The sequence below is a fragment of the Lithobates pipiens genome, unplaced genomic scaffold, assembly GCF_037356315.1.
Source record: "Lithobates pipiens isolate NorthernLeopardFrog02 unplaced genomic scaffold, aLitPip1_a1.2 Scaffold_16, whole genome shotgun sequence".
Lineage (NCBI taxonomy): Eukaryota > Metazoa > Chordata > Amphibia > Anura > Ranidae > Lithobates > Lithobates pipiens.
In genome coordinates this window covers 378,915,382-378,987,470 of record NW_027507748.1, presented here as the reverse complement: position 1 = coordinate 378,987,470, position 72,089 = coordinate 378,915,382, and the positions used below count along the sequence as shown (strand labels likewise).

At 43.5% G+C, this 72,089-nt stretch overlaps 1 protein-coding gene across 1 annotated transcript; it reads left to right on the top strand.

Moving 5' to 3' along the window:
• The first annotated feature begins 32,388 nt into the window (after nucleotides 1-32,388).
• On the top strand, nucleotides 32,389-60,994 carry RBBP7 (RB binding protein 7, chromatin remodeling factor). Its single transcript, XM_077482201.1, has 12 exons — nucleotides 32,389-32,583; nucleotides 41,250-41,394; nucleotides 41,574-41,719; nucleotides 41,885-42,058; nucleotides 46,332-46,447; nucleotides 49,851-50,011; nucleotides 53,547-53,673; nucleotides 55,022-55,099; nucleotides 55,884-55,960; nucleotides 58,889-58,946; nucleotides 59,036-59,146; nucleotides 60,717-60,994. Coding segments are annotated over exons 1-12 (1,263 nt in total). The 5' UTR covers nucleotides 32,389-32,582; the 3' UTR covers nucleotides 60,786-60,994.
• Nucleotides 60,995-72,089: the final 11,095 nt, after the last annotated feature.

Sequence of the window (72,089 nt, the reverse complement as noted above, 5' to 3'; positions counted from 1 at the left end):
TTTTTCCATAGCATATTTAAGAAGTCTCATAATAAAATCAATCTGTTGTGGATGCAAGGTATCATGTTGTAGGAAATGTTCGACAGCCTCCATTCCATGTTCATGTGAGATAATTGTATAAAGGGATGATACATCCGCTGTCGCGAAAATAAAGGCATCATCCCAACAAACATCTTTCAACAAATTTATGACCTGCTTAGAATCTCTCAGATACGATGGCGTATTAATCACTAGGGGCTGCAAAAAATTATCTACATATTTGCCCACCCTGGAAGTAACCGAATCAATTCCACTGACTATCGGCCTTCCAGGGAGGCAAACCGGATCCTTATGGATCTTTGGGAGATAGTAGATAACTGGTGTGCGTGGCACAACCGGAATTAGAAAAGCTTTTTCTTTTTTCGAGATGATACCATTCAAATAACCTCTATCAACAATTTCAACCAGGTCCTTTCTATATTGTATTATAGGGTTCCCTTTTAACAAAGAGTAAGTGGCTGTATCGCCCAGAAGTCGTGCCATCTCAGCCCTATAGGCTTCTTTATCTAGAATGACAATTCCCCCCCCCCCCCCTTATCTGCGGGGCGAACTATAATGTCATCTCTATTTTTAAGTGCTTCCATACCCCTCTTAAATGTGTATTCTTGTTTACTTTTTTTAACATGTAACTCCTGTAAATCTTTTAAGACTAAGTCTTTAAAAACTGTAACCGCTGGTGCCATAGGACCTGGAGGGTTAAAAAGAGAAGTATTTGATAAACAAGTATGCCTAATCTCACTAGGGGCCACAGCGTTATTCCTAAAGGAATTCCCAACCGTATACCTCTGGATGTTAATTTTTCTAATGAATTTCTGAACATCCATAAAGGTTTGAAATTTATTTAAAGGTTTGGGGGGGGCAAATTTTAAACCATGATTTAAAACATGTTTCTCTTCATTAGTCAGGACTGTTTGACTCAGATTAAATAAGCCAGAATCCTTTAGGTACGCTTCCTTTTTTGTGCGGATCCGCCTCCCCCCCTCTGGTACCCCTTTTGGGTTTAGGCTTCTTTTGTAATTCTGAGCCCCTTGAAAAAAACTTCTCTCTCCTATGGGTCTACCTCCTCCTCCACCTGGTATGGCAGTCGGGGGGTACCTTGGTTCCTGCCACCAATCATTAGATGTCCTAGGAGATCGATTATTCTCCACATAGCTGTTATTACTCCATTGGCTGGGAAACTCAGTAAGATAGCGATCGTCCACTTGTGGACCATCCCTCCACTCAAGTGGGCCAAACCGATTTTGGGTGTTTAGTGGCGGAAGGTAGAAGGGTTTCTGGTTACCCCCTCGTTTCCTTCCACCTCCCCTCCCACTCCCTTTAACAAATGGTCCGCGTTGTTGAGGGTGACTAATAGTCTGGCCATTAACAGGTGGTTGGCTTGAGTTACCACTAGATAATCCAATAGTGGTACTCTGATGGTCCTGAACCTCCATAGAGGATTCCAACTGCCCCCTCCCACTGCATTAGCTACCATTTTTTTGACCTGCCATTTAAATACTTCTTTTTTTTGGTAGTCACCTAAATCCCTAAGATATTTTTTCTTCTTTTTGTTTCGCTGTTCTATCCCCTCCTTTTCAAGGTATTTTCTCAGAGATTCAGATTTCTCTATATATTCTCCAGAATCTTTAAATGGTTTCAGATTTTCCCTAAGGGCATTAACCTCATTTTTTTCATACATATACATTTCTATTAAAGAAAAAATATATAAGGAGAATAATTTTGTATATTTTAAACAATAAAATATTTTTTAATTTTATCTTTTTGTTTCATAAGAAAATTTATTTTCTGCTGTTCTATATTTATAATTATGGCTCCAATTGTTGCTTGTTCATTCACCATGATTATTAGCAACTCGTTTTTGGCGTTTCTTGATCAAAGTGCCATAAAGTGAATTTTATATGTTTCACTTTTGTTAAAGTTTTTGGTGATTACTATTTGTGTTTTTGTGAATGCATGTATTTCCATTTCCAATACACATCTCTGTTTTTCTGGTTTTATTAAATTTTTTTTGGTGAGTAAGTTTTTTTTAGGTTGCCAGTATGTACACTGACGCTGTGGCTTTCATTATTGAAGTCTATGGTGGGAGGTCTGTCCCTATGTTGTTGGTCTCTCTATGACCAACCGGAAATACCTGATTTGTATGGTGGTTCCGGGAGCTGGAGCGCAGACTTACACTTAAATAGTCTGCAGCCAATGTCTCCCAATGTTTACTCTGTTAGTAAATTTGTATATTCACATTCATATACAGGGAACAAGAAATGTTTAGGCCTTATATACACGGATGTTTTGGAACAGTTGGGCGTTTTTTTTTCAGCAGCCCCTGAACTCTCCTCAATGTTATCTTATCTGTACATGTACACTTTGGTGGTTAATAGTATAGAAGCAGTTGAGGTTAGAAGCATTTCTTTGAAAGCAGATAAGTCGAGTTCAGGACAGTAGTTTACTGACATTTGAAACGTCAAATGCTTGTAACAGTGTGTAAACGTGTCCATACGGTAACCTGCGAGCGAGAGAGAGTTTTTCCTGCATTATGGGCATTTGGGAGGGTTTTGAAATGTCCTGCGTACATGAAGCCTTAAAATGTTTATGTTAAAAACAATACATTCCACTTACATTTACATTTTCAGGTGTCTCCACTGACACAAGTTACAAACACTTTCTTATCATTCAAGTTGTCTCCAGCCGGATTTCCATGCCGCAAGGGGATCTCTGTGTACGAGGTGATGTCACGTCCTAGCTCCGCCCTGCGCATTTCATTATTCAACATAGTCTCAGTGGAAGATGTACTGTATTACCTAATTTTTTGTAAACTATATGAGCTAAGGCTGCACTGAGAAAAAAATAAAATAAAAAAATATGATACCTAACAAGTCAAGCCTTAAAACATGCGCGGCAATGAAATGGTGACAAACTTCAGTATACAACATTTTCCATTGATGATGCATTAAAAAGCTCTCACAGATAATCAGTTCAAAGTTAGTTATGAATGATGATGTTGGAATTATTGTCCAATCAATGTTTTCGTCAGCAGGCGTCCTTGACATGTGTGTTTACATTTTAATGGGGGGGGGGGGGGGGGGGGGTGAGGTTAAGTGCTTGGGTGTAACTTATTTTTTCCACTTAACTTTATTGCATACCCAATTGTTTTGAGCAATGCTTTTTTCATTGTATTCCATTCCTTAAATCATCAGTCTTAGGGTCAATATGGATTCATCAATTCATTAATGGACTTTGTTTGCTCATATGGTATCATCTTGAGATGTTCCCCATGTCTACAGTCACCCTCAAAAGTTTGCATACCCTGGCAGAAATTGTGACATTTTGGCATTAATATTGAAAATATGACTGATCATGCCAAAAAAAAAAAGTATTTTATTTAAAGCGGTAGTAAACCCGCACATTTTTTTTTTTTTTTTTTTAAACCTGCAAAGCAAAAGGCATAATGAGCTAGTATGCACCGCATACTAGCTCATTATGAAATACTTACCTTAGAACGAGGCCCGACATCTGGCCCGATCCACGCCGAGGGAGCTGACATGCTCCCTCTGCGTTTCTTCCGAGTATCGCGGCTCCGGCGCTGTGAGTGGCCGGAGCCGCAATATCGTCACTCCCGCGCATGCGCGCGGGAGATTTCATTCCGGCCAGCCGGCCACTGCCGGATTTTCAGGCTGAGAATCCCCTTGTGCGCATGCGCCGCTGCAGTCAGCGGCGCATACCGAGGGGAATATCTCCTAAACCGTAAAGGTTTAGGAGATATTTTTTTACCTACAGGTAAGCCTTATTATAGGCTTTCCTGTAGGTAAAAGTTAAAAAATCGAGTATACAACCACTTTAAGGATAGCAATAACATGAAGCCATTTATTATCACATTTTTTTTGGATCCTTTTTAAATCATAATGATAACCGAAATCACCCAAATGACCCTCATAAAAAGGCTTACATACCCTGGAATGTTTGGCTTGGTACAGACACAGGTGGCGGCACACACAGGTCAAAATTGCAATTAAAGATTTCCCATATTTGTGGCTTTTTAAATCACAATTAGTGTCTCTGTATAAATAGTCAATGAGTTTGTTAGCTCTTGGGTGCACTAAGCAGGCTAGACATTGAGCCATGAGAAGGTAGAAAGGAACAGTTAAAAGACCTGCGTAACAAGGTAATGAAACTTTACAAAGATGGAAAAGGATATAAAAAGATATCCAAAGCCTTGAATATGCAAGTCAGTACTGTTTAATCACTTATTAGTGGAAAATTTGGGGCTCTTGATACCAAGCCAAGGTCACTTAGACCAAGAAAGATTGCAGCCACAACTGCGGAATAATTGCTTAGATAAAAAAAAAAAAACAAACAAACAAACACACCACACACACACACACACACCCTTGTAGGAGAAATACAGGCTGCTCACCAAAAAGATGTCATGGTTGTTTTTAAGGAGCACAATTCAACGATACTTGAACAAAAAAATAGCTGCATGGTTGAGCTGCCAGAAGGAAGCCTTTACTGTGCCAATGCCACAAAAAAGCCAATGAGGCATGTCAAGGTGTTGTTGGGCATATAGTAACTAGGCTTTTTTTGTGGAACTTGTACAATAAAGGCTTCTTTCTGGCAACTTGACCATGCAGCTCTTTTTTGTTCAAGTATCATCATATTGTGCACCTTAAAAACAGCCACTCCATCTTTTTCCAGAGCAGCTGTATTTCTCCTGAGGTTACCTGTTGGTTTTTCTTTGTATCCCCAACAGTTTCTGTGGCAGTTGTGGCTAAAATCTTCCTTGACCGACCTTTGCTTGGTATCAAGAGATCCCCAAATTTTCCACTTCTTATTAAGTGATTGAACAGTACTGACTGGCATATTCAAGGCTTTTGATCTCTTTTTATATCCTTTTCAACCTTTGTAAAATTGCATTACCTTGTTACGCAGGTCTTTTGACCATTCTTTTCTACCTGCTCAGGGCTCAGTGTCTAGCCTGCTTAGTGCATCCATGTGAGAGCTAACAAACTCATTGACTATTTATACACAGACACTATTTGGGATTTAAAAAGCCACAAATGTGGAAAAGTAACCTTTAATTGTCATTTTGACCTGTGTGTCACTTTCTGTGTCTGTACCAAGGCCAAACATTCCAGGGTATGTAAACTTATTGGGGCCATTTGGGTGATTTCGGTTATCATTATGATTTAAAAAGGATCCAAAAAACTGATGCTATCCTTAAATAAAAGAGAGTTTTATGGCATGATCGGTCATATTTTCAATATAAATACCAAAATTTCTCAATTTCTGCCAGCGTATGCAAACTTTTGAGCACAACTGCATGTTGGAGTGTTTCTGGTGAATTGGAAGATCTATGTGGCTAAAATCGGTTTCACCTTGGTGATTCTATAGTGGGATAACAGATTCTGAGGATCCATAATACAGCAAAGCAATTTTGATGTAGAGATATATATGGTGTCACATTGCCCCCTACTGTCACTCTTTGGAATCTTCAATCCTGCTATTGAGTTGTTTGTTCCTGTAGATTACTTTTTATTAAGTGGTGAGCTACTGTCCAGACACCGTGGTTAGGTGTGTTTTTGATAACATGGTCAATCTTTATTGGGGAGTAGTTGCTACGGGTTTACAGTGCCTTGAAAAAGTATTTATACCACTTGAAATTTTCCATATTTTGTCATGTTACAACCAAAAACATAAATGTATTTTATTGGAATATTATGTTATAGACCAACACAAAGTGGCACATAATTGTGGAGTGGAAGGAAAATGGTTTTCCAAATAAATGTGAAAAGTGTTGGGTACATTTGTATTGAGCCTCCTTTACTCTGATACCCCTAACTCAAAGTTAGCGGAACCATTTGCCTTCAGAAGTCACCTAATTCGTTAATAGAGTCCACCTGTGTGTAATTTAATCTCAGTATAAATAAAGCTGTTCTGTGAAGCCCTCAGAGGTTTGTTTAGAGAACCTTAGTGAACAAACAGTACCATGAAGGCCAAGGAACACACCAGACAGGTCTGGGATAAAGTTGTGGAGAAGTTTAAAGCAGGGTTGGGTTATCAAAAAACATCCCAAGCTTTGAACATCTCATGGAGTATTGTTCAATTCATCATGAGAAAACAGAAAGCGTATGGCACAACTGCAAACATACCAAGACATGGCCATCCACCTAAACTGACAGGCCGGGCAAGGAGAGCATTAATCAGAGAAGCAGCCAATAGGCCCATGGTAACTTTGGAGGTACTGCAGAGATTCACAGCTAAGATGGGAGAATTACTATTGGTCGTATTAGTACTATTAAGCACTATTAGTCGTGCACTCCATAAATCTGGCCTTTATGGAAGAGTGGCAAGAAGAAAGCCATTGTTGAAAGAAAGCCATAAGAAGTCCCATTTGCAGTTTGCAAGAAGCCACGTGGGGGAAACAGCAATCATGTGGAAGAAGGTGCTCTGGTCAGATGAGACCGAATTGATCTTTTTGGCCTAAAAGAAAAAGGCTATGTTTGGTGGAAAACTAACACTGCACATCACCCTGAACACACCATTCCCACCATGAAACATGGGGGTGACAGCATCATGCTGTGGTGATGCATTTCTTCAGCTGGGACAGGGAAGCTAGTCAGAGTTCATAGGAAGATGGATGGAGCCAAATACAGGGCAATCTTAGAAGAATACCTGTTAGAGTCTGCAAAAGACATTAGACTGGGGTGGAGGTTCATCTTCCAGCAGGACAAGGACCCTAAACATACAGCCAGAGCTACAATGGAATGGCTTAGGTTAAAGCATAGTCATGTCGCATACATAAGCCTGTTTTTTTCCGTCAGAATAAACTGACTGTTTTTCCGATGGAGTTCCTCTGAAATAGACTTGCCTACACATGATCACACAATCCAATTGTTTAGAATGCGGTGACATACAACACATACGACGGGACTAGAAAAAGGAAGTTCAGGGGGAAACAAAACCACAGGTAGCAATCCACTGCTTTGAGAAAGATAGAATGAAAACATGGCAAGAGCTCCAGCAAGTTAATGGACAACAAACATTATCTCACTGGGAATATCGCCAAATCCATAGCTTTGTCTCAAACCCTACTGACCGTAAGCATTACAGTGGTCCCTTGTCTTCGCTAGAGGAGGTTTGTCTTAAAGCTGAAAAAGTGGAGAGGACCATTTCATTGGCATACACTTGGCTACAAGCCACAGGTTCCTCTGAAAAAAAATAAACACAGAAGATTTTGGGAAGACACATTGAACACCACCTTTAGCGATGTTCAATGGCTTCACACCTGTGTGTTGGCACATAAATGTTCGATTAGTACACGACATCAAGAGACCTCATACATACTTTTGACAAATTGGTACAACACTCCATTTAAACTACATAAATGGTTCCCTGGGAGTACCAGATTTATGTTGGAGATGCAACAGAGCAGTAGGCTCACTATATAATTTATGGTGGGACTGATTTAATACGACCATTTTGGCAAAAGGTTTGTGACTTAAACTTGTCACTGAAACTTCCATCACCCTGACAGATGCCTGTTTACTGAACATATCAAAAGGTGCCATGAAGAGATATGAAAAATCTAACAAGATACTTCCTTACAGCTGCAAAAACTCTAATCCCCAGATATTGGAAGACCACAAATACACCCTTGATTAAAGAGTGGTTGCTTACCATTCAGGACATATATAAAATGGAGGAACTGAGCGCCATAGCACACAAAAATAATGAGAAATTCAACACCTGATGGCAAGCCTGGGTGATCTATAAACATTCGGAAAATTATAAGACCCTGACAGAATCTTGAACATGTAAAGAACTAGCGATCTCATGGTATGTTCCTTTCTCTGCCCTTCTGCTTAAACTTTTCCTACACTTCCCTTACTTTTACATTAAACCTTTGATAACTTCAATCGCATTATCAACAGGTTTAACAATATCCAGTGATAGATTTTCACATACTGTCTGTATAATGAACAATTTCAAGCGTGAGATGATTGATTAGAACTGTATACATTCATTATAAGTACTATACTGTTGTCATTGTATTGTTGTAACAACAAGACTGCTTTTGTTCAATAAAACTTTGGTGAGGAAAAAATAAAAAAAAGTTCAATACCCAGTAGCCAAGGTCAGTCAGAAAAAAAAAAAAAAAGTCCGCTGAAGCCCACACACAATTGGAATGTCCAATTACATTATTCTGTCTGACTTTCTCAGACGGAAAGTCTGACCATGTGTACACGACATTAGAATGGCCCAGTCACAGTCCAGACCTAAATCCAATTGAGAATCTGTGGCAAGACTTGAAAATTGCTATTCACTGAAGCTTTCCATCCAATCTGACAGAGCTTGAGCTATTTTGCAAAGAAGAATGGGCAACCATATCACTCTCTAGATGTGCAAAGCTGGTGGAGACATACCAAAAAGACTTGCTACTGTAATTGCAGTGAAAGGTGATTCTACAAAGTATTGACTAAGCTGAATACAAATGCACAACACACTTTTCACATATTTGTAAAAAATTGGAAACCCATTTATCATTTTCCTTCCACTTCACAATTATGTATCACTTTGTGTTGGTCTATCAGATAAAATTCCAATAAAATACATTTACGTTTTTGGTTGTAACATGATAAAATGTGGAAAATTTCTAGGGGTATGAATAAGTTTTCAAAGCACTGTATTATCATATCTTATTGTTATATGTATTTTTTGTACTTTGTATCAAATTGGCTAGACCCTGTGGGTCTTAAAGTGGAGTTCTACTCAAAAGTGGAACTTCTGCTTTAAGGACTCCTCAACCCCTGACAGGCCACATTTGGCATGTCATTTTTTTTGGGGGGGGGGGGTACAGCTGTTTACGCATGACACAGGACCAACGTGTGCATTCGCCTTTGCACATGAAGGATGATGAGCCCTTTAAAAAAAATTTTTTTATATTTTACTATTTATTTATTTATTTTTTTACACTGTACTTGTAGCACTGCCCCCAAAGGTGTTGCCAAGTATGGTCTTTTTCTGGGGCCCCCTCTGATTATCCTGCAGTCAGACACTTGTATTTTTTCATCAGTCTAGGATTTTAGTTTTTTTGGGTATTTATTGGTAGCAGTTGGATAGGAGAAGGGATTAGTGGGATACTCCACCTTGAACTATGCAAAGACGAGGACAACTCTCACTTGAGCCCATTAAAATTGATCCGGATAGCAGAACCACACTATAGTTGTGTTGGAAGATAAGTCCTTTGCTTGCTTTGGCAGCAGACTAAATGCATCACTTTCCTTTAGGACACTCAATAGTATCCCATTTAGCTGACACCCATCCACTGACTTCACTCTTCACTAGCCTGAAGGGATGGCCCTCACAGAACAGACCCATAGACACAGGTCTGTACTAACTGTAGCCAGAAACAGATCCTTCTAGGTGCGTCTGCCTTCGTGTCAGCTTTACAGGACATCTGGGTTTCCACTTCCTCAGTTCCAGCCCTCAGGTTGACCTCATTGACCCCTTTTGTCAGGTTGGTGAGGGGCACAGCCTGAGAAGCAAAATGGGGAATGAATCGTCGATAATAGCCAGCGATTCCCAGAAAGGCTCGTACCTGTTTCTTGCTGTTGGGACGTGGCCAACTCTGTATGGCCTCGACTTTATTGACTTGGGGTTTTATCACCCCCCTCCCAATAGTGTACCCAAGATATTTGGCCTCCTCCTGTCCAATGGTACACTTCTTTGGATTGGCCGTAAACCCAGCTTCCCGGATAGAGTCTAGGACTGCTTGTACTTTTGGCAAATGTGAGACCCAGTCTGTGCTATGGATAATCACATCATCCAGGTAAGCTGCAGCATATTTCTGATGGGCCTCAGAATCTTATCCATTTTCCGCTGGAATGTTGCCGGTGCATTCTGTAACCCAAACAGCATTCTCTTATATTGGAATGCCCCATCTGGGGTTACAAACGCAGTTTTCTCCTTGGCCGACTCGGCCAGGGGAATTTGCCAATACCCTTTGGTGAGATCAAGAGTTGTCATATATCGGGCTGTTCCCAGCCGGTCAATCAACTCATCTATACGCGCCATTGGGTAGGTGTCAAATTTTGTAACTTTATTCAATTGTCGAAAATCGTTACAAAACCGCCAGCTCCCATCAGGTTTGGGCACTAGTACGATAGGACTGGACCAGTCACTCTGGGACTCCTCTATCACACCCAATTCCAGCATCCTTTGAACCTCCCCACGTATTGCCTCCCGTCGGGCCTCTGGTATTCTATAAGGTTTTAGTTTTACCCTTTCTCCTGGCGGGGTGATAATGTCATGCTCTACGCCAGATGTTTGTCCCGGCAGCTCAGAGAAAATCTCTTTGTTACGAAGTACAAACTCTTTAACCTCCTGTTGTTGGGCTTTCGATAAGGTGTCTGCTATTCCAACCTCAGGAACTAAGCAATCAGGCTGTGCTTGTGACAAAGTCTCTGCGACTAGGGATTCCCTATCCCTCCAGGCTTTCAGCAGATTGACATGATAGATCTGCTCCGGCTTTCGCCTTCCTGGCTGTCTAACCCTGTAGTTCACCTCACTAATTTTTTCAATTACTTCGTATGGACCTTGCCATTTGGCCAGAAATTTGCTTTCAACCGTAGGGACTAGCACCAAGACCCTATCCCCCGGGGAAAAAGTACGGGTCTTGGCCCCACGGTTGTACACTCTCTGCTGTGCTAACTGCGCTTGGGTCAAATGTTCCTTTACGATTGGCATTACCTGTGCAATTCTATCTTGCATCAGGGCGACATGCTCAATCACGCTCCTGTGAGGAAAACTCTCATTTTCCCAAGTTTCCTTGGCGATATCCAGCAGCCCTCTTGTGTGTCTCCCATAGAGCAACTCGAAGGGTGAGAAACCCGTAGAGGATTGGGGTACCTCCCTAATGGCAAACATCAGATAGGGTATTAGACAGTCCCAATTCTTTCCATCTCTATCCACCACCTTCTTTAACATTTGTTTTAGGGTTTTGTTGAATATTTCAACCAACCCATCTGTTTGGGGGTGATACACAGATGTACGCAATTGTGTCACTTTGTACAACTTGCATAATTCTTTCATAACCCTGGACATAAAGGGTGTACCTTGGTCCGTAAGCAGTTCCTTACAAATACCCACGCGGCTAAAAACAAGAGATAGCTCTTTGGCTATGGTTTTGGCCGAGGTATTTCGAAGAGGAATTGCTTCCGGATAACGGTGACATAGTCCAATATAACCAAAATGTACTGATGCCCCCTAGCAGACTTCATTATCGGACCTACCAAATCCATTGTGATCCTCTCAAAGGGGACCTCAATGATAGGAAGAGGTACCAGCGGGTTACAGAAATGTGGCATAGGTGCCGACTTCTGACACACAGGGCAGGAGGAACAATAATTTTCTGTTTCCTTCATGACCCCAGGCCAATAGAATCTCTGCAGTACCCTCTCTCTGGTTTTCTCGGTCCCCAGATGACCTCCCAGAATGTGCCCATGGGCCAATTCTAACACCAACTTCCTGTAAGGTTTGGGCACTACAAGTTGCTCAATGGTTTCTTCTGCCCTTTGAGCCACTCGATACAGCAGGTCCCTTTCCATAGTGAAGTAAGGATAAGTGCAAGTCTTATCTGGGTTCACTAACTCGCCATCTATTTTCACCACATTTTCCCGTGCCTTTATTAGGGTGGGGTCTTTTAACTGCTCTGTGGCAAAATTTTCCCTGTGAACCTCAAGATCCGAAAACTCCACAGACTGCATGTTTTCATCTGAGGATGTTGGCTCCTCCCCAGTTTCTCGAGTTTCCCCCGCCAATACCGACAAGGGAAATTCAGGAGAGTCCTCACCACTCCCAGAGGAATTCTGGTCATCTTCCTGGTTTATAGGGGCACCAGTGGGGGGCTCAGGACAATCCCAGAGTTCCCAGAATTTTGGAAAATCCCTTCCCACAATAGCATCATGTGGTAAGTGAGACACTAACCCCACCTGATGAGAGAGGTTACCTTTGGGAGTCTCAAAAAACACTGAAGTTACAGGATACTCTCGGGTGTCCCCATGCACACAAATAACAGCCACCTTGTTCTTCCCAGAGAACTTTGTAGTAACTAATTCAGCTTTTATCAATGTTACCAGGCTACCTGAATCCAGCAACACATCAACATTTCTACCATTAATACACATTTTACATAAATGTTTCTCAGGTCCCCGAATGGCAGTGCATGCAACTGTCGCAAACAGCGACTGACGTCTCTCCCTTATAAAGTCACATTGCATAGGCTCATCCACAACTGGGCAATTGGCTGCAATATGTCCTTCTTGGCGGCAGCGATAGCAAATAATCTTTTTCGCTGCCTCTTGCAGCCTGGGCTTCCCGGGCTGCTCCCGCCAGACCTTAGGTAGAACTCCCACTCTCTCACTCTCTCCACCCTCACCCCTTGGAGTCATCTTACCCGCCACTGGGAATGATCTGGTCTTAGGGTGGAAAGTCCGTGAGTCCCTGGAAGAGGTGGTCAGGTTCTCTGTAGCCAAGTACCTCTCAACCAGATCCACAAGTTTATCTGCATTTTCTGGATCTCCATGGCTTACCCATTTTTGGATGGCAGTAGGAAGAGCTCTCAGGAAACGATCCATAACAACACGTTCCACAATGTTTGGTGCGGTCAAAGTCTCTGGCTGCAGCCACTTCCTGCTCAGGTGAATGAGATCATACATTTGAGACCTGGGTGGTTTTCCAACCTGAAAAGTCCAATTATGCACACGCTGAGCCCGGACGGCCAGGGTGACACCCAGCCGTGCCAATATTTCTGTTTTTAGCACCACATAGTCTTTTACTTGGTCAGGCTCTAGGTCATAATAAGCTTTCTGCGATTCCCCAGTTAACAGAGGGGCCACCAGTCCAGCCCATTGCTCCTTAGGCCACTTTTCCCTTTCAGCAGTCCTTTCAAATGTGGTCAAAAACACCTCCGGATCATCCTCTCCAGTCATTTTTGTCAGTAAACGGCTCACACCAAAGGATGCGGTATTATTGTAACCACTTGCTTCATTGGTCTGCGGACGTTGCTGTATTAATGTCTCTATTTGCTGTTGAAAACTCTGCTCTTGCTTCTGCAACAGGTCTATAAAGCGGGCTTCAGATTGCTGCTGGGCTTGTTGCTGAGCTTCCAAACTGCAGGTGAGCTTTCTGCTGAGCTTCCAGACTCTGCTGGTGAGCCTTCTGCTGAGCTTCCAGACTCTGCTGCAAAGTTGCATTTGTCTGCTGCTGGGCTGCAAGGCTCTGTTGTTGAGCTGCAAGGCTCTTTTGTAAACCCGCATTTGTTTGCTGCTGATTTGCATTTGCTAGAGCCAGCTGTCTCAGTATCTCCTCCATGCTGGCCTTAACAAAAAAAATAAAAAAAAACTGCCAAAATTCTCCACCAACTGTGAGGGGTTAGCTCGGCAGCGGGTGTGTGTGACCCCCTGGATGGGTTCACAACACAAAATCAGGCACAGCAGACAGCGTTGTAGGTGCAAAAAACAAAAGATGCAGTTTATTTATGCTACATGCAGTGAAACATATAACAGCCAAACAAAAATAAAACATGAAAATAAATCTTGGTCAGCTTGACCTCTAATTACACACTTGGATTCCCTGTCTAACAACTGAGTGCAGCCTTGTGCTGCCCCAGTCCCTGTCTCTGTTGTAGAGGTTTGCCACATAGGCGTTAACTCACCGCACAGTACATAGTCTAATCTGGCAGAGGTATGCACTCAAAACAATTGATATGCTCACCTCTACTCCCAGCGCTCAAAGGGTGCAGTCAACTTACTCCCACCTGGGGATGGTTCTTAATACTTAGCTGCCATTATAAAATAAAACTTATCATGCATAAAAAACAAAAGAATTGGCTAACCTGAGGATAACCACTAACAGCGCTGATACCACATCTCCATATACAACAAACAATTTGTCTACGTTAAGCATGTAGTACTTTTTTAAAAAACCAGCAAGTCTTTTATCAAAATTGGTGTCCAAACACCAAGTATTAAAGAACCAGCAAGACTTTTGTCAGGAATTAATGTCCATACACCAAGAGATCACACTCTATTCCTCATCAATGAGTGCAGTCCTTCATATTCATATTCATACAATCTTCTCAGATATCTGGGTGTGTATGGGTATGGTCCTACACCTTCACCATGTGCTGTTCCACCTCCGTGAATATGTATATAGATGGCTGCTTACCAGATTCCAATCACTTTAGAGCCTGTCTCCACTATGTGGAAATCCTCTGTCTGGTTCTGTGTGTCCCGCTGATTGCTCTCACATTGGTAGTAGACATGCAAAAGATTCAAGGGGTCTCATATAGTGTGATACCTTTTATTTAGGATTGAAAAAATTCCTTTCCCCCCCTTACATAATATGCTTACATTTAAAACAACTTAAAACCAGCGTATAACATATGAAGACGTGAAAACACGAAACGCGTCAGGGCGTGATCACACGAGCAAGAGGGTGAGTGTTAGCCGACAAGGACCCGGGTCCACACACGGAGACTGTGTTGGATGAGATCTGCAGCCTACCGGTGAGACGATCGTGTGGCAGCACTTACAGCATATATGTTATACGCTGGTTTTAAGTTGTTTTAAATGTAAGCATATTATGTAAGGGGGGGAAAGGAATTTTTTCAATCCTAAATAAAAGGTATCACACTATATGAGACCCCTTGAATCTTTTGCATGTCTACTACCAATGTGAGAGCAATCAGCGGGACACACAGAACCAGACAGAGGATTTCCACATAGTGGAGACAGGCTCTAAAGTGATTGGAATCTGGTAAGCAGCCATCTATATACATATTCACGGAGGTGGAACAGCACATGGTGAAGGTGTAGGACCATACCCATACACACCCAGATATCTGAGAAGATTGTATGAATATGAATATGAAGGACTGCACTCATTGATGAGGAATAGAGTGTGATCTCTTGGTGTATGGACATTAATTCCTGACAAAAGTCTTGCTGGTTCTTTAATACTTGGTGTTTGGACACCAATTTTGATAAAAGACTTGCTGTTTTTTTTAAAAAGTACTACATGCTTAACGTAGACAAATTGTTTGTTGTATATGGAGATGTGGTATCAGCGCTGTTAGTGGTTATATTTGAATCCTCAGGTTAACCAATTCTTTTGTTTTCACCGCACAGTACAGGTGTGACACTCCCCAGTCTATACAACACAAAACTGGTTCCAGGATGGAGCATCTCCCTAAGCATGCTGGGGTTTTTTGTAGAGGTCTTAATGAGCCCACTTACTTCAGCTGGGCTCATTAACTCTTCCCCTCTAGTTGTACAAGTCTGCATAAAGCCTGAATCTTGGGCACACATATTTCCCATCCTGGATACAACCAGGTGACTTTACCTGCCTGCTGCCACAATATGTACAATACATTTCCATGGACTACCTCAGCTGAGGCATAAAGACTTCTTGCAAGCCTGCAAAGAAAGTACACAAATATGTTGCAATTTGTATGACCTAACAAAATAATTGAATTGAGTAGAACGGCTAGGTCTGGCTGAAGATTGTTGTGCCACATCCAGTAATGTTAGAAAAGAAAAGGGAGTTCCCCTGGTGGTGGATTTTTTAGGCACGTACACAAAATATATAGCAAAATACAAAATTCATTTAATGGGGTAAAATCATGCCATGAAGAAAAAAAACAGCAATATACAGAAAGTAAATTATCCATACATGTTATCGATATAATTAACCACAATGTAAGTTTCTTTACGCATTTTGGAGCCTTGGGAATCTTTTCAGGGGTCAGATATACAGTATGGAATATAATTCTATTGAAATACAAATAGCAGATCATTAGAATAGTAGACAAATTTGGGGGAGGGGGAAGAAAGGTATTAGCATCTATAATGGTGTACTTACATAACAATGATGCTATATGTAAACGATGATTAAAAACAAAAAGGATAGGTCAAAAAAAGTGCATGTAGGTGGCTCCTGAGCTTCAGGAAACTCCATCAATATGTAGCATTCAGCAAAGGCGGTAAACACTGTGTAGCCATGGATTTTAAAGCCTCAGAAAGAAAATGGGTCTTTCACGCGCATGCGGGAGAGGCACTGAGGTGGACAAATTGTTGCACCCAACCTTAAGAAGATAAAGACAAGAGACAGAGGGTAGCACAGTGAAGAAAGAGAAAAAAAAAAAAAGGGGGGGGATTTTTTTTCCTACAAAAAAAGTATTGTAGGATAGTATGTACTGCTAGAGTATAAACATTATAGAAAACCGGTATAGATAATTAAATTAAAGAATTTCAAAGATCACTGGAGTGCAGCGCCCTTTAAAATAAATATATAAATGAACTAGCAAGCTCCAATAAAAAGTAAAGACTGCATAAAGAAAACTTAGAAAAATCCAATAAAACTAATGTTACTGTATGTAGCACCCTCTACCCGGAGGTAGGTGCTAGAATAGGATTTTTCTAGGGATCTAAGATATCAGTGTAGGCAAATTTAGACAGGCCTGTGCTTTAGGTTAGGCCTGTTTGTTTTGATTTGAGATTGGGAGTGTTTAGTGTAGTGGTGGGTGTGACCACCTGTGCTTTGACTCAGAGACGCCTCCCCTGCTTTCAGAAAGATTGTTCTGGAACAGAAGTTGGACCTAAGGTTTGAGTAGCAGGCATTTCCCAGAATTAAGGTCTGCATGCCATTATATTTGCCACCCATATTCTATGCGTTAGACTGACCCCTGCAATCTTTGACGGAAATTCCATTTTCATCCATAAATTGAAGAAGTGTTTGTTAGCTCCATACCAGTGTGTCCATATATTGGAATGAATTCCGTAAAACTCCACTGGGCCACTAGGTAGTACATAGTGAAATATGACTGTCAGTTGGTCAAAATGTGCTATGTCAGGGGTTGAGTCAACAGAAATTGAATAATATTTGGCTTTATCTCTTTTACAATCTGCTGTAGCACTTGCTGACCAATCAGTTCAATAGATGATAAGTACGATATGTGACCTCTTCCCTTGTTGCCATGCTTTTGAATATGGTCAGCAAGAAATGGATCATATTCAGCTAACAGCTCAAGACAGCCCAAATAATTTCCATTATGTACGGATCCAATAATTTCATCACTTCCTCGAAAAAGGAAGACCTCTTGATGACAATAGTTTTATCACACTCAGGATGCGACGAAGTATTTCATGCCAATATTTTTTCTGACTCTCAAACTGTTTAACAAGACCTTTGTATATTCGTTGGCCAGAAATTTTTCTCCTGATGAGGTCTTCAATTGCTTTTCCATGGCCAGCACTATTTTCATGCCTGCTTAAATTTCTTGTGGCATGTCACCAATCTGAATACCCTTTTGAAGCCAAATGGGTTTCCTCTTTTGAAAATAGTTTGCAAAATGCACAAAAAACTTTGCCAGTTTCGGAGAATAACACAGCCATTCACGCTTAACTTTTTCTCCGTTCAACTGTTCTCAGAAAAACAAAGACTTTGTACAGTGGCTTGTAAAAGTTTCACCTTGACATGTCTTTTCTGAAGCTCTAAAATCACTGTCCATATGTTGACAATCAACTCCTTTTTGGCAAAAATATTGCCTCAAAGCATCACAGATATTTCAGTCTCCAATATCATCATCTGAATCAATTTCCTCTTGCTGTTCTGAGTCCAACTCAGTGGATCCACTTGCTCCTGCACTAGTTTCACTTTCATTTCATGCATGTGAAACAACCAAACTTGAACTGACATCAGCTTCACTGGTTGAACTTGAAGATGAAGCAAGTATCAGTTGCACCACTTGTTCCAGGTGTGCTTTCTACAAAATTCTGTAATTTTTTTGGTGTTGGACAAGAGTTTTTTTAATTAGTTTTTCTTCCTATTTCTTGGTGTTCACTTTCTCCCAACCACTACGTTTTTTCATCCTTATGTGTAAAAATAAAATAAAATTTACAGTACTTTCTCTAGGAGCTCCTTAACACCATAGGCCCATGCAACCGTGCAGAAGGCCACATTGGTTTATTTGGCATTTGTAAAGCCAGCTCTACTTACATATACAGCGGGTAAAATAACTAACTATTGAACACGTCATTTTTTTCTAGGTAAATATATTTCTAAATGTGCAATTGACATGAAATGTTCACTACATGCAATCCATACATACAAAGACACCAAAACAAAATACGTTCAGAAATGAAATTCTGTGTAAAAAATGTAATGACACAGAGAAAAAGTATAACACACAAAGAAAGGGAGGATCAAAAAGGCATGGAAAGCCAAGACACCAGCTGAAATCTATCAGTAATTGGAAAGCAATCCTGCCCCTTGTCAGTACAAATTAATATAAGCTGGTTCAGTTTAAACCGATGGCCTATAAAAAGGTGTCTCATTACCAAGGTGTCACACAAGAAACATCTCATGATGGGTAAAAGCAAAGAGCTCTCTCAAGACCTTCGCAACTTTATTGTTTCAAAACAAACCGATGGTATTGGTTACAGAAGGATTTCTAAACTTCTGTATGTTCCAGTGACCACTGTTGGGGCATAATCCGGAAGTGGAAAGAACATAATTTCACCATAAACAGGCCATGACCATGTGCTCCTCGCAAGATTTTTGACAGAGGAGTTGTCAGGAAAGGTTTCCTCCACTGGTAATATCGATCATTTGGTGTGCAGTACTGAGATTCACCAGCAGGTGTCTCCTGGCAGTTTGGAGCTGTCAGAAGAGCTTTTCCCTGCTGGAATGTCATCTTTGGGCCGCAGTACTGGTGTCCACCAGCGGAGGGATCCTGGCAGTGTAGAGCAGGCATTACCTTCTGCAATCAGGTGTCACATGACTGATAGCAGCCATTATATAAATACCCGGCAAGTGCACACACACCTTGCCCTGGTATTGTCCTTGTGCCCTGACCTGCAGCCTGTTTATCTGTTACCTGATCCTGAACCTTGATTTCTGCTGCCTGTACCTGTTGTACCTGATCCTGTCTATTCCTGCTTCCCTGGAACCTTGTCCTACAACCTGATCCCTTTCTCCTTGTCTCCCCCCCCCCATCTGCTGACCTCCTGTTTATGATCCTGGCCTGGCTTGACTACGATTCTGGTACTCCCTTTTGCTACATATACTGGTTAGTTTGTTTATCATCACTGTTTGGTTTGTTCACTCAGTTTGTATTGGTGGTATGTTCACATTTATATGCATTTACTTTAATAAAACTTACTTTCACCTATTTATGTCTGGTTCACTCTGTCGCAGTCACACAGTTCTGGTCACATCTAGTTTATGACAGGAGTAAAAAGAATTATCAGAAGGGTTGTCCAAGAGCCAAGGCCCACTTGTGGAGAGCTTCAGAAAGACCTGGAATTAGTAGGTACAATTGTTTCGAAGTAAACAATAAGTAATGCACTCCTCGCCATGGCCTGTATGCACGCTCCATTGCTGAAGAAAAAACATGTTGAAGCTTAGTTAACATTTGCTCCACAACATTTAGACAAGCCTGTGAAACACTGGGAGAATATAGTCTGATCAGAGGAGACCAAAATGGAACTCTTTGGATGTGTCAGGCTAGGAGCAGCTAACAGATAACAGTTCAGGTGTGCTGATTATACAAAGAGTTCAAAGAACAAGAGCACATACCATGAGCAGGTCTAAGCAGAGCAGGTCAGCTGGGACTTGTAGTTCACTGCGGCAGGTGAGGGTAGATGATTGTTGGACTTTGTAGTTCACTGCTGCAGATGAGGGCACTACAGTAGAATCTGGCAAAGCATAGTCTAGGCAAGCTGGATCATACACAGGTAGATCAGAATCCAAACGGTACTGAATCAGAAGCGAGCAAGGAGGGTCAAACAAGCCGGGTCATACACGAAAGACACAGAGCAGATATCGAAAACAAAAATAGGGAAAGGGGCCTATACATGGAACACTCCAACCATGGACTAGCCAAACATCCCCCAGTGGAATAAAGGACTGTCTTGATACCCAGAAAATATAACAGATATAATTAAAATGTTTTTTATTTAAACAAAAAAAATATATATAAAATTAAAAAATTTTATATTACACCTTCTAGATTTCATCCTCAACAAGAACTTCTTTACCTTCATGGATCAGATCTATTTACAAACCCAGGGTGTGGCGATGGGGACGTCCTGTGCACCATCATACATGAATCTATATTTGGGTGGCTGGGAACGGTCAATTTTTGCTGATGAATCTTTACAACTTTATTTAGACTGTGTACTCTGTTGGTATAGATTTATAGACGATCTCTTTATTATTTGGACTGGTACCATCCAGGATCTTGAGGATTTTGTTAAAATACTCAATATAAATACATTTAATCTAACCTTTACATACACCTATCATCCAGAAAATATTGCTTTTCTGGATCTCAATATCATCAAGGATGACTCCGGTAAACTGATTACCAACTTGTACCGGAAATCAACGGCCGGCAACACTTTATTGCATGCCACAAGTTCCCATCCCCGCCCCTTAGTGCGTAGTATACCTTACGCCCAATATTTAAGAATAAGAAAGAATTGCACTACAGACCAGGACTTTGTTTACCAAGCCCAAGCGCTACGTGAGCGCCTGCTAAACCGAGGTTATACACGTTCCAATTTGAGGAAAGATTTTAACAAGGCCTATAGCCGTACACGAGAGTCCCTACTATATGGCCCTCCTCGGCCAGACCATCCCCCCACAGTTAAAATTATCACTAAATACTCTATGCACCATAATACACTCAGGAAGATACTGTCAGAGCATTGGCACCTTTTGACGGACTACCACACCTTGGGCAAATACATAAAACCAACCCCGGAATTGGTGTTCAGAAGGGCTATAACCCTAGGGGATAAAATTGACTAAAAGTCACTATAAAATAGCTACACGAGATTGGCAAGGTCCCCGTGGCACTTACCCTTGTGGGAGTTGTCCACGCTGCCCTTGGATCTTGGAGGGAATGACCTTCAACCTCCCCAATGGAGAAAGTTTTATCCCCCCTGTCACGTACCTGGTTAGAGAGCCCCAACGTGCAGGGAGCGGCGCCTCGTAAACCTCCGGCTCTCGAGCCCCTGGTGATGGAGACAGGGGTTCAGGAGCCCGGAGGACACAAGTGCCTAGCCGGATAGCAGATAGCGGATACAGCTGGAACAGATGGTAACTGGAACGGCAGATGCACCCGGTGCTGGATGTCGGTCAAGGACTGCTGGACGGCTGGCACAAGTGGACCGGCAAGGTGGCAGAGACAACGGGTGCCGGACTTCGGGCAGACAGGCGTAGTCAATCAAGCTGGGTCGGTAACTATCTGGCAGCGGAGGTACCGAAGCGGGAGGCAGAGGCGTGGTCAGTCAGGCTGGGTCGGCAACTATCTGGCAGCGGAGGTACAAAGGCGGAAGGCAGAGGCGTAGTCAATCAGGCAAAAGGTCAAGGGCAGGCGGAATACAGGCAGAGTCCAGGAACAGGTCGGGTATAATATCAGGAACACAATCACAAACAAACAGCAGAAGTCTCAGGAACGCTGTAGACCGAACAGCGCCGAGGAGCAGGAGCTGTGGCCTTAAATAGTCTATTGGGCACCAGGATTGGTCGTACGGCCCGTTTGCGTACCCCCGCAGGTGGCCGTGGTTACGCTCGTGACCCCGCGCACGTCCGTACGGTGCGAACGCCCGCTTGTGTCGACGCGCACCTGCGAACGTCTGTTGGACCCTGCGTGCACCCGCGCGTGTTTGTTCGCGTCAACCCGCGTCCGAGGGCGTCGGAGATCCCGTCGTACAGGAACCCTGCAGGTAAGTCTCTTCTGTACGATCGGGGTAGCGGAACGACCGTGACATTGCCCCCCCCCAAAGGGCAACCTCCGGATGCCCAACTGCGTCATCCTATCAGGATGGGACCTCTTAAAGGCTTGGACTAGTTTTGCAGCATGCAGGTTGGACTCTGGTTCCCACGAGTTCTCCTCAGGGCCGTAGCCCTTCCACTTAACCAAGAACTGGATCTGGTTCCGTCTCTTCCTGCAGTCCAGGATGGACTCGACCTCGTACTCCAGTTCCCCATCAATTGTCACGGGCTCAGGAGGATTGGTATTCCGGTCAACAAAGGGATCAGGAACCGCAGGCTTCAGTAGCGAGACATGAAAGACCGGGTGTATCCTAAATGACTCCGGGAGTTTCAGCTCAACGGCCACGTCATTTAGTTTCCTTACGATGGGAAATGGACCCACAAACCTCGGGCCCAGCTTCTTGGATGGGCGGGCTAGCTTCAAATTTAGTGTAGACAACCAGACCTGGTCCCCGACCTGGAGGTCAAGTTCCCCTCTTCTCCTCTTGTCAAAGGCCTCTTTATAGCATTTCTGGGTCTTCGCCAGGGTCTCTTGAAGAAGCTTGTTATTGTTCAAAAAAAAATTAAGGTCCTCCAGGACTGCAGGTACAGAACATTCGGGGAGACTACCGGACAAAAAGGACGGATGGAAACCAAAATTTGCAAAAAATGGTGACTGTTTAGTGGCAGAATGAGTAGAATTATTATAAGCAAACTCTGCAAGCGGTAAAAGTGATGCCCAATCATCCTGAGAGAAAGAGGAGAAACAACGCAGATATTGCTCTAACGTCTGGTTGGTTCGCTCGGTCTGGCCATTGGTTTGAGGGTGATAGGCCGAGGAGAGACGAAGCTCAATCTTCAGAGCTTCACAGAGAGCTTTCCAGAACCTGGACGTAAATTGTACTCCTCTGTCAGAGGTAATGTCAGCAGGAACACCGTGGAGCCTTACTACTTCCTTAATAAAGGCCCTGGCCGTTTCTGTGGCCGACGGGGTCCCCCTCATCGGTATGAAGTGGGCCATCTTGGTAAACCTGTCTACCACTACCAGGATAGAGGAGAAGCCTTCAGAGAGGGGCAGATCCACTATAAAGTCCATAGATATCATCTTCCATGGTCTGTCCGGGATGGGTAAAGGTCTCAACAAGCCCCAAGCCCCTAATTTGCTACCTTTATTCCTGATGCAGGTGGTGCATGCCTCCACATATTCCCTGCAATGCTTCCTCATCTGGGGCCACCAGAACGTGCGCTGGAGCAAGTCCGTGGTCTTGAACACCCCAAAATGACCGGCCAATGGATGGTCGTGACAGGAACTGAGGACCGCCGTACGTATCTCTTGGGGGACGAAGATTCGGTCCAGATGCCAGAGAAGTCCGTCCTTGGAGGTTAAGGAGATGTCCGGTGGGATGGCTGGATCGCTGGAAGCCTGTTTAATTTGGGATAGGAGGCCTTCCTGGAGCAGAAGGAAGTTTCCTGGAGGCAGGATGGTGTCGGGGGTAGGAGGTTCCACAGCTTCGTTGTACATCCGGGAAAGAGCATCAGGCTTCACATTCTTTGACCCGGGCCGGTATGTGATGTGGAACACAAATCTGGAAAAGAAAAGTGCCCACCGGGCCTGCCGAGGTTTCAGTCGCTTGGCTGCTTTCAAATACTCGAGATTTTTATGGTCGGTATAGACCAGGATTGGATGAGAGGCGCCTTCAAGGAGGTAGCGCCATTCCTCCAATGCTGCCTTGATCGCTAGGAGCTCCCGGTCACCGACATCATAGTTGCGCTCGGCTTCTGAGAGTTTGCGGGAGAAGAAAGCCACCGGGTACAGAAGTGACTTAGGTCCCTGTCTCTGGGAAAGTACTGCCCCGACGGCCACTTCCGAAGCATCCACCTCCAGGATATAAGGCAGCGAAGCGTCGGGGTGTTTGAGAATTGAGGCAGAGATAAACAGGTTCTTCAGAGTTTCGAAGGCCTCCTGAGCCCTAGGGGTCCACTGAAATTTCTGGTTCTGTTTGGTCAGCTCAGTGATGGGGGAAATAATGGAAGAAAATCCCCTGATGAATCTCCTGTAAAAGTTCGCGAATCCCACGAAGCGTTGGACCCCTTTCTGGGAGCATCTCAGATCTGATAACCATTTACTGTCCTCCTTTGCTTGAGAAATTACTGTTAAAAGTTTTTTTGTTTTTTGGCACATTGTTATATGTTGTAAACTCCTGTTTACACATAGTGCAGTGATCAATGTTTTTCCACACTGGTCACTGCTAGCCTAGGAAACACTTGTACCCTGTCTGCAGTCTCTGACCATCTCCTGTACCATGTCTGCAGTCTCTGACCCTCTCCTGTACCATATCTGCAGTCTCTGACCATCACCTGTACCATGTCTGTAGTCTCTGACCATCTCCTGTACTATGTCTGCAGTCTCTTACCATCTCTTGTAACATGTCTGCAGTCTCTGACCCTCTCCTGTACTATGTCTGCAGTCTCTGACCATCTCCTGTACTATGTCTGCAGTCTCTGACCCTCTCCTGTACTATGTCTGCAGTCTCTTACCATCTCTTGTAACATGTCTGTAGTCTCTGACCATCTCCTGTACTATGTCTGTATTCTCTGACCATCTCCTGTACTATGTCTGTATTCTCTGACCATCTCCTGTACTATGTCTGCAGTCTCTGACCATCTCCTGTACCATGTTTGCAGTCTCTGACCATCTCCTGTACCATGTCTGCAGTCTCTGACCATCTCCTGTACTATGTCTGCAGTCTCTGACCATCTCCTGTACCATGCCTGTAGTCTCTGACCATCACCTGTACCAAGTCTGAAATCTCTGACCATCTCCTGTACCATGTCTGCAGTCTCTGACCATCTCCTGTACCATGTCTGCAGTCTCTGACCATCTCCTGTAGTATGTCTGCAGTCTCTGACCATCTCCTGTACTATGTCTGCAGTCTCTGACCATCTCCTGAGGCATGTCTGCAGTCTCTGACCATCTCCTGTAGCATGTCTGCCATCTCTGACCATCTCCTGTAGTATGTCTGCAGTCTCTGACCATCTCCTGTACTATGTCTGCAGTCTCTGACCATCTCCTGAGGCATGTCTGCAGTCTCTGACCATCTCCTGTACAATTTCTGCAGTTTCTGACCCTCTCCTGTACCCTGTCTGCAGTCTCTGACCCTTTCCTGTAGTATGTTTTGCAGTCTGTGACCCTCTCCTGTATTATTTCTGCAATAAAGGGGGGCTACAAGTATGTTGGGTGGTGAGGGAAGAGGGCTGCGGGTGCAGTGGGTGGTAAAGCAAGGGAGGCTGCAGACACAGTAGATGATGAGGAAAGGGGCCCCAGATGTAGTGGGTGGTGATGGAAGGAATGCCTAGGTACCAGTGATGGTTAAGGCGGGGCTGTAAAGAAAATTTTAATGTATCATACAGGGCAAGGGGCTTCATAATCCAGAGCCCACCAAAATCTTCAGCACCAGGCCCATGATGCTCGTAATCCAGGCTGAACGGTCGCAAAGGTCGCACTTGCAATTGGCCCTGGTGTTCACAGTGAAATAATTAAAAAGTGCACTGACAGATTGTCACACAATACACACTGGGATCTGTGATCAAAGAGTGTGTTGTGCTATTATTTAATGACACTGCACAAAGCCATGCAGTGTATGTTTTTTTTTTTTTTGGGGGGGGGGGGGGCGCAAGTAGCTGGACTTGCCTAGGCAAAATAGTCTAGCACCGGCCCTGGTTACATGGCATGGTGGGTGCGATGCAAGATGGAGTGATGGGCACCAGACACTTTTTGAATGCAAAAGAGATTTATTGTCTCTCAACAGAACTATGGGAGAGCGGATTAGGGCTCACTGTAGACTTTTACTTATTGAGCTCCCAGTCTCTCACTAGACGATGTCCCTGGCCTAGCAGCCTGGGGCAGCATAACACACATCCACCCAGACAGCCATCCAGGTGACACAGAACTGGACCCCCTGACTAGGTATAAAATAGGAGACCTAAAATTAAAAAGGCAAAACATTTGAGGATACACATACACCTCCCCCCCCTCCAAATACATACATTTCTGTCAGGTAGCACCAGACATAAAAATGTAAGAAAAATATGGCCGAATTAAAAATGCAAAAAAAATGTAAGGGTTTATTCATCAATAACAAAACATTCACTCCTGAGGGGAGGAGAAGCAGCAGTACACCAAGCTTCCTGGTGAATGGCTGTGCGGAGGAAAGGGGGGGTGTCAGGACAAGTCTGATCATTGGAGGAGAGCAGCCTGAGTTCCCAGCATAGCTAGAGAACTGACCATGATGTGTTCACTTGCTTAGTGTGGTCAGTTTTTAATAGGAAAGCAGAGGGACTGTCAGGAACACCAGGGATTTCACACAATAGAAGCAATACAAAGAGAACAGGATACTTTTTCATACAAGTACATGGTACACTGGGCACATAGCAGGAATTTGAAATGCTGGGGTAACGAACACCACTTGCCGACCGGCTCCTATACATATACGTCGGCACTTTGAAGATGGATATCTCAGTAAGGGCATCAGCTGCTGCCATCTTTTCAGGAGCAGGTCGTATTTACGATAATGGTGGTCTCTGCGCGGTGGCTTCGCCACGAGATCACCGTTATCGTTGGCAGGAGAGGGCGGAGGCGATCAGGTCCTCTCTGTGCCTGGGTATGGAGACGAGTAAGGCTAAGATGGCCCCCACCCGTCTCCATACCATAGCAGGGCAGAAGTGAAGTCAAAACGTCACTTCCGCCCATAGCTCTTAAAGGTACATTTTTTTCAAAGTCATTTTTTTCAAATGACAACATTTTTATTTTTATTGCATTTTTGTCCAAATTAGAGATCTGAGGACTTTTTGACCCCAAATCCCATATTTAAAAGGGCCTGCCATGCTTTTTTCTATTACAAGGGAAGTTTTCATTCCTTGTAATAGGAATAAAAGTCACCCAAATTATTATTTTTTTCAATAAATAATAAAATAAAAAAATGTAAAGCTCCCCGTCCAGACGAGCTTGCGCGCAGAAGCGAATGCATACATGAGTAGCATCCGCATATGAAAATGGTGGTCAAACCACACATGTGAGGTATCGCCGCAATCGTTAGCACGAGAGCAATAATTCTAGCCCTAAACCTGCTCTAAAAATAGCGCCTGAAATGTGAATCTTCTGCAGCCCTAGTGTGAAAGCCCGAGTGCTTTAACACTGGGGTGGTGCGCTTGCAGGATGGGAAAAAAAGTCCTGCAAGCAACATCTTTGGGGCGGTGCGGGAAGCGGTGTACAGACCGCTCCTAAACCACCCCTGCCATGGAAATCAATGGCCAGCACTGCCGAAGCGCCTGCAAAGTGCTTCGTCAGCTGCGCTTTTAACCCTTTTTCGCCCGATAGCGGCCGAAAAGCGCCGCCAGAACTAGCGACGCTTTACTGTCAACGCGCTCGTTGAGAGCTGTGTGAAAGTGGCCTATGGTGACTGAATTATCCAGGTGCTATAAATGATGAGAGGGTATCTCAGACTCGGAGTCCGGGAAGCTATTTTTATGGGTGTTGAAACATGTTCAGCAATAGAGAACTCCTAGCAAATGCATCTTCCTATTCCCTAAAAAGGCAACCCCCTACCCCTAGTAAAATCCTTGAGGTAAAAAAACACTCACAGCACTGAAAGAAACCCCCACATCCCCCTCATCACAGCAACATTTCTTCCCTCCTTAACAGTAAAGGTTGATTGGTTGCACTTTTAGACATCCCAAGTTTCCCGTGAGGTGCGGGAGTCTCCCGCATTTTGGCTACGGCTCCCGCGAGTGCCGGGAGGTCACCCGGCTGCAGGGCCGATCCTGGGCGGCAGTGGGGTATCATTCCCACCCTGCACACATGGAATGTTCCAAAGCTTCACAGCCAGTGATGATCGGTGCGGCAAACTCATGTTAGATAGCTGATAGCAAATTAAAAATAAAATTAACGTGGGGGTCCCCCTAAAAATCCATACCAGACCCTTTGTTACAATGCAGAAACCTGTGTTACATCATAGGGGGGCGGGGTCACCCATACGTCACTGGGGAACCCCATGGCTTCCCTCACCAGCGTCAGAGGGGGCGGGATCGGTTGACGGGTAGCCCCGCCCTTCTTATATAAGAAACGTCAGCGCTGGGATCCCCGCAGTGTCTCCGCAGTGGAGACAGAAGACGGATGCATGTATGGACAGCGCTGGACTGAAAATCACCCGTCGCTGGATCAGATCAGCCATCGCTGGACCCCAGAGAGATGATCATGATCATCCATTGCTGGATAGCAAGAGTGGATTACCACCGCTGGAATCTTTTTTTGAATTTTTTTTATTTTTAATAAAGGAATTTTTCAAAAGTGTGTTTGTCTTATTTAACCATTTTTACACTTTCTTTGTGAAATGGTAGGGGTACTTTTGTACCCCCTTACCATTTGAAACAGGGGGGGCTGGATCTGGGGCCGCCTTGTTAAAGGGGGCTTCCAGATTCTGATAAGCCCCCCGCCCGCAGACCCCCACAACCGGCCAGGGTTGTGGGGATGAGGCCCTTGTCCCCATCAACATGGGGACATGGTGCTTTGAGGGGTCACAGACCCCCAAAGCATCCTCCCAATGTTGAGGGCATGTGGCCTGGTACGGTTCAGGAGGGGAGGCGCCCTCTCGTCCCCCCCTCTTTTCCTGCGGCCTGCCAGGTTGCGTGCTCGGATAAAGGGTCTGGTATGGATATTTAGGGGGACCCCCACGTCATTTTTTTTTTATTTGACACGGAGTTCCCCTTAATATCCATACCAGACCTGTAGGGCCTGGTAATTGAATTTAGGGGAACCCCCACGCTTTTTTTTATTAATTTTTTTTATCAATGAATGAATTGTGCTCCGTAATACAGAGAACACTCATTGAGTGTTCTCTGCATTACGAGCCGACAATTGAAAGTGATTTTAAAAGACTTTTTTTCCTTGCGAAATGACACTTTGTGCAGGGACAGTTCTAAGCACGGGAAACATGCGCCCCTTCACAGGCATACTATAGACACCCCCCAGGTACGAAATTTAAAGGAATATTACACTTTTATTGTTTCACTTTAATCATTATTAAAATCACTGCTCCTGAAAAAATGGCCATTTTTAAAACTTTTTTTTTGCATTGATCCATGTCCCCTGGGGCAGGACCCAGGTCCCCAAACACTTTTTAGGACAGTAACTTGCATATTAGCCTTTAAAATTAACACTTTAGATTGTGAACGTTCGAGTCCCATAGACTTTAATAGGGTTCTAAAGTTCACACGAAGTTTAGGTCTGTTCGCAGGTTCTGGTGCGAACCGAACAGGGGGGGTGTTCGGCTCATCCTTAGTGGCTATACAGGGCAATCGGTGCTCACAGCTGTCCCTCCCGATCATTCCCGGCTGTTTCCTGTCTATCTCTGGCCCCTCTTTGTGTCCTCCTCTGCCCCCTGTGTCCTCCTCCTCTCCTTCATGTCCTCTGCCCCCCCCCTCATCCCCTGCAGCCGGATTTCGCCTCTCCCGCCAACTGCTGTGAGGGATGTCAGGGTGGAGAGCGGAGCAAGGGAGCGGTATATATGTAATTTACCAGCCCCTTCCTGTTCTGAATGTGACACAGTGAGAACGCTCCCGTGTCCTGTGAAAACTGAGCTGCGTAACCTGTGTGTACTCTGCTCAGTTTATGAATGGAGAGGAGACTCCATTGTGTCTCCTCTCCATTCATCTTCAGTGCTGAAAGGGACAATTTAGGTGGGACAATTCTCATATGTGTCCCCAGTCCCTTTCTCTGTCTCAAAGGGGAGATGTCAGGGGTCTGTTTAGACCCCTGATATCTCACTAAAGGCCCCCAACAGATAAAAAAAAATGCAATAAATATTAAATAATTAAATTGTAAAAAAAAACATAAAATAAAAAATTACTGACACCATTCCACCCTGCCCTACCAACACTGTCCACTGCCCCAACCCCCTCCCCCCAAAAAGAATTGTGAAAAAAAATTAAAAACAAATTAAATTGTGAAAAAATCAATACGTAAAAATAAGAAACTACTGACACCATCCACTACCCTCCACCCCCAAAAATAAAATTGTAAAAAATAATTTAAAAAATAAAATGTAAAAAAAATAATAAAAATAAAATAAATTCTGACACTGTCCACTGCCCTACTGACACCATCCACTGACCCATAAAAAGCATTTTGAAAAAATGAAAAAAATAATTTATTATTAAAAAAATAATAAGAACATAATGATAAAAATAAAGAACTACTGACACTTTCCACTGCCCTACTAACACCATCCTGCACATAATACCCAACTTCATACACTCCACACTCCTCTCCTACACATACTACCCACCGCAGTACACTCCGCATTGTACATTCCCTATTTAGCCACGTTAAATACTGGGGTTATAAAAAAAATAAAAAATAATAAATAAGAATTTTTTTTTTTTTTTTTACAGTGCCACATGCCGACGAGCTTGCACACAGAAGCGAACGCATACGTGAGTAGCGCCTGCATATGAAAACCATACATGTCATATCGCCGCGATCGTTAGAGCGAGAGCAATAATTCTAGTCCTAGACCTCCTCTGTAACTCAAAACTGGTAACCTGTAGTAATCTTTAAACATCGCCTATGGAGATTTTTAAGGGTAAAAGTTTGTCATCATTCCACAAGCGGCTCAATTTTGAAGCGTGACATGTTGGGTATCAATTTACTTGGCGTAGCATTATCTTTTACAATATAAAAAAATAATTGGGCTAACTTTACTGGTGTCTTATTTTTTAATTAAAAAAACTGTATTTTTTTTCCAAAAAAAAAGTGCGCTTGTAAGACCACTGCGCAAATACAGTGTGACAGAAAGTATTGCAACAACCGCCATTTTATTCTCTAGGGTGTTATAAAAAAAATCTATAATGTATAAACGGGGCCAGTAGGAGAGAGGAACGGAGCCTCCTGGATGCGCAGTAGGGTTCCCGGCATGAAGCTGCCAGGTTCCCTTACTCGCAATGGAGGCGGCATGTGCCCGACAGCTGATGGAAACATCAGCTGCGATACCAACATCGCTGGACTCCAGGACAGGTAAGTGTCCAATTATTATTAAAAGTCAGCAGCTGCAGTATGTGCAGCTGCTGGCTTTTAATTTTTGCTGCTGTGGGCGGACCTCCGCTTTAACGTGTAAAGAACAAGTGTAAAAAAGAGGCTCGATCCTTAACCACTTGCTGACCGGCTTATGCCAATATACATCGCCAGAATGGCACGGATACGCATAATGTCGTACCAGTATGTCACTCCATCATCGGCAGCTAGCGGGCGCGTTCACTCCATTTCCGCCCAGGGGGGCCCGTGATCGTGGCATGGCGGAGAGAGATACCTATGTAAACAAGGCATTTCCCTGTTCTGCCTACCAACATGACAGAGATCTACTGCTCCAAGTGATCTCTGTCATGTTCTAGTGAGCCCATCCCCCCTACAGTTAGAACACACTGAGGGAACACAGTTAACCCCTTGATCACCCCCTAGTGCTTAACCCCTTCCCTGCCAGTGACATTTACACAGTAATCAGTGCATTTTTATAGCACTGCTCGCTGTATAAATGACAATGGTCCCAAAATAGTGTGAAAAGTGTCCGATGTGTCCGCCATAAAGTCGCAGTCACAATAAAAATCACTGATCGCTGCCATTACTAATAAAAAATAATAATAATAAAAATGTCATTATTCTATCCCCTATTTTGTTGACGCTATAACTTTTGCGCAAACCAATCAATATACACTTATTGCTATTTGTTTTTACCAAAAATATGTAGAAGAATGCATATCGGCCTAAATTAAGAAATAAATTCTTATATATTTTTTGGGGATATTTAATATAGCAAAAAGTAAAAAATATTGTTTTTTCAAAATTGACGCTCTTTTTCTGTTTACAGAGCAAAAAATAAAAACCGCAGGGGTGATCAAATACCACCAAATGAAATCTCTATTTGTGGGAAAAAGATATCAATTTTGTTTGGGTGCAGTGCCACACAACCGGGGTGTTAACTGTTTCCTAACATGCATAAGGAACTAGGCATAACAATTGAACTTGAATTATAACATAAAGCATACACATCATTACGCGCTATTGTCAGTTAAAGCGATGCGGTGCCGAATCGCAAATAAGGGCTTGGTCGGGAAGGGGGTAAATCCTTCTGGGGCTGAAGTGGTTAACATTACTGTAAGTCATCTCAGACTTTTAAGCCACGCCCAATATGTAGCGCAATTTAAGCCATGTCCACATTCCTCCATGGGGAAGGGACTGTGGACATGAAATGAGTTTTTACAGGTTGGGATGTCTGCACTCTTGTTTTACATTAGATGTAGATGATTACACCCAGCATCCTCCATCACTCCAGGGTACCGCGCCATTCCTAACGTAGACTCACGTAACGAAGACTTTTGCCAGTTTTAAACATGGCCGCCTGCGTTTGTCCTACGTCTCCCGGCCTGTCGCCCTGCTCCTGATTGGCCATTCGGCCCCCATGGTACACGCATGGTACGTACCGGTGGGAGGTGGGGCCGAGAAAGAGACAGCGTGCTCCTGTTACAAGTAGCTGGAACTTTGGCGGGGGATCTTTCGACTGCGTCAGCGCGGATTGTGTGTCGCCCTGAGCGCGGGAAGCAGCACAGGTGACCGGCGAGCGGGGCTCTGCACGGCTCCTGTGAGTTCAGAAGAGGCGGGAGTGATAGCGAATAAAGAAAGTAAGAGAGGCCTGGCCGGCCCGGGGTCTGAGGGGACTCTGCAGCGCTCTGCCTTTTCTTTTTGTCCCGAGTGTGTGTGTTTGTGCTTGGAGATAGATGTGTGTCTGTGCTGGGGCTAGTCTATTGTGCTGCTTGACATCCCGCTAACCGGCGCCATTCATTCCTCTGCCCTAGCATTGTATGTATTGTAGTGTGTGTGGGCTCTAGCGCCTCCCTGGCGGCCTAGTACGGTAATGGAAGTGCTAGCCCTTTCCTGCAGTACTATGCCTTCCTTTGTTATCTATACATCCATTTACAACAGTGCATTGTACGCCCATTTGCAACAGTTCATGTCTGAGGGGGTCCAGGGTAGCTGGGGAGCACGGTGGCATTTGTTGCTGTTCTTATTAATGTAGACCCTTGGCCAAATTTTATTTATTTTTGTTCTTATGCTGGCCTTACCTGGTAGTAGCTTTTGTTTTTTTATCTTTGTGTTCTTTTTATACGCCCTGGGGAAAAAGTAACTGATTTCCCCCTTCCACGCATTAGAGATGAAGTTGGGAATTCTCTCCGCTGTGCTATTGTACTCTGACAGCGGCACCCTCCTGTTGTCAGAATACACAGATGGGCACTGCCTACCTCTGATCCAATGGCTTCTTTTAAACGATAGCTCAACTTTTTTGTTGTGCGACAGTGATCACAAATCAAAACTCGTCCGGTCCCTGCTGAATTTTGATCATAGTTACATAGGTGAGGTTGAAAAAAAAAGACACAAGTCCATCAGTCTTTGCGATCTTTAATTTGTATGGTGCCATGAATGGATAAAGGTAACCTAAAGACATGAGGGGATCTTCCCCTCACTTTTTGACAACAGGAGGAAAGAATTCACATCTCTAAAGTCTGTGGCAGAGGAAAAGTGACAGTTGTCACCACTGTAAGGTCGTTCTTATTGGGACACTTCTGTCTATTTCTGTTCCAGTGATTGTAAAATGTAAACGTCACATCACAACGTGTCCTGGGGACAGTAGTCAAACAAGACAGTGAATATCCCTGATAGGCACAGAGAACAGTGTTCTAAGGGCCTGTGTATATGCTATCACTTTATCAAAGTTCATTGACAGGTGTGTTTTACCAGCAACTATCCTGCTTCAAGGTTTTGCATTCCTATAGACTTGTTTGAAAACAAAAAACCTGTCTGGAGAGAACAAAAGCCCATCGGTTCGGTTGACGACACACTGCGGTCCATCATCACCCGATCTCCCATAGGGGAGAGCGGCGCTGTGACAGGTCCGTCCCTGCACAGTGTGCAGAGATGGACCTGTCGTCTTCCTGCTCAGCGGAGATCCACCGGGCAGATCAGCACTGATCCACCCTGTGTGAAAGGACCCTAAATCTGTCAGGTTGCACCCCACCTTTGCTCTATTCCAAATGAGGAAATGTTGGCTAGTGTTTCACCTTAATAGGAAGATGTACGGGCCTCCCCCCCCATCCAGAATCTATTTACCAGATAATAGTTCAGACCAATCTACAAAGTAAAATTTGGCTTCACTGTTCAAGAGACTATGGTTATGCTGGCGATAGATATTCTTATTAAGCCTGAAAAATTGTCTATCTCTACATAGTAAATATAATATAAAATATACACACATTTCCACATCTAAGATAATGCCTTGTATGTGATAAAATGTGGATGGCTACTATTTTTTAAGAACTATACACTTGATTATATTTTGACAATTCCAGCTTGTGGGGGTGTAGCCCAATCATTGTGTCTGATCTTTGGATGTAGTATTTCTGATTTCCATTATACTGGCCAGGAAAAGGTCTGTGCACTAATGGACTATGGTATAGTTGCATAATGAACTGTCCTGATTGTTCTGCAATGGGCACACCACTTTTTTCTAGCTTGCCTAATGGGAAAGGTTGGGGCTATAACACATAATGCTGAAGAGCCATATGTGCATGAGAAAAGGGTATGGGGGGGGGTGCAGTATAACTGGCACTATGTGCATGGGAGTAGTGCAGAGGGTATGATGCAGTAGTATGTGTGCAGTGGGGAGGGATATATTCAGCAGTGGAGTGTAAAGGGTATGACAATTGACAGTATGTGTTAGAGCTGCACAATTAATCGTTAAAAAAAAATCGTGATCTCGAGTCGATCCCTCTGACTATCTCTATTGCAGTTTGCCGATTCTTTCATATAACAAGTGGAGAGACTTATCTGCTCACTCAGCTGTCAAAAGAAAACATTCCGGCAGTCTGCCAAGTTTTTAAAATTAAACATTGTAACTCTTCCTTCTAAGATCAAAGGGAAACTTCTGTGTAAAGAGAAAAATCTGGGCAGTCTGCCAAGTTACAAGTGTAAATACATGGAGTTTAAGCACTTAAAGCAGTTGTATACTCAAATTTTACACTTTTTACCTACAGGTAAGCCTATAATAAGTCTTATCTGTAGGTAAAATTAATATTTCCTAAACCGTGTTCCCTATGCATGCAGCTGCTGACGTCAGCATGCGCTCTGAATGCCCCAGCTGAAGGTCCGGCAGCATTGCCGGACCTTTGCCTGGCAAAAAACACTTGCACATGTAACGTCATCGCAGCTCCGGCCACTCAGCGCCTGAACCGCAAACCCGGAAGACATGCCGAGGGCAAGATGTCAGCTCCCTCTGCGTGGACAGGGCACTGATGCATTTGATAATGAGCTACTATGTGCTGCATACTAGCTCATTATACCTTTGCCTTTCAGGGTTTTTCCTTTTTTTGTTTCTTTTTTTTTTATTTTTTTTTATTTTTATTTTTTTGTGAAAGATGTTGCGCCACAAGGATCGTGAGAGAATAGTTTAACTTCTAAGCAAAAAATTTGGGTTTCTCATTTTAGCCAGAATCGTGCAGCTATGTGTATAAAAAAAAACCTGTTATAGCAACTAAAACATGTCGGCACTGCAACCTAGCCAAATCTTTTTTTCATAGTTTTATCACTTTGAGTTTAATTTAATCACTATTTTGGCAGTTTAAACTGTGTAATGGTATGCATTTTTATGTGTTTAGGATTTTTTTATATCAGGTCCCCAACCTCCTCCTGTTAAGAACTGGGCTGCACACAATTACATGCTGTAGTGGGGCCAGTGGGGTGTGCTATTCAGCGCATCACATGGCTTTTTTGTTCTGTATAAAACGTACACTTTAATGACATGTAAAGCAGCGCAATGCTGTACGTTACCATGCGGTGCTCTGCAATAAAGACTGTTTGAGTGTGAATGGGACTGTCTCGAATCAGCGATATGCCGGTCTCATAGGTTCAGACAGCAGTGAGAGCCATTGGCTCCTGCTGCTGTCAAATGCCGTGAGTGAGTTGTGCTGTTCATGTCAGTAGATGCACATAGCCTGGCTTGGGAGTGAGCCCATAGGTTTGCCACCATAGGAAGCAGATTCCTATGGGGCTGCATGCAGGAAGCACAGGTTGGGGCAACTCTACCAATACCATTGCACAGAGCAGGTAAATATAACTGGTTTGTTTAACCACTTAACGATCAGCGCTCACCGATGTACGTCCTATTTTTGAAAAGGGATATCTCGGTAACGGCAGCAGCTGCTGCCACAACCGAGATATCCATCTCTTCAGGCGCCAGTAGTCTGTACGATAACGGTGGTCTCCATGGTGGATTCGCCACAATATCGGCGGCAGGAGAGGTGCCACCCCTCCTCCTGCCGCCGCTTACCAGAGGCGATCGGGTCCTTTTCCTAGCTGGGTACGGAGACAAGTGAGGCTAAGATGGCCCCCACTCATCTCTATACCATAGGAGGGCGGAAGCGACGTCAAAACGTCACTTCCGCCCATACCTCTTAAAGGTGTATATATATAATTTTTTTTTTTTAAATGTGTTTTTTTTTTTTTTGTTTTGTTTTTTTAGTCCAAATGAGATCTGAGGACTTTTTGACCCCCAGATCTCATATTTAAGAGGACCTGTCATGCTTTTTTCTATTGCAAGGGATGTTTACATTCCTTGTAATAGGAATAAAAGTGATCCATTTTTTATTTTTTTTTAAACAGTGTAAATAATTTAAAATAAATAAGAAAAAAAAGTTTTTAAAAAACACCCCGTCCCGACGAGCTTGCGCACAGAAGCAAGTTCATACGGGAGTAGTGCCCGCATATGAAAACGGTGGTCAAACCACACATGTGAGGTATCGCCGTGATCGGTAGAGCGAGAGCAATAATTCTAGCCCTAGACCTCCTCTGTAACGCAAAAAATGCAACCTGTAGAATTTTTTTAAATGTCGCTTATGGAGATTTTTGAGGCTAATAGTTTGATGCCATTCCTCGAGCGGGCGCAATTTTGAAGCGTGACATGTTGGGTATCAATTTACTCGGCGTACCATTATCTTTCACAATATAAAAAAAAAATTGGGCTAACTTTACTGTTATTTTTTTTATTCAAAAAAGTTTATTTTTTCCAAAAAAGTGCGCTTGTAAGACCGATGCGCAAATACGGTGTGAAAAAAGTATTTCAATGACTGCCATTTTATTCTCTAGGGTGTTAGAAAAAAAAACAATATAAAATGTTTGGAGTTCTAAGTAATTTTCTATCAAAAAAAAAACGTTTTAAACATGTAAACACCAAATCTGAAAAAGAGGCCTGGTCCTTAAGTGGTTAAAAAAAAAAAAATTGGATTTATCGGTAACAGTTTCCAGTAGTATTCCAGGGCAGTCCTTGAGAAACAGATTTATTTCCAATGACACAGGAAACGCATTGCCCTCAGATCTTAAAAGGTGGTCCCTCAGCAACCTGGTTAGTTACGGGAACTGAAGGACAGATCTGTAAAACGCACAACAAGCCAAAAAATTATCCAATAGGGTGGGAACGTGCTGTCCTGAGACTACTAGAAACAGTTACTGCCTGGTAAATCTAACTCCTGTTTTTCCCCCAGTCTTCCAAATGCATGATCCTGGCTTTATATCAAGTTTAGACGATGGTGCTGGACATACTTGGAGAAACTAGACCAGGTCCCTGCTTTGCATATCTGCTTGGGGCAGTGCCAGCTTTTTCTGGCCAAAAAGCACTTGTAAAATGAGTGTTAGAGGAGCTGCACCTTTAAAAAAAAAAAAAAATGGACACTTACCTGTTCCAGGGTCCAGCAGATGTCGGCAGCAGATGACGAGCAACCGCTCGTCTCTCAGCTGCCCTTCTGCCATCCTCTGTCAGGGAATCAGGAAGTGAAACTTTGGGCTGGGGGCGGCTCAATCTGTGGCTAGCTTGTCCCGGAAGTAGGTGCAGGTACCTGGATTATACAGGTATCTGCAACCCCCTCCCCCCCTGAAAGGTGCCAATTGTGGCACTGGGGGGTGGGAGGGTTCCGATGAGCAGACCTTCCACTGTAGGGTGGAGGTCTGCTTTAAGCCCTTGAAGATTTCCTTCAGAACGGGCAGTGACAGCGCTGAAAATTGTTTGGGTGGGTGTTTAAGTGTACAGTAAGCAAGTGGTTAAAGGTGCCAGTTTAAAAAAAATATATCTTGACATTTTGAATACTTTCAAGTGCAGAGGAGTGGTTTGTGTCTTATAGACCCCCGATCCCTCCATTAAGGATACCTGTCACTGCTTGACAGCAATAACAGTGATGGTGTAAAAAAAAGTGTCCGTTTGAGAGGTGGGTGAAATATTGGTATTGTATTGGCACCGATAAAAACAATATAGGTCGATCTCTATCAGCTGCCTAGAACTGCGGGGACATCAGGCAATAGGAATTGCTCACGCCTGGTGCCAGGCCTGTACTGGGTCAAAAAATAGGCCCGGCATTTTAGTCTGACCAGCTCAGACTTTGTTGCTGTTCCTGCCTTTTTCTACCTTGTGTCAAAAGAAATAGACTTGGCGCCTGCCCCTCTACCCTAGACTGCACATCCAATGAGAACGTGGGGACATAAGTCATGTAGCAAATCCAGATTACATTCTTCTCTTGGAATGTTTCTGCTTGGTGGCCTGCCTACTTTCCAGTAATTGGCTAAACCCTGACACCATACAAGCTGTAGTTGTCGACACCGCATCCTCTGTACCCATTGGCTCAGGGGAAGTGGTAGGCGGCATCACTCTTTTGCACGTCAAAGCGATCACTTTTCCACTTTGTGGATTTTCTTTTATGGTAGGGAGGTTCCTTCAACATCACAGCGCTCTCAACATTCTAAAGCCCCATACACACGATCGGACTTTGTACAAACTTTTCCGTGGACTTTTGTACAAAGGGCGTGGTCCACAAGTTTGTATTGCATACACACGGTCGGACTTTTTGACAACAAACACGAACGTGGTGACGTCACAACGTACGGACGCCACTTCAAAAGAGGACGTTCAATGACTCCAGCGCCACCTTTGGTCAACTTCTGTATTGTAGTCTGATCGTTTGCAATGGTTCTGAGCATGCGTGTTTGTACCTTGTACAAAAGTCCGATGCTTTTGCATACACACGGTCGGACTTTGCTCCATCGGACTTCTGTTGTCAAAAAGTTTGTCCGTTCGCAGAGCCAACGAAAGTCCGATGAAAACAGAAAAAGTTTGTCCGATGGAGCGTACACACAGTCGGATGTTGCTCCAAAACAGCTAATTTTCATGTTTGTTGTCAAAAAGTCCGACCGTGTGTACGGGCCTTAACATCCTGCTTGTACGGCTTAAAGCCGTAGCCTGCAGCTGCACACCCTTCAGAACACACAGCGAGGGAATATCCTGCATAGTGCCACATGGCTGCAGCACTACAGGGGAACACCCACAGCTCTACCAAGGATGTCCCGCACTTGGATGTTCAGGCAGAAACCACTATGGGAGAGGTTGCAACATCAGCAAAAACTACTGGGTCTCCAAGACTGAGACTATTTGACCCCTTGCTGTAGAAGGAACCTCCCTACAGTGAAGGAAAATCCACGTAATTTATTATTAAAATTTTTTATAGCCCTTCTCTTTTCGGTTGCCTCTGGCATAGTATAATAGGTATTCAAGATTGGTGATTATTGGTCAGAATGAAAAAAGTAAAACATTTGTATGTGGGGGATTTTTTTCTAAATTTTCATCCAACGCTGGTTCCTGACAGGAAGTGAGGCAAATATTACCTATAGGGACACAAGCTGCAAATAAAAGCAATGCATATTCCTTGGCAAGGAGAGTTGGAGTACAATTCAGAATGAAAGGCACTATATAGCACCAATGCCTGGTACTGTGCAGGCCCTGTGATTATACTTTACAAAATGTCCCTAGAAATATTCCTTCCTCAAGAGTGTGCAGTGATGCCTGTTTTCCAATCGCCATTTAGACGTGCCTTTTTGTTTTTTTAGATGTGACTGTTGGTATATCTCAGATGCATGTAAAATTTTGGGGAACACCATGGCCAAAAGTTTTGAAAACAAACATTAATTTTCACGAAGTCTGCTGCCTCAGTTTTTATGATGGCAATTTGCATGTACTCCAGAATGTTATGAAGAGTAATCAGCTGAATTGCAGTTAATTGCAAAGTCTCTTTGCCATGAAAAATTAATCACATGGAAAAAAAAATTCCACTGCATTTGTGAAGAAGGCTTCAGGGTGTCCAAGAAAGCACCAGTACCGTCTCCTACAGTTACTTCAGCTATGGGATCAGGGCATCACCAGTGCAGAGCTTGCTCAGGAATCTCAGCAGTGTGGATGCATCTGCATATAGCGAGGCAAAGACTTTGAGGGTGACCTGGTGTCAGGAAGGGCAGCAAAGAAGCCACTTCTCACCAGGAAATACATCAGGGACAGATTGATATTCTGTAAAAGGTACAGGGATTCGACTGCTGAGGCCTGGGGTAAAGGAATTTTCTCTGCACACCCATTCCGATTGAGGCATTTGGAACAAACCTTGTCCGGTGAAGAAAGTGAGTCATACCATCAGTCCTGTCATGTCAACAGTAAAGCATCCTGAGACCATTCATGTGGGCCATGGGAGTGGGCTCACAATTTTGTCTAAGAACACAGCCATGAATAAAGAATGGTACAAAATCATCCTCTGAGAGCAACTTCTCCCAGCCATCCAAGAATCGTTTGAGGAATGATGAAGCACTTTGTCATGAGGCAAAAGTGATAACTAATTGCCTAGGGGAACAAAACATCAAAATTGTGTCCATGGCCAGGAAACTCTCCAGAACTTAATCCCATTGAGCATTTGTGATCAATCCTGAAGAGGCGGGTGAACAAAAACCCACAAATTTTGACGAACTCCAAGCATTGATTATGCAAGAATGGACTGCCATCAATTGGGATGGTGCCCAGAAGTTAACCATATGCCAGGGTGAATTGCAGAGGTCTTTGAAAAAGGAGGGTCAACACTGCAAATATTGACTCTGCATAAACTTATAATTGTCAATAAAAGCCTTTGACATTTATGAAATGCTTGCAATTATACTTCAGTATACCATAACATCTGACAAAAAGGATCTAAACGCTGAAGCAGCAGACTTTGAACATTTTTTTTATATTTGTGTCATTCTCATCTTTTGGCCAAGGCTGCATGTTCAAACACAATCTACAACATTAAGAAGCTAGTTACATATGCTTAATATATCTGGTTCAAGACTTTTTAATTTTTAGTATTCAGCTCTGCTGAGCTCCTAACACCAAGCATGTTTCATCAAAATAGAGCTTGATAATTTTAAACTACTAACTTGATAAACTATCTTCTTTTGTCAGTGTTTGAAGATACTGTGGAGGAACGGGTTATCAATGAGGAGTATAAAATATGGAAAAAGAACACTCCTTTTCTGTATGACCTGGTGATGACACATGCCCTAGAGTGGCCAAGTCTTACTGTTCAGTGGCTTCCTGATGTTACTAGGTAAAGCTTATTTTACATTATGTGTGCTTTTTTTATTTTAAATTTTTTTCCAATTCATATTTTACATATTTCTTTGGAACTTTATTTTTAAATGGCCATTACTAGATTTCCTAAGCTGATGGCTTTTGGTCCTAGTCCCTTTTTTGTAGGTTTAATTTGTATCTGTCTTTATCCTGTAGACCTGAAGGCAAAGATTATGCTCTGCATTGGTTGGTACTTGGCACTCACACATCAGATGAACAGAATCACTTAGTTGTGGCAAGAGTGCAGATACCCAATGATGACGCACAGTTTGATGCATCTCACTATGACAGTGAGAAAGGAGGTAGGCTTTAATATTTGTAATAGTAGTACTACGATGATATGCCATTTCTTTTCTTGTACATTTGAAAATCCACATGTTTCAAGAAGCCATACTTTATTGCCTGGTGTATAGCATGTAAAATATAGTTATGGAAGAAATTCCCTAATATGTTCGTTCTTTGTTTAGAGTTTGGCGGCTTTGGCTCTGTGAGTGGCAAGATTGAAACTGAAATTAAAATTAACCATGAAGGTGAAGTGAATCGGGCAAGGTACATGCCTCAAAACCCTTGTATAATTGCAACCAAAACGCCCTCCTCTGATGTCCTGGTATTCGATTATACAAAGCATCCATCCAAACCAGGTAACAGTTGTCTAAAGTCACATTTTAACTTTTGAATTAATTTTAAATCTTTTATATTAAATCCTTGTTGCGTGAGGAAACTTTCTTTTGAAGTCTCACACCTTTTTTGCAATGAACCTAGTAGTATATTAACATCAGTCATTGAGAAATGCTTAGCATGGGGAGGAGACCCAGCAAATGTAACGGCAATAAAAGTGCCCATAAAGCTAAATTCCATATAGATAGAAAATGTAACTTTTTCTGCTTGCAAAATAAACTAATAAATTAATTTTTTAAATGCAGATAATGTAGGCAAGCCAACTCTGTCTTTACATGAGCCTCTTGATGTCTCAACTGTCAGAATTAAAGTGGAACTATACTCGGCAATACTTTTTCTCCAACACCTGTGAGGTCCCTCACTGGCTTCTCCATCTTGTTTGGCCAGGGCACATTGACTTCACTCCCATGCAGGAGTGCAGTCATAGCAGCACACAACCCTGAACATGAGAAGGCTGTGTCTCTATACTGAAGTAGAGAATAGAGGTAGTTGGCTTGGCTGTACTGTTTAGGTGGGCAACATTGCAAATTATTTCAGGTAAAACAGCTACCACATATTTTATCTGTGTATTTATTTAACTTTTTTTGGTTTGGGTTCAGCTTAAGTTCACATAGCTCCTACCCTTAAAAAATTATCTGTAACAGTGCCAAAATATACATCTTGGTATGACTGACTTTACAAAAGGTTGTGTTTTTTAATGTAAAAGTTCTTGAGCTCTAACCAAGGCTTAGGCCTTGTGAATTTTACCTACAGGTAAGCTTACCTGTAGGTAAAATGAATATCACCTAAACAGACCCTAGTTAGGAAATATTTAGTTAGGTGGCAGAGTCCCTGAACACAGAAGGAAGACCTGGTGAAGGTGGAAGCACCTGCAGTGGAGACAGCGTGCACTAGGGGCCTTCATTTCAGGAAAAGACTTTACTAGCACTTTAAGGGTAGAACATGCTCGGACACCAGAGAAAGGGAGTACTATATATATATTTGTGTCAATTTATATTGATCAGGATGAGGATAAAATTTGCGTGCATTCATTCCTATTTAATACCAAAGGTAAGGTTGCACCGATACTAATATCGGTGCCGATATCAAGCATTTGCATGAATACTTGTGCAAATGTTCCGCTGCTTAACCTGATACCTGTTAGACTAGTACACCTGGTGTCCACAGTGTAGCCGGGGGGCTGGGCAGCCTCAGATCGGTGCACCGATCTCCCTGTATAGCTTTTCTGACAGCTGCTTCTCCTCCTCTCCCTCCTGTGTAACTGCACCCACCGACACACCCGATCGTTCCCCCTCATCCCAGATCTGTCAGGATGGAGGGTGTTTTCCAAATGCATTCAATGATTACTGACCCTGTCCTTTCATAACTGAGTGTTGTAAACACTGTTTACAATTTAGTTTATGAATGAACAAGAGCCTGTCTCCTGTCCATTCGTCTTCAGTGAAGCTGAGGCTGCTGAAAAAAAGACTTGGGAATCTGTAGTCCCTTTCACTGTTTTCAAAGGGGGAGATGTCAGGGGTCTGTTTAGACCTGTCTCAATTTTTATGACACTACAGTGCCTTGCGAAAGTATTCGGCCCCCCTTGAACTTTTCAACCTTTTGCCACATTTCAGGCTTCAAACATAGATATAAAATTTTTATTTTTTGTGAAGAATCGCCAACAAGTGGGACACAATTGTGAAGTGGAACGAAATCTATTGGATTTTTGAAACTTTTTTTAACAAAAAAATGAAAAGTGGGGCGTGCAAAATTATTCGGCCCCCTTGCGTTAATCCTTTGTAGAGCCCCCTTTTGCTGTGATTACAGCTGCAAGTCACTTGGGGGTATGTCTCTATCAGTTTTGCACATCGAGAGACTAAGTCTTGGCCATTCTTCCTGGCAAAACAACTCGAGCTCAGTGAGGTTGGATGGAGAGCGTTTATGAACAGCAGTTTTCAGCTCTTTCCACAGATTCTCGATTGGATTCAGGTCTGGACATTGACTTGGCCATTCTAACACCTTGATACGTTTATTTGTGAACCATTCCTTTGTAGATTTTGCTGTATGTTTGGGATCATTGTCTTGTTGGAAGATAAATCTCCGTCCCAGTTTCAGGTCTTTTGCAGACTCCAACAGGTTTTCATCCAGGATGGTCCTGTATTTGGCTGCATCCATCTTCCCTGTCCCTGCTGAAGAAAAGCAGGCCCAAACCATGATGCTGCCACCACCATGTTTGACAGTGGGGATGGTGTGTTGAGGGTGATGAGCTGTGTTGTTTTTACGCCAAACATATCGTTTTGCATTGTGGGCAAAAAGTTCGATTTTGGTTTCATCTGACCAGAGCACCTTCTTCCACATGTTTGGTGTGTCTCCCAGGTGGCTTGTGGCAAACTTTAGACGAGACTTTTTATGGATATCTTTGAGAAATGGCTTTCTTCTTGCCACTCTTCCATAAAGGCCAGATTTGTGCAGTGTACGACTGATTGTTGTCCTATGGACAGACTCCCACCTCAGCTGTAGTTCTCTGCAGTTCATCCAGAGTTAGAGATGCAGCCAAGAGGCCCATGATCAATCAGTCTTCTCCTTGTCTGAGCTGAAAGTTTAGAGAGACGGGCATGTCTTGGTAGATTTGCAGTGGTCTGATACTCCCATTTCAAAATGATAGCTTGCACAGTGCTCCTTGGGATGTTTAAAGCTTGGGAAATCTTTTTGTATCCAAATCCGGCTTTAAACTTCTCCACAACAGTATTACGGACCTGCTTGGTGTGTTCCTTGTTCTTCATGATGCTCTCTGCGCTTTTAACAGAACCCTGAGACTATCACAGAGCAGGTGCATTTATACAGAGACTTGATTACACACAGGTGGATTCTATTTATCACCATCAGTCATTTAGGACAACATTGGATCATTCAGAGATCCTCGCTGAACTTCTGGAGTGAGTTTGCTGCACTGAAAGTAAAGGGGTCGAATAATTTTGCACGCACCACTTTTCAGTTTATTTTCTAAAAAAGTTTAAATTATCCAATAGATTTCGTTCCACTTCACAATTGTCCCACTTGTTGGTGATTCTTCACAAAAAATAAAAATTTTATAACTTTGTTTGAAGCCTGAAATGTGGCAAAACGTTGAAAAGTTCAAGGGGGCCGAATACTTTTTCAAGGCACTGTATATTTACAAAGCTGATTTATCAAAAGCAGGTTTTCAGGAAATGCACAAATTGTTTAGTGCATGGTAATTTTTGGAGAAATCTATAAAATGTGACTGTCCCTGATTTATAAACTATATGGATTGCTCGCGGGGGGGGGGGGGGGGGGGGGATGGTTCAGTTAAAACTTTTCAAGCTCTGATAGATGTTTGTGCCCAATCACATGTTCTTCCGTTACCTCCAACTCTGCCATGCCCTCAATTCCCAATTCAGCGATTCCACCCCCAGCCTTGAATCGTTCTACCTGGTGTGGGTGGTCAGGATCCCAAGAAAATGTCTTCATTCTATAGTCACTTCATGTTACCTGCAGCTGCTGCTCAGGCTTATCAACTGAAATCCAGGTGGCGGATGAGGACTGGGAAGAGGTGCTGGCCTCTTGTAAATTGGTGTCCCCTAGATTGATCGCGTTACATTCTCCACGGGTCTTACCTAACACCGATTCACCTTTCCAAATATAAGCTAGAAAACAGCCCGGCTGGTCCTAAGTGTGAAGACCTGGGGGAACATTCTGTCGCCTAATACGATCTTGTCCCTCCCTTCAAGGATACTGGTCGCAGGTGGTTAAATTCCTCCATGACTGCATGGATGCCCCTGTCCAGTGTTTACTGGGCCTCCTCTCCATTCCTGAGGAGGGAAAACAATCTATATTTTTATAAGTCTTTGTTCCTGGCCAGGATGCAAATAGCAAGGACCATCCAGCAGTGGAGTCCAAAGCTGCTGCCTCACCTATAAACTCCTGCCCGCAGCATCCCAGGAGCAGCGTGGTGTCAGCGCCGGTCCTGGTGAAGAAAATTCAAAACTTTGCTGAAATGTTTGCATCGATTTGACCTCTCAACTCTGTTCAAGATTTAAGTCAATCCCCCCCCAGCTCTACTTGCTCTACAGTAAAAGATTAACTGTGAATCTCATGCTTTTGGAAACCAGAAGGCAGTTTACTTTTTAAAATGCAAATCTCAGGGTTTTTGTAGGTAAAAACTATTATAGTGCTGCTTGTGGACTTTTTTTGTAGAAGGGAATTTCTAAAAGTACCTGCTGTTTGTTTTCTTTGTAGACCCCAGTGGAGAGTGCAGCCCGGATCTCCGATTGAGAGGGCATCAAAAGGAGGGTTATGGACTGTCTTGGAATTCTAATCTCAGTGGACACCTACTCAGTGCATCTGATGACCATGTAAGTAAGCTAAGATGCCTTTTAATGTTGTCAGACAGCAATGAAAGCCAGACAGCGGTTTTATACCTCCCGCACACTATCATAACTAAAGTTTGTTTTTATACTTTTTAGGTAGTAATTGGTGACGTTCTAAATTCTGTTAGACCATAATGGGTTGTTGCTACTCCTGGGAGGTAGAAAATATATTGAAAGACAGTTTGAAGCTATATTTAATTTAACTTTATTCTCTGTATTTGAACTTTAGTTATAAGCAGAGAGAGGGAAGGATGCGCCAATTGAGTGTAGTATACCAAGGTTTAATGTCTAAAAACAGGATTAGGAACACTTTCAATAAGTTTATGGATTACAGCTTATCTGTGTGTAGATATCTTGGCTGTCGTCATGGTGCAGTGGTTTCAAACGCTGGATGTAGAGGGCCAGTTCCTGGAGCTTCGAGCATCAGGAAGTGACAGCGTGGACCTTCCCACGGCTGATGTCACCAGAAGGGTTAGAAGATCAGACAAGTGTGTAATAGTAGGCTATGCGCTCAGAGCATTTGGCTCCTACAGGCCTATACTGGTAATGGGAAGAATGTTGCTTAACCACTTCACGCCAATGTAACTGTACGTAGGCATTGTGACGTTAAATACTGGAGTTATGACAGCAGCTAGCTGCCATAACCCTGGTATTTTCAGGAACGGTGTGCGTCTTTTTCGGATAAAAGTGGTCGGGGGGGTGGGTTCGCTGCGAGATCACTTTTATCAGGGGCGGGAGAGGCCCCGCCACACTCCGGTCGTCTCCGCCGCTTACCGGAGCCATCGGTAGCGGCGGAGACTATCACGCCTGCTCCCCTCTGCCTCGACGCTGAGTAAGGAAAAGGTGGCCACCACTCGGCTCCATAGAATTGAAGGGTGGAAGCGATGTCACTTTTGCCCAGTGCTCTTAAAGTGAATATTTATTTTTGCATTTTAGTGTAAATAAGATCTGAGGTCTTTTTGAAGAAAATCTCATTTTTAAAGAGTTAACCCAAAAAAAAGATTCTGTTCCTTTTTTGTCTTTTTTTTATTTTATTTATTTTATTTTTTTTAAGCATGTTCTACAGCACGGTGCTTGTGCTGTGAAATTTGGCACCCTCTAATACCTGGCTGATCCTGCCTGGCTATACCCTCACCTCTGCAAACAGACCACGATAATCATGACTACCGAGCCCCTGATACCATGGTCTTTTTGCGTGCCTCTGTCGTCCACAGCCTGCTTTACTTTCTCTCTGTCCTCCTCCCCTTCCCTCTTTGCATGTCACCTATGACAGTGCCCTCCTGCTGCAGGAATAACTAATAGTATATAGATATATCTGTCGTGTCTCCAATAATAAAGTGCCTCGCTGTCTGTTTCATTTAAAAAAAAAAAAAAAAAACCTCCTCCACCGTATCTCATGGTGGTGCACCCCCACCCCCCCAATCGATCACGTGACTGGCAGTGTCGCCTCTCCTCGTGTCCCGCTGATGTTGGTGGGAAACCTCGGCTCCATCCGCTGCTTCTGGAAGATGGGTAAAGGAGACACAGCTGGTTTCTCGAGCGCAGGGAGCCACTGTGAGATACGGTGAAGGAGGTATTTTTTAATGAAACGGATGGGGGCACTGTATGAGGAGACAGAACAGATTATGTCAATTACTGAAAGTGGGTCAACTAATTTAAGAGGTCCTGTCATGCTTATTTTTTTCTATTACAAGGGGTGTTTACATTCCTTGTAATAGGTGACTCAATTTATTTTTTGTAAAGGACAGTGTAGGTAAACTTCTTTTTTTTTTTTTTTTTTTGTCCCGAGCTCGCATGCAGAAGCGGAACGCATACGTAAGTCGCTCCTGCATATGAAAACTGCTCAAACCACCCATGTGAGGAATCGCTGCGATCATTAGAGTGAGCAATAATTCTGGCACTAGACCTCTAACTCAAAACTGGTAACCTGTAAAAAAAATTTAAATGTCACCATATGGATTAAGTGTCAGTTTGTCACCAACGGGCACAATTTTAAAGCGTGACATGTTGGGTATCAATTTACTTGTAACATTTTATCTTTCACAATATAGAAAAAAAAATTGGGCTAACTTTACTGTTTTAACTCGTATTCTTTCCAAAAAAATTGTGCTTGTAAGAACGCTGCACAAATATGGTGTGACAAAGTAGTGCAATGACCTCCATTTTATTTTCTAGGGTGTATGTTTTACTGTGCGTGCATGGATGTTCTAAGTAACTTTCTAGCAAAAACCCTGATTTTTAACTTGTAAACAAATCTCAACATGACTTGGGGCTGAAGTGGTTAGTCTATGGGAGAATACAAGGGCAGTGTTGCAGAGGAAACATCACGTATTTCAGTATAAACACAAAAAACTAACAGCACAATGTTTACTCTCTAAATATAACCACCACCTTAAGGAGAAGAAAAACAAATGTATGTTGGCTAGTGCAAAAAACCCCAGTGGTGATTAAATACAACCAAAAGAAAGCTGTGTGTGAAGACTAACTTCGTATGGGGTACAGTGTTGTATGACAGAGTAACTGTCATTCAAAGTGTGGGCGCGCTGAAAATTGACCTGGTTGGGATGGAGGTAAAAGTGCCCTGTAGGCAAGTGGTTAAATACTCGGGTCATTCCTGCAGGGGCATTTTGGTGGAAGATGGCGTGCTGAGGAGGCTGTTGGTGGCCCTTGAGGGTAGCCCCTTGGGTGCTGGGGAATTCTCTTACAACATACAGGAGTCCTGGCCAGAGGCATGGGAGCAAGAGGACAGCAGGAGCCAGCTAGCATGTCCAGGAGAAGTCAGTCGGGTAAGTGACAGTCAGTGAGGACTATTGGAAGTGGCCAGGAGGGGCTAGTAAGGGGCAGCTCCAGCCAAGTGGGCTTGGCAATGCCTGACTAGGTAGTTCTGGGATCAGACACAGGAATGTAGCTGGACACTGGATTTTCTGTATACAACCCAAGGGGCTGGATGTTCCTGTCTGTAAGGGGCTTCTGCTTAATCTAAGTGCATTTGTTAGATTCATCAGTGTTCCAACTGAGCCTGTCCTTTTTTTATGCAAGCTGGAGGAAGAGGATTGTCCATAGACTGTATATAGAGAAGTTGTTCCAAGTCAAGCGGGCATCCCTTTTTTCCTTATTCCCTATCCAAGTGGACTGTCTCCTGACTTGGGCTACGGTCAATATTCGGTATGTCTGGCTGGCTGTGCAGGGTGGGGGAACCTTATTCACCAGCGGCTCCTATATGTGGTGTGATACAGTAGTGGCTATCCTGTGATGTGTGGCTGAATTGGATTGCAAAATGTGTTTGATACACAGGTATTTGATGGTTGGCAGTTACATTTTATTTTTTTAATTTTTAACCTTTTTAAGGTAGTGTTCTCTGATTACTAAAATCTTATTCTGTTTTCAGACTGTTTGCTTGTGGGATATAAGTGCTGGACCAAAAGAGGGGAAAATAGTCGATGCTAAAGCCATTTTTACGGGCCACTCGGCAGTGGTAGAAGATGTAGCCTGGCACCTTTTACATGAATCTTTGTTCGGCTCTGTAGCAGACGATCAGAAGCTCATGATGTAAGTTGTGTGTGGGGGTTTTTTTTTCGTTCTTCCCCCAAAACCCCCCCCCTCCATTTTATGTACATGCACCAACTGAACACTTTGAGAACCCTACACAAATGCTCGGGGGAGGGAGACCTCTCTTTGCTACAAAACTGTCTGATCACAGATGTAAAGATAGGCTATTGTAACTCCAATAACCAATGTTCGTTTGCAGTTTCCTCATTCTGCTTTGACCTTTCTCAGTGGGGCATCTCCATTCACAGAACTAGCTGTTCTTCAGATGTGTGTGGGTGGTGTGTGTTTTTTGTTTTTTTTTGTTTTCCCTATCATAAACACTAGAGACTGGTCATAAAAACCCCAGGACATCAATTATGAAAATTTTAAACTGCCTGTCTTTGGGGGATTCTCTGGTTTGAAGATAAATTGGCAGAAATCTGTATTGCCGTTATGGGTAGCAGGGAGAATAAATTATATTAAAACAATATTACATGCTTGTATGTATTCTCACGTTCACCAGTAATGCATAAATTAGTATTTAGTAAATTCAACTCCCACTTTACCAGATTCATATGGGCTAATGGAAGATGTAAGTTAAAATTAGCGATATGGCAACCTAAAACGAATGCAGGATTAGCTCTGCCGGATGTATTTTTCTTATCTGATGGGCCAATAGAAGCATCTGCAGAAGTGGGTATCCCAGGAACAGGGAGAGGGGTTGTGGGGTATCTTTGAAGATTTTCGAAGTAGATGAGCTTTTAGTGGGATTGGAGGCACAGGCAGCGAGGTTAACCAAAGTAAAAATCTCTAAACTTTGACACGATCGGTGTGGTGGGCTTTAATGACGCCCTTTTGGAAGTCCCAATCTGGCATAACCCAGCTTTTGATCAGTTAAATATATTTATGGACTGTGATTTCAGGAAACTGGCATAGCCACATAGGCAGTTATATAATCATTCATTTTAATATGTTTACAGTATAACATCTCCCATAAAATGTTTATCCAGATCTACAGCTCCATGTTCTACAGGTGCAATTGGGTAGCCAGAATCCCAAGATGTCAAAGTTCCCCCTTTATTGGGGTTTTTAGAGCACAGAGCCCTAAAGGACTGTTGGCCTGCACTAAATGCGAGTAAAGTTATAGCTAAGGGATAAATGGCAGATGATCATCCTGCATATGACGGAAGAGAGGTGGAAAGAGAAAGGGGGGCAGACTTCTTACACTTAATGTGGCACTGTGATTTAATTTTTAAGGTATTGGAAGCAAGTAATAGGAAAATCCAGTCAATTGGTTAGATGAATTCCATGTAGTACTGAGGTGTGTTGGGATTACTGGAGGATGAGATATAGCCAAGACATACTAAGATTCTATTGCAAGAAACACCATTTTTATCACAGAAGCAAATTGGGGTAAGATGGATGCAAGTGGCACCACCCTCAGTAAATCAGTGGATGAAAACAGTTTATCAAATACTATCCTATAAAAAGATAATGTGTGAGCATAGAGGAGTGACACAAATATAAGATCTAGGATGTATGGCTTAATGTTACCTTTTTCCTACTTTTGGATAGGAATGGAAAAGTGATAAATGATCTAGAAAGGGAGAATAGAAAAGGAATGTGTACAAATACAGGGTGTAGATAAATGACCAGCGGCAAACAAGTTAAAAGGTTACTAGGGTTGTGTATGTGTGTGTTTTTTTTTTTTATTTTATTTTTTTTATTTTTTAAGCGGGATTCCACCCTAAAGTGGAACCTCTGCTGATCGGATCCCTCCCCCCCTCCGGTGTCACAATTGACACCTTTCAGGGGGGAGGGGGGGTGGAGATGCCTGTCAAAGACAGGTATTTACACCCACTTCTGGGCATAGACTCCCGTGGGAGTCTACGCCATTTCCTGCCCTGCCGCGCTGTCTGTCTAGATTTCCTATTGCGTGACTCGCGCATGCGCAGTAGGGAACCGGGAAGTGGAGCCGATTCGCTTCACTTCCTGATTCCCTCACCTAGAATGGTGGCGGCAGCAGCCGAGAGCCGAGCGATCGATCGGCCTCGGCTGCCGGCATCGCTGGAACCTGGGACAGGTGAGTGCCCATTTATTAAGTCAGCAGCTGTAGTATTTATAGCTGCTGGCTTTTTAATATTTTTTATTTTATTTTTTTGGGTGGAATCCCTCTTTAACTTGAATGAGAGGTTCTCCTTGGACTAAGATGTATTTATAAAAATGTTTTGTGTGTGTATATATAATTGAGTATTAAAAAAAACTGCCTGTCACCTACAATCGGGAAAAGTCCAAATATCTGCAATCACATTTTATCTGCCGTTCTGGTGTTTTAAATGTAAACATTAACAAAGTTCCTAACCTCTCCCTGCTTGATTTTGTAATTGTGCTGCGAATACATTTTTGGATAATTGCATTAATAAGCATCTGTTGGTAATAAGTAGTGAGTGTAGTTATAGAGGCAAATTGGCTATAGTTCATCTTTCTGCAGATGAGCATGCCTGCTACATATATCTTAAAAAATTGCATTTTGTCTACTGCTTACAATGTACCAGATTGGTAAAATTGTTGGCATAACTAATGGTTGTGAGAAATCGTGCGTGGGGTTTTTTCTTGGCAAAAATAGGTTATCTTTAGACCACCAAGGGTTTGTTCAGATTTTGTGTACAAGGGAAGTAGTAAAGGCAGGGAATTGAGCTGCTGTATTGCGTATTACTGCTCAGAAATCATCTACCTAAACAAAGACATGCAACCGCTCAGTGCTGTACACATTCTGCAGTTGTGATGCTATGTGTCCCGCCCTCCGTTGTACTGGGCGGGTGGTATGGCGACTGAAAGTGACCCATTACAGGTAATGTGACTGTGCCAGAAGCACTAGCAATTAAAGAGGTTGCAGTCAGGTGGTTTGTCCCTTTTTTTTTTTTTTTTTTTTTTTTTTTAGGTTTAAAACAGACCTGAAGTGGTGGCATGCCTCCCAGTTGCCTATTGACCACCCCTAAAAAGCAATCCACCTTGATTGCTTTTCAGAGGCGACAACTAACCCCAAATGAACCTAACTAAATCTGGAGTTTACCTAAAAGGGCACAGCTGTTTTTGGTGCCCCATCTACATTTGCCTATACAAGAAACCTACATTTTGCATAATACACATGCAAAAAAAGTCTAATGTTCAAGATTTGTGGCTGCATTCAGCTGGTCTTCGTTTGGTGTGGGATGGCATCACTCCCATGCATTGCCACTGTCCTTTTATTCCAGCACACTGGTACTGCAGAATGTAAATGGAGCTGTGCCTTTTCAGCAGAGGACTGTAAACTGGCAAGTAAGTGTATTTTATTTGTAGGAGAGACCTTGCATGTCTCTTCTGCAATAGAGCCTGCCTGTTGGCAAAATTGCCTTTAACTCTGCCTTTCCAAATTAAGTGGTGTGTGGGTTTTTTTTTTTTTAACAATATTCTAAATGGTACATATTCTATAATATGGGTAAGACTGGGGGAATAGCTTTGAAGTCATTGCTGCTTGTGTAATTTATAAAACTAAAACAAATTTTTATTTTTCCAGTTGGGACACCCGGTCTAATACAACATCAAAACCAAGTCATTCAGTAGATGCGCACACTGCAGAGGTCAACTGTTTGTCCTTCAATCCATACAGTGAGTTTATCCTGGCCACGGGGTCTGCTGATAAGGTTAGTGCCTGATTTTGTTTTCAAAAGGCTATTGTGAATTGAGCATGTCTAAAGATTGACAAATATAATTGGGGATAGTAGAAAGACATGGCTATACACGGTGCAAATTTCTTTCCTGTGGTTGCAGGAAAGAAATATGCACAATTCCCCCATCAGCACTATCAGTGTTCTTAGGAATTCCTCCTACCAAGATTGTATTCTCCCAGTGGACGGGTGGGTGAAGCAGTCCTTGCTGGGGGAAGACCGTTATCACTAGTGGCTATACCAGCTGCTAGCGATAATCGTAAGAGAATCGGGCAGGTTCGGTTGTACCAAGTTAATAAACTTGGTACGTTCAGCCTGCCTATTAACGGTTCGAATCTCAGCTGGTTTCTGCTGAACCAGCCGAAATTCGAACAGTGTATGGGCCAGAATAAGGAATGTACATGTGCCAAGCTAACTTTGATGTTGGATGAAAGGAATTGCTTCCACACACTCTAAGCAATGTGTAAAAGGTCGCTTGCGGTCTCTGGCTGGGGAAGAAGCTAATGGAGCACAATCTGCACTTTGTAAGTCTTATTGAGGGAGAGCAGGTGAGAAATCCTATGGGGGGTGTTGTGTTTAGACCTGTAATGTAGCAGTAAAGAAAACCTGTCACTAAAAAGCTTTGAGGGGTGTTTTTTTTTTTTTCTTCCCCCCCCTTTGCCACATTAGAGAACTCTTATCTTTAATTGTCTATATCATGACTAGCAAGCCAGGAATTTTACTTTTTAAGTCTTTGCTCCCTGCTAATTTGTTTTTTAGACTATGGTCTGAGATTTTATATGCTATGGAAATGTTTGCTATTTTTCAAACTGCAAAAATGTAGTAATAGTTTTACCTTGCGCAGTCATGCTTCTACTGCCATTTATGGAAAAGACTATATTAATAAAGTCTTTAAAAAAAAAAGCTATATGTGTGCTCTGTACTGCCCCGATCCTCCCCTTCTTGGGTCCCCCGCTGGCGCTTCTGCCCCCAGCGCAAGCGGCTAGCAATGGGGGCTCCCAAACAGGCATGCTCCCGAGCTGCAGCTCTGCATGTCGGTTCATGTGCAGAGCTGTTAGCTCCTCCCACTTTCCTAATTGGTTTGGTGGCTGTGATTGACAGTCAATAACTCCTGCTGCTGTCTCCTCCAATGAGGAGGCAGAGTCCTCAGAGCCAAGGCACTTGTGCACATCGCTGGATCGGGGGAGGGGTCGTGCATGCGTGGATGACAGCTGCAGTTTTACCTTCATACACAGAATGCATGAAGGTAAACCTTGAGCCTTTAGAACCACTTTAAATGTCATGAATCCTGCTGATTTAGCCTTTCTTTTTGCTTTCTTTTAAGACTGTTGCCTTGTGGGACTTAAGAAATCTAAAACTCAAGCTTCATTCGTTTGAGTCTCATAAAGATGAAATTTTCCAGGTGAGTTTCACTGTTTTTAGGAGTCCGATGTCCATAGTTTTAGTAGCACATGCTAATACATAGTTTAGTAGCTGTAGAAGGGTAGCTTCTCTGTCTCTCTCCATCGTTGCCAAAAGAGCTCTACCATACAGAAGAGAATTTAATCTGTGTATTTGCCTTGATTGGCAGAGGAAGGAAGTGCAGATCAGCTTTTTTCTGATTTTATTAACCACTTGCTTACTGGGTACTTAACATTGACACTGGGGTGTGGTGGGCACAAAAGCCTCTCCATGATCTGGACCAAGATTCCCTCTCGCAGCCACTGATCAGGTTTTTTTTTTTATTTTTTATTTTTTATTTTTTTTTCTTCTCCTCCTCACTCTTAGCGTGAGGAGAGAAAATGGCAGATTACCGCCTCTGTTTAGGTCACATGATCAGCTGTCATCGGCTAACGGCTGATAATGTAAGGGGTCGGGAATGACCCTTACTCAGATCTCTGATCTGGTGAGTCTCAGACTTGCTGATCAGAGTACCCCCGCAGGGGGAGTGCAGGCCGCTCAAGCACGGGAGGGCGTCCTCCCGACAAATTAAGTACTTGCTGTAGCAGTCTTTTTTGGATATAGTGCAGACGGCAAGTAGTTAAACATTCAATGGAGATGCTTAGATTTTGCTCCTACTTGCTTGACTTTGCTTCTCATGCGACACAGACCTGATTTTTCTAGCATTCCATTTAGTGATGTTAATTTTGAGGTCTCCATTTTTTTTATTTTTTTATTTTTTTTCTTCTTTTCCTTATTTGGACAAGGTTCACTGGTCACCTCATAATGAAACCATCCTTGCATCCAGTGGTACCGATCGCAGGCTGAATGTCTGGGATTTGAGGTAAGGTTTTTACTAGTCACAATTCAAATTAAAAGGTCAATTCACTATTTGACTTTAGTTGTCAAGTAGCTTAACCACTTAAGGACTGCTTCATGTAAATATACATCCTTTTTGAAGAGGGATATCTCCGTAACGGCAGCAGCTGCTGCCACAACCAAGGTATCCCTCTTTACAGGAGGTGGTCCTCTGTACGATAACAGTGGTCTCCGCGGCGGGTTCGCCGCAAGATCACCATTATCTGTGGCGGGAGAGGTGCAATCCTCCCACTTCCGCCGCTTACCGGAGCCGTCGGTAGCGGCGATCGGGTCCTGTGGATGGCTGGGTATGGAGACGAGTGAGGCTAAGATGGCCCCCACTTGTCTCTATACCATAGGAGGGCGGAAGCTACGTCAAAACGTCGCTTCTGCCCATACCTCTTATATATCTATATATATATATATATATATATATATATATATATATATATATATATATATATATATATATATATATATATCTATATCTCTATATATCTCTCTATTTTCCCAATGTTCTTTTTTAAAATGACTATTTTTTTTATGAGATCTGAGGACTTTTTGACCCCAGATCTCATATTTAAGAGGACCTGTCATGCTTTTTTTTTTTTTTCTATCGAGGGATGTTTACATTCCTTGTAATAGGCATAAAAGTGATCAATTATTATTTTTTTAAGTGTAAAAGTGTAGAAGCGAACGCATGCATGAGTAGCGCCCTCATATGAAAACAGCGGGCAAATCACACGTGAGGTATTGCCACGATCGGTAGAGCAATAATTCTAGCCCTAGACCTCCTCTGTAATGCAAAACGTGGAACCTGTAGAATTTTTTTAAATGTCGCTTATGGAGATTTTTGAGGGTAATTTTGATGCCATTACACGAGCGGGTGCAATTTTGAAGCATGACATGTTGGGTATCAATTTACTCGGCGTAACATTATCTTTCACAATATAAAGAAAATTGGGCTAATTTTATCGTTTTATTTATTAAAAAAAGTGAATTTTTTCCAAAAAAAAGTGCACTTGTAAAATCGCTGCGCAAATACGATGTGAAAAAGTATTGCAATGACCGCCATTTTATTCTCTAGGGCAGTGATGGCGAACCTTGGCACCCCAGATGTTCTGGAACTACATTTCCCATGATGCTCCACTATACTGCAGAGTGCATGAGCATGAGGTTCGCCATCACTGGTCTAGGGTGTTACAAAAAAACAAAATATAATGTTTGGGGGTTCTAAGTAATTTTCTAGCAAAAAAACTGTTTTAAACATGTAAACGCCAAATCTAAAAAAGAGGCCTGGTCCTTAAGTGGTTAAAGGAAGACTGAATATATTGATCCCCAGGGCTCTTCCCATGAAGTATGCATGGGATATTTTTTGTTATTACACATTTATCTTCCAAAATGCTCTAGCGATCTCTCTCCTCGCTCAGTCACCACTGACCTTTTGGTCCAAAGTCTTCAGCCATCTTGATTGGCTAGCCCAGGATAACAAGTCCCAAACATAGGCACCAGAGTTTTTGTCCTGGCACCCACTGTAGAATGCAGGAATTGTACAATGGGTTTTTGGAACAGTTGGGAGAAACTGTTGGTTCCCTACGTCCTTTTACTGTGCTTAACCTTTTCATGACTAAATCTGACATTTGTTGTTTACAAGTTAAAATCCGTATTTTTTTTGCTAGAAAATTACGTAGAACCCCTAAACATTATTGTATAGTTTTTTTAGCGCAGAATCTAGAGAATAAAATGCAGATTGTTGCAATATTTTATATCACACAGTATTTGTGCAGCGGTGTTTTTAAATGCAACTTTTTGGGAAAAGGGACGCTTTCATTACTTTTTTTACAAAACTGTATAGTTATCCAATTTTTTTTTTTTTGTATATGAAAGATATGCCGAGTAAATGAATACCAAACATGTCACGCTTTTATAATTGCATGCACTCGTGGAACGACGACAAACTTTGGTACCTAAAAATCTCCATAGGTGACGCTTTACATTTTTACAGTTACCAGTTTAGAGTTAGAGGAGGTCTTGTGCCAGAATTATTGCTCTCACTCTGACAATCGCGTCTATCTTGAACACCGTTTTTACATATGCGGGCGCGACTCCCGTATGCATTTTCTTTGCTGCGCAAGCTTGCGGAGACGGGGGCACTTTGAAAATTGTTTTTAGGAAAAAAAAATAGTGATTGCTTTTATTGCTGTCACAAGGAATGTAAACATCCCTTGTGACAGTAATAGGTGGTGACAGGTACACTTTTTTTTTTTTTTTTTTTTTTTTTTTTTTTTTTTTTTTTTTTTTTTTTTTTTTGGAGGGTTCTCTGTTCAAAAAGACCTCCAATCCCTCCTTTTGCACTTCAAAGTATTCAGATCACCGAAAATGGTGTATCTGGATACTATATATATATATATATTTTAAATCTGGCACCATTGGCAGCCGAGTAAACAGGAAGTGACATGACGTTGCTTCTGTGTTTAGATCCAGGATACTAGAACAGAGCCATTTCTGGCTTCACTCCAGTTTGTCGCTAGCCGCCAGAGTTGGCAGATGTTCGATCAGGCCTTCTGGTGGAAAGGGAGGCCCGGGAAGATCGGGGGGGGGGGGGGGGGGCGACACGTACCTTCCTGCTCCTCCGGTATAGCAGCTGAGCGGCTTTTAGCCGCATCGGTTGTTATACCTGGAAAGCTGATCGCCTGCTCTAAACGGTAAAGCGGTGGGCATCATCCCAGGATAACCACTGAAAGCAGAGTACGCACATCTGCGTATGCTTGGCAGGAATGGGTTAAACTTGTGGCCAAAAAATCTGAAATTTGGTTTTGGGTGAATTTGACTTTTATATTTTATATTTTATTTTTTCCAATGTGGTTTTACAAATGTACTCAAGTTTTCTAATGCTAAATATGTATGTCTCCAGTAAAATCGGTGAAGAACAATCGGCAGAAGATGCAGAGGATGGGCCCCCTGAACTTTTGGTAAGCCTAATTTTGTTGACCTACTTGCATTTAAGCCTTTTGTGCAATTCTAAACAGCAAATTGGAGCTTTAATTCTTTTTGTTGGTAGTTTATTCATGGTGGGCACACAGCAAAGATCTCGGATTTCAGCTGGAATCCAAATGAACCCTGGGTAATCTGCTCAGTGTCTGAAGATAACATTATGCAAATATGGCAAATGGTGAGTTCAAGCAACTATGAATATGTTTTTCCTTCCATAAAAAATTGATGTACAAATATGTAAAAGCTTATTAGATTATTCTAGACCGTTTACATTTAAACTGTCGCTAAATAAATGTAACATTTTTGGAGGGAGTGAGGGAGAATTATAAACTCCGTCAGTTTTTGCCATCTGCGTCCTGTTGGGGAGATAGATAATCCCTTAAGTGTCACCAGAACTAGTGCCTCCATTGGAGGTTTTCCCCTCTTCCTATTTTGACGTCAACCCAAAACTTGGGATTTTTTTGCTAACGGTAAGCAGAACAAATGAGGTGCATCTCATTAATGGATGCACAGACAGCAGTAAAGCCAAGTAAGGGGTCTAATCCCTTTCCACTCTACCTGAACGTAAAAAAAAAAAAAATTCCACTTGACATTTTTAAGCGGAGGTCTGCCCAGGTCTTTTTTTTAAAGCTAGCAGCTACACAATACAGCATCTGCTGACTTTTGACAGGTACCCAGCTCCCACTTCTGCTCAGGCAGCCTAGGCAACTCAAGTGGAGGTTGGATTGCGGCACAGTGCACACCTGCCTTTGAAGCTGCAAGCTTTCACAGCCGGGGGCCTACACTTGTGATGCTGGCGAGGGAGAGAACCAAGGGTTTAGGCAGGTGCATTGCTGGAGTGTGGGGACAAATGAGTGTTACGTCACGAGCTACATTTTTTTGTATTTGCTGACTTTTAATAAACACAGACTAACTCTACTTTAAAGGAAGATCTCTCCTAATTTGTGTTAAATTCCCAGGGGATCCAGTACACAGCACTTGTCCCTGTCGAATTGGTGCTGAGCGGTGTTGAAGGCTGGGGAGAAGGGCTAGCTATCTGTCAGTGCTGGGAGAAGGAGACTAGCTTTTCACTGACTGCTCACCACCTCCACTTTATGCTGCAGACAGAAAATCAGCAGCCCTTGTCATGTATTCCTACACCTCTCCTACTCAATTTACACAAGTCTGAGCATGCCATCTCCCACAGCCACCAGCTACAGCAAGATAACTGCAGCAATAAGTAAAAGCTTGCATTGTGTGAATGGCAGCTGCTGGGGTGCAGCGTTTGCCATTCACAAAACACAAGTTGACAACGGTACATACTGGAAACTACTACTGACAAATTGTGGACTTGTGTTTTTGTGAATGAGTGCTCTTTCTGAGCTGCTGTCATTCCCATAACACAGCCAAGCAGCCAACTGATATTGTAATCGTCCAAATGCTTGCAAGAGAAAGCGGGATAAGTGTTTTAACAGGTAGCAGAATGAGCTGTGGGAGGTTGGGGGGGTTCAGTCCCTTATAGGTACAAATGGAGTAAAGGAGGCAGTGATATATGACAGGAGTACTACAGAACTGAGTGGGTTGTGACTTCAGTGCTACTTAAACCTCCCCCATAGGAATGGCTATAATTTGGGCTTCTGTCGAGGGTGGTGCTAGTCAGCACTGACTTAATTTTTTAAAGCACACAGTCACCATGGGGTTATAACAAGCCTTAGGAATTTTGATGAACTAATGTATGCTTGACTGACATTTTAATGTATTCATTGCAGGCTGAAAATATTTACAATGATGAAGAGCCTGATATACAGCCTTCTGAGTTGGAAGCACAAGGTTCATAGATGAATTTTCACCTCAAACCGGCAGATGTTGCCACTTATTGTAAAGCAGTTGATATTCATCTAAGTTATCTTTGGTTCCTGTGAATGCAACACACTTTGACAGTTTCCATGTATATTGTATTGTAATGACATTGTTTGTACTTGAAACAGGGGTTGTGAAATGGTTGGTTGGATCAAGAATCACAATAAAATAAAATATTTTAACGGTGTTCTAAGTTATTCTGTAGCTTTTGAATTGTGAATGTTTCTTCATTCTTGATGTCGTCCTGACTGTACTTAATGTGGCAGATGTATTTTCTCACAGGCGGCATTTGTGCAGCAGGATCACTTGCAGGCTTACCAGATGGCTTGTGCCAAAACCATACATTCTAAGCCACATAAACTAGCTCATAGAGGCTGAAAGGCAGAAATGCCATTCCTAAGATTTTGTGTAGACAGCCCTCAAAGACTAAGTCCCACACTAATAATAGAGATGGGCATTTTGGACAAAGTAAATCCTTGTTGACATCAATGACTTAAGTGGCCAGCGAGGAGTGGCAAGGTCTGTGGTAGTGAATTTCCAACTAGAGGCTGGCCTTTTCACCACTGAAGGGCACACTGAGGCAAGCATGTTCATACTAGCACATTATGGTGAAGGCACAACTGCACACAACAAATGGTTTTACTTTACAAATGTCTGCATTGGGGTCAGTTGACATCAGCAGTTCAGCTCCAGTTGGGAGCAACTGTAGCTTGGCCAATGCCTTGTCTCTAGAGTGAGTAAGGGCCTGGTATTTGTATAATCAAGGTAGGCGGAGACCTTTTGGCTATAATGTACTAAACCTTTTAGTGTAATGTCTGTTGCTGTGGACGTGGGCTTTTTCAACGCAGGAGATGAAAGCATTTTACTCTAAGGTAAGCTTTAAGGTCTAAGCACACGTCTTTGAGTTATGTTTTAAGATTTATTATGTTTTGTTTTAATTTAGTCAGGCTCCCTATGTTTAACTTGAAGAGTAGCAAATGGCTTCTGATTTTAAAAGTAAACTAGGATTTTTGACTTGGCAGTAAAATCCATTTTTTGGAGTACAACACAGAATATAGGATTTTTATTTTAACCATGTATTATATGCAGCTACCATCAGGTGATTGGGAATTGACAAAGCATCCAGGACTCCTCCCCATCCTGGTAGGCTGACATTTGTTCCTTTTTTGTTCCGTTTTTCCATCTTTGGTGAAAGGGGGGTGTTTTTGTTTTGTTTTTTATATAATTTACTACAGCACCAGGTTGGAGATCCACCGTGCCAGTCTGTCCTTGCAGGGCACATGCATTAGAGGTAGACCAAGGACCAAATCTGTTTGTCTAATGCTGCCAGAATGTTGAGATGCGATTATCTGAAATAAAACTTGGGTGTACATCACTACCAAAGGTGTCTACCATCCAGTCCAAAACCCTCATGCAGGCGGGATGGGGCAATCCTGGTAAAGGGCATGTGAACAGGGGGTACAAATGTGTGTGGGTTCCCCCCCCCCCCCCCCCCCCCCCCCCGCATGAAAGATTCACCACAGGACACTATCCAAGGTTAGGCCTAGCTACTCTTCCATTGATGACATTTAACGGTTGAGAATCCAACTGACTCACTACAGCGCTGGCACTGTTGGCTAGGAAGAACAAATCCTTTAGCAGATTGTCCAGGTAACCTACACAGGTGATGTACTAAAACTTGAGCACTCAGAAGCTGATCAGCTAGCATGCACAGCTGCATCAGATTCTAACAGCTTAATCATTTAAGTTTTCACAATAACACCTGGAAGCTGACTAAAATCTGGTGCAGCTCTGCACAGAAACCATTTTGCGTACATCAGTTTTAGTAAATCTCCTCAAATGTGTATCCCTTTTTAATAAAGTAGAGCTAGGTTTGTGGTAAGCACTTTGGCTTGCCTAAATCTATCGCTTAGGTTTTCACCAAATGTGAAAGGTGCAAATTGGCAACGCCGAGTACCCACAGCATTGGTGAGGAGGAAAACGGGGAATGTGTAACCAAGCAGAAAAGGAGGTAATGACCATTTTGGCTGAGTCCATGTGGAACTCTTGAACATAAATGAAAGTTCAGTTGGAGCAGAATGGGCTAAACTTCATCTATCTTGGAAACCGAGGTAGCTTTCTCTATTCATTGCTGGATACAGCAGCTCATCTTTATCATAGGGTTATATTGCCCCCTTTAGGAGAAGACTAAGCAGAAAGAGTTAAACTACAACACTTGCACAGTATCGCCCCCAGGGGGCGGTCTTACTGGCTATAACCCCTCACTGCATCCAGCAGCTCAATTTTTTTTTTTTTCTGCCTAGTGTAGAAGGACCTAGCTCCCGGTGGGACCATTGGTCCTGGGAATTTTCTTTGTGCATTTTGATTCCTGTGATCTGCAATAAACAGCCATCGAGTGAACAGGCCCTAGCTATGTGCTGGTTCAGCCACGACATGCCCCATCTAATCCCAGGGGTGGCTGGTGAGCTATATGCTCTGGGGCACACATGACCGGGCTACTGCTGTCTGTTTACCATGGCTGTCAGGCACCCCCATACTGCTCGAGTGATGGGTCTGTGGAAGGTGTCCAGCAGTCCCGGTGTGCCTGGTGACCCCTGTTCTGATGTATCAGAGGATGCGGACTAGGACCGGTCGGACAGTGAGGATATCTCCAGGGTCAGCACAGGAAAAGGTGCTTGTAGGAGCACTTATTACAACGGTGCAGGATACCCTAAAAATGGTGGATACAGCGGGGGCATCTACAGAGGTGTTGGTCCCTTTCTGGTCCCACAAGCCGACCCACACGGCTAAGGTGTTTCCTTGCCCAACTTATTTTAATAAGTTCATTTACAAGGAGTGGGGAAAACCGCAGCAGGCCTTTTCAGTCCCAAAACACATGGCAGTGCATTACCCCTTTTGAGGCGAGTCTCCTGAAATCTCCAATTTGTTAAATCCCCCCCCCCCCTCCGGTATCCAGGTTAAATGAGGTAACCAAATTTCAGGTGTAAGGGACTCCTGCTTTCAAGGACCCTGCTGACGGAAGGGCCCAAGGTGCTTGCCTGGTCCATGTTTACGCTGGTGGGGGCAGCATTGCGGCCAGTGTTGGCCACAGCCCTGGTATCGCAGACTCTTACTGAATAGGCTAAATTGTTGCACCATGAATTGGAGAAGCAACAAGCTTCCCCCGGTCTGCCGTGGAGCTGGCTCTAGAGCCTAAGTATCAGCAGTAGTGCTACGTCACCTGTTTTGGCTGGAATGCAGACGGGCATCTATGAAAGCACTGGTGGACATGCCTTTCAGGGAAAGAGCCTATTTGGAGCCTCGCTGGATGACATTAAGAATGTTACTGGGGGTAAGAGTATGTTGCTCCCACAGTCCAGAAAATGGAAGCCACACCGTAGGCAAGGGACGGGTCCTCCTTTTCCGCTCAGAAGTAGATTTTTCGTCCACCCGGGTCGGCAGGTAAGCGTTCCCAGTGCGACAAGGTGTCTGCTTGGGGATAAAAGCGTCCCTGGTTTTCGCAAGCCTGCGAGCAAATCTGTTACTGCATGAAGGTTTGCCTCTGACCGACTCTTGGGTCATCTTCGGGAGTTTGCAGCCTGTTGCACCTCCCTACTTTCCGTCCAGTGGGTCTATGAACTGGTTTCCTCAGGATACAAGTTATTTTTTTTCTTTTTTTTATGTCCACCAAACCAGTTTCCCTCTAACCTTCATCTTCCGGCTCGTCGGGAGGCCCTGTTTGGGGCAGTACAGGACCTGCTGCTGCGCAGGGTGGTACTACCTGTACCGAAACTAGAAAGGTTTCAGAGATTCTACTCCAATCTGTTTGTAGTCCCAAAGAAAGAGGTCCGTCAGGTCCTGGATCTCAAGGCCCTCAACAGCTTTGTGAAGGTATAAAGGTTCAGGATGGAATCAGTTCACTCAGTGGTCACTGCACTCCACTGGGGATTTTCTGGCATTCCTGGACATTGAGGATGCATACTTGCATGTCCCCATATGCATCAAGCATTAGTTTCTGTGATTTGTGGTCGGGGACGAGCACTAACAATTTGTGAATAGTGGGAAAACAGCGCTGTCTAATACTAAAAAATAATATACAAATACGAGAATTATGTATAAATTTCTGGTGCAACTTAATGTGAGGGAGACACACCATTCAAAAGAAAATGCTGCGCTCAAAAAGCACAAGTGTACATGATATACTATACACTTTTTTTATATAACAATTGCTACAAATTGCAGTATGAATAAACACTGCTACCGTGTAAATGTTAATCAATCTGAATCACATTTGTGTAACTTTTTTCAATAACCCATGTGAAATGAACTGTAAATCAAATTTTTTTTTTTAATTAAAAGTGAATAACAAGTGCACATAATCCACAGTTTAATGGAAAGTCCACAATTGGAGTAAAAATGTAAAGAGAGATCTTCAATCTTCTCAAGTGACACTGCACACAACACCCTCAAGAAGTGACAGAATACACCAAGGTGAAGAGCCTCCAATAAATCTACTGCAGCTTACCAGCTCGCTAGTTCTCTTTTTAGGGAGATCCAATGTGCCTATGGCTTATCCCCCAACCTGGGTCTTTGTGCTGGATTGCATAGGATGGTCCACTTGGATCCAAATACCTCCTGCTTTAGTCTCTCCTCCCAGCCACATTAGTATATGATCGTTGGTGAGAACTCTGTCAGAAATTCCCCACCATCAAACCAACTGGCAGCAACACGTCTGAGCGGAACCCCGGACTGGTGACGTCACCCCGTGCTTCTCTTCGCCAGTCTGCACCTTTTTCAGAGGTCGGCCTCGCTCTTTGTAGTGGTGGCTGGTCCAAAGAAGGGACTGGCGATCTCATTGGCTACTATCTTCTCGGTGGCTCAGATTGTAGTTCAGGCTTATGCCCTAAAGGGATGGGTGCCACCCTTTCCTGCCATGGCATATTCTACCAGGGAAATTGGTGCCTCTTGTGCTTTTCGACATCAACCATCTTTTTCCCAGGTGTGCAAGGTGGCGACCTGGTTGTCAGTTCACACTGTCTCTCTAATTTTACAAGGTTGATGTGACCGTATCTTCGGGTGCAAGGTTTTGCTAGTGGCTGTTTAACCACTTTCAGACCGGACCATTTTGCTGGTAAATGACCAGAGGTCTTTTTACAATTTGGCACTGCGCTGCTTTAACTGGTAATTGCGCAGTCATGCAATGTTGTACCCAAACAAAATTTGTGTCCTTTTCTTCCCACAAATAGCTTTCTTTTGATGGTATTTGATTGCCTCTGCGATTTTTTTATTTTTATTTTTTTGCAATATAAATGGAAAAAGACCGCAAATTTTTTAAAAAAATGATATTTTCTACTTTTTGTTATTAGAAAAATCCAATAAACTCAATTTTAGTCATACATTTAGGCCAAAATGTATTCAGCCACATGTCTTTGGTAAAAAAAAAAGTCAATAACTGTATATTGGTTTGCGCAAAAGTTGTCACATCTACAAACTAAGGTACGTTTTCTGGAATTTACGCAGCTTTTAGTTTACGACTGCCTATCATTTCTTGAGGTGCTAAAATGGCAGGGCAGTACAAAACCCCCCCAAATGACCCCATTTTGGAAAGTAGACCCCCTAAGGAAATTGATAAGTGGCATGTTGAGCCCATTGAATATTTTATTTTTTTGCCTTAAGCGATTGAATAATGACAAAAAATTTTTTTTTTTTTTTTTTTTCACAAAGTTGTCACTAAATGATATATTGCTCACACATGCTATGGGCATATGTGAAATGACACCCCAAAATAAATTCTGCTGCTTCTCCGGAGTACGGGGATACCACATGTGTGGGATTTTTTGGGAGCCTAGCCGCGTACGGGGCCCCAAAAGCCAAGAACCGCCTTCAGGTTTTCTAAGGGCGTAAATATTTGACTTCACTCCTCACTACCTATTACAGTTTTGAAGGCCATAAAATGCCAAGATGGCACAAAACCCCCACAAATGACCCCATTTTAGAAAGTAGACACCCCAAGCTATTTGCTGAGAGGCATGTTGAGTCCATGGAATATTTTATATTTTGCCACAAGTTGCGGGAAAATTACAAACTTTTTATTTTTATTTTTTTCACAAAGTTGTCACTAAATGATATATTGCTCACACATGCTATGGGCATATGTGAAATGACACCCCAAAATAAATTCTGCTGCTTCTCCTGAGTACGGGGATACCACATATGTGGGACTTTTTGGGAGCCTATCCGCGTACGGGGCCCCGAAAACCAAGCACCGCCTTCAGGCTTTCTAAGGGCGTTACAGTTTTGAAGGCCATAAAATGCCAAGATGGCACAAACCCCCCCAAATGACCCCATTTTGGAAAGTAGACACCCCTAAATTTAGGGGTACACTAGTGAGACTAGGTAATAAATGGCGGGTGCCCGGAAACTATAAAAAAAATAACTAACCAACCAGCGTCACCTGTAACCGTTATATGGTGATCACTGGTGAAAGGGTTAACTAGGGGGCAATCAGGGGGCTTTATGCGGTAGTATATGGGGGTCCCTGGCGCTATAAAAAGCTGCGGCGAACCTAAATACCTACCTACCTGCCTAACTAGCGTCACCTGTGACACTAATACAGCGATCAGAAAAACGATCGCTTATTAGGCTGGGTTCACACTGGAGCGATGCAGGAACGCCACAAATCCGCGGCGGGTTCCCGCATCGCATGCCTCCCGGCGGCAGTTCACACTGCCCTGTGCGAACTTCTGGGAGTGTCAGTGAAATGTTAAATGACACCCCCAGATCAGTTCGCATATCGCAGTGCGATCTGCAAACTCGGATCGCATGGTGTGAACACCCATGCGATCCGATTCTGCTGCGGACCAAAAAAAGGGTCCCGTGCGAATTTGCGGCGGGTGCGGCGCGAATTCAGCCATACTATCTGTATGGCTGAACTCGAATCGCACAGAGATCGGATGTGATTTGCACTGCAGTGCGGTGCGAATCACATTCGTTCTCATAAACCGCTGCAATGTGAACCCAGCCTTAGTGACACTGGCGACGGGGTTAAACCTTTATTGGGGGGGTTAGGGGGGCACATTAGAACTAAAGGGGGCTAACCCTAACTGCCCTAACAGTTATTACAGTCACAAATGACACCAATGCAAAAAAAAAAAAATGCAATTGGTGTCACTGTGACTGGGGGGGGGGGGGGAGGGGTAATTGGGGGGTAAAGGGGGGGGTGTGAGTGTGCCTGGCATGTTCTACTGTACGTGTGGTGTGTTGGTGCAACTCACCGATCCTCTCTCCTCGGTGCCGGAACAGAAAATACCGACACGGAGGAGAGATTACATCACTTCCTCTCCTGTGAGGAGAGGAAGTGATGTGGAGCATTTCTATTCGTCGGGAGCGATCGCGAGGGGGTGGCCATGAATGAATGGCTGCCCCCTCATCCTGGATCGCTCCCGAACGAATGCCGACCGCCGCAGGCACCGGGGGGGCGCGATCGGGCCCCCCACCCGCGGGAAGGCAGGGACTTATATATACGCCCATATGCCTGCCCGTGCCATTCTGCCGACGTATATCGTCGTGCGGCGGTCGGCAAGTGGTTAAGGTTACAACTCCTCTGTTGAGGAGCTCTGGTTGTTATGGGTTGAGTTATTGTTTGCTGTTCCCACTCCTTGTTTCCTTGATGCTACTTGGATGTCCCTAAGGTCAAGATGAGATGCTGTGTCCATCAATGAATGATCGAGAAAATAGGATTTCTGTACTCGCGGTAAAATCCTTTTTTCTGAAGTTCATTAACAGACACAGCACCCTCCCCTCCTATTTATGTTGGTACTGCTTTTGACAAACTGAGCTGCTAGATGCAGTGTGAGGGCTCCTAGCCAGTAGGACTGCCCCCTGGGTGGTACTGTGCAAGTGTTGCTATTTTTAACTTTCTGCCTAGCCCTCTACTAAAGGGGGCGATTTAACCCTAAGGTCAATATGAGATGCTGTGTCCGTCAATGAACTTCAGAGTAAAGGATTTTATGGTGAGTTGAGAAGGAGCCAGGAGCACCCCCAGAAAAACAAAACAAAAAAAAAAAAACACAGGGCTGCTGCTGTGCCAAACCCTTGCACAGAGCAGGTAAGTATAACCTGTTTGTAAAGGTTTTTTTTTTTCTTTTTTTTCAAAAAACACTTTTAAGGCATTTTTCTGGAGGGAGAATAGCTGTCATCTGGAGGACAGTATCCAGGATCATAGCCAGATATTCTGGGAGCCATACATGTTTCTGGGTATTAAGAACCCACCCAAACTTCTCTAAAGTTCATCCAATAAGAGACCCATTTTACTCCAGTAGAAGAGCAGATTGCTCCCTTAGAAGCAATGTATCCAAGTACTCCAGAACAGAAACCCCTTGGGTCCATAGCAGGCCCAGAATTGGAAGACGCGTCTTTGAATGTTCTGGGACACTGCATATGCTGAACAGCAGGGCAGCAAACAGAAAAAGATGAGCCTTCACTGCAAACTATAGAAACATCTCGTAAGGAGGAAAGATCATGGCATGTAGGTAACAATATCCCATTAATGTACCTCTTGCAGAAAAATAAAAGCTGTTTCAGTCTTTAGAACAAGGCCTTACTTTTAGCCTGCTCTAGTGCAACGAAAAAAAAAACAGGACTTCTAGGTACTGTATGAAGATTTAGGACATGGAAACCAGTAGGACACAGGGAGTAGTTTATCATCTGATCTCATTAGAGAGAGTGCACACACCTCACCCCCCCCCCCCCCGCCCAAACTCAACCTACCACCCATCAAATATGTTTGCATGGCAATCCCCCCCCCCCCCCCCCCCCCCCCCAAAAGTGTGCATTGTCCTACCTTGTCAGTGTAGGCTGCCACAGTTGCTTGATTTGCACGGTGTCCCTGACGCCTCTAGATGGGCCTAAGCTGCATGCTAAACTCTGGGGCAGCATGCGGCCTGTGGGTTGAAAACCCCTGATGTAGTGCCTGCCTTATTGGATACAGAGTGAAAGGATAGATAGGTCTTCTATTCCATTATTCTGGTAAATTTACTAGACATTGGCACATATTGGCATCAATGCAGGGGGCATCCAACCCTTTGGACATTAAGGCTCTGATAGCTGCAACTGCTGCCTGCACAACTGCATCTACAATGCCAAAAGACGCTTTTACTAGAGCTTTTTACAAGGCCTCCAGACACTTGGCATCCTTAAAAACCCAGAATGTCATCCACTAGACATGCGTGGTTCCTGTTGAAAAAAAGAGCCACATCCACCAAGGACATACTCCACTTCCTAGTGAATTCATCCTCCATGGGGTATATAGCTGAGCAAGCCTCTTCACTGCAGGGTGAGCCCAGTATGCATACAATGTTTTTAAAGGGTAACTTCACTTTTGTGGGGAAAACAAAATGGTAAATAAAGGAAAAAAATAAAAATAATATAGTGTGTACAGTTGCCATATAAGTCGCATTGTATTTGAATGTTATTAAAAAGTACCTTTCCTTTTCAATCTGCATCCTCTGTAATTTTCTATGAATGCAAAGCAATATGGATGGCTACATGGAGTTCTGTATGCTGAATGTATACTGACCACTCCTAAAACATTTCCTGCTTCTGTGATTGGCTCACCAATTTTCCCCAGAAGTCTGCCTAAAATACGAGTCAGATTTCAGGCATCCCCTGCAATAGAAATGTCATTACTCTCTTGTTCATTGACGGACACAGCTCCTTTAATTCTAGACCTTAGGGTTATCATACCACCTTCAGGAGAGGACTAGGCAGAACACATCACACATGTAAAAATAGCAAGACTGCACAGCACCGCCCGGGGGTGGTCCCTCTGGCTATAACCCCTCACCCTGCTTCCTGTAGCTCAGTTTTTTTTCTGCCTAGTGTAGCAGAAGGACCTGGCTCCCTGAGGGGACCATTTGTCCTGGGAATTTTTTCATTTTTTTTTTTCCCCTACTATTTTGATCCTGTGATCTACAATCAACAGCCAGGCTGGGTGACGGGCTGGATAATATAATGTAGTCTAACCCAGCCTGGCCATTGAGCGTGAGCAGTCCCTAGCTATGCGCTGGGTCGGCCACGACATGCCCCTTCTGCTCCAGGGGCGGCCGGTGAGCTGTATGCTCCGGGGCACACATATGACCGGGCCACTGCTGTCCCTGTCACAGTGTGCTGTGGCCAGCAGCTACCCCGTACTGCTCGGGTGATGGGTCTGTGGTGGAATGCTCCCAGCAACCCTGTCAGGAGGGGTAAGAAGGGCTCTCCCTGCCTCGGCAGGATAGAGCAGCTGGGCATTCCCTGGGATGTCGACTGGGGGGTCTCTCACTCTGCCTTTCCTCTCTCCCTATCCCTAATTCCCTCCTCCCCCTGCTGGGGCCACTGTGTGACTGGGCATGAGGTGTGGTGTATGTACTTAGCTGGGGGGGGGGGCTTCGGGCTGTTGGGGTCAATTTTTTCTTCACTGTGAGGTGCTTGGGCTGTTTTACATGAGGGGAGGCTGCCGCGCGGGCCGTGGCCATTTTCCTGTAGTCTTATGCAGTGTCTGCTGTCAATTTTTTTTTTTTTTTTTTTTTTTAAGAACGTTTGGTGGCCATTTTCTTGGTGATTTTTTACTAGGATGGGTGGCGGCCATTTTCTTGTAGCCGCAGTGTGTTTTTACCTCTAGTGCTGGGTCTGTGTACCTCAGAACAGCAGTTTTTACTCTGGGCACTTTGTGACTGACAGGGCAGAGCGGGCAGCACGGCGCAGCACTCAGGGTGGTGAGTCCTGCTGAGGGGCCCCTCAGTCTGCGAGCAGCTAGGAGGGTGGGATTTGTGTACCTTGCCTTAAGTCTCCAAGTTGTGGCAGGAGAGTGAGGGTCAGCATTGCGTCAGAAGCTGATGCTTTTTCCCCAGACATCCCTGCTATTGCAACTTGCTCACCTGCTAAAAATGCGGTGTGTCTATGGATGCTTCTGGGGAGAGCTCTGATTCAGACTCGGGCCCTGCAGTGAATGGCGGCCCCTGTTCTGACATACCGGGAGAAGCAGACCAGGACCGTTCGGACAGTGAAAATGACTGTGTCCGGGTACCGAAGCTGGAAAGCTTTCAGGGATTCTACTCCAGTCTATTTTTAGTCCCCAAAAAGGAAGGGGTATGTCCAATCCTGGGTTTGAAGGCCCTCAAGCTTTGTGAAAGTGCAAATGTTCAGAATGGAATCAGTTCGCTCCGTGGTCGCTGCACTCCATCAGGGGGACTTCCTGGTGTCCCTGGACATCCAAGACGCGTACTTGCATATACCCATATGCCTCAGGCATCAGAGGTTTCTGC

Bases quoted from the DNA above. Each gene is read 5' to 3' on its own strand.
- RBBP7 (XM_077482201.1), top strand. The intron at 53,674-55,021 runs GTTAGTGCCTGA...CTTTCTTTTAAG, and splicing joins CCACGGGGTCTGCTGATAAG to ACTGTTGCCTTGTGGGACTT. The intron at 59,147-60,716 runs GTGAGTTCAAGC...TATTCATTGCAG, and splicing joins TTATGCAAATATGGCAAATG to GCTGAAAATATTTACAATGA.